We start from the raw sequence: 60,948 nt of genomic DNA on the forward strand, positions 1-60,948 counted from the left end.
TGATGCCTTTATCCCCAATTTTACCATTAGAGATTTTTTATTGTTGGGGTATTAATTTTATAGGCCCATTTCCATCTTCTTTTGGATTTCTTTATATATTGGTTGGTGTGGACTATGTTTTAAAGTGGATTGAGGCAATTCCAAGTAGGACCAATGACAATAAAGTGGTCATACGATTCCTCAAGAAAAATATTTTTTTTAGATTTGGAACTCCAAAGGCCATCATTAGTGATGACAAGTCTCACTTTTGCAATAGGACATTTGAGGCTTTGATGAAGAAATATGGCATCAAGCATCAAGTGAGCACCCCATACCACCCATAAACGAGTGGGCAAGCTGAGATTTCTAATCAGAAAATCAAACAAATTTTAGAGAAAACTATAAGGCCTGATAGGAAGGATTGGTCCCTTATACTATCTGACGCTTTATGGGCTTATAGGATTGCTTATAAGACCTCAATTGGAATGTCTCCATACAGATTGGTGTATGAGAAGGCTTGTCACTTACCTGTGGAATTGGAACATAGAGTTTACTGGGCAATAAAGAAATTAAACTTTGATATGGACCAAGCAAGTAGACAAAAGAAATTAGAGTTGATTGAATTAGAGGAGCTGAGGAAAGACTCCTATGAAAATTCTAAAATCTACAAAGAGATGACCAAAGCTTTTCATAACAAAAATATCATGAGGAAGAATTTTGAACCTCAGCAAAAGATCTTATTGTACAATTCCCGTCTCCAGTTCTTTCTGGGAAAGTTAAGATCAAAATGAACAGACCCCTTCATTGTGAAGAATGTTTATACTCATGGGGCTGTTGAAATTGAGAATCCACGTAATGGCAATGTGTATAAGGTTAATGGTCAGAGATTGAAGCCTTATGTGAAAAGCTTTCATTTGGGAGAGGAGTCCTTCCCTCTTCATGAGCCAGAATATTCAGAATGATGCTCCTAGTCTGACGGAGCATTTTTATAGGATTTATATCATATTCAATTCTTTTTAGTATTACATAGCAGGTGAGTTTTTTATGGTAGGTACTATTCACCCTTTCTTTTATTTTTTATTGTTCTCTGCTTTACATTATCATTATATTGGGGACAATGTAGATTTTAGGTTAGGGGATGTGGATAGTCATCCATGTGAAGGTTTTTTTTTTGGATTTCAATTTATTTTATTATTATTTTTATTATTTTTAAGTTTCAGTTAGGTTTAAGTTTATTTTTTTAGGTTTATGGAAAAAAATTCAACATTTTCAAAATAATATTTTTATATACAAGAATGTGAACATGACATTTTACAAATTTCAAAGACAAAGTTAATACTTAGTCTAGGTTGATAGTAGTCAGAAATCTAATAACTGAAAATTATAGACTTGAGTTCAATTATCTAATCACTAGTTTAAAGTGAGTTGTAATTTGATGTACTGAATTCACAATACACCTTAGCTAACTAAGTGAGGAATATGATATGTGAATTAGAATAACAAATTTTGATTCAAACAAGGTTGAATGAACTAGTACCATTGATATATGCTTAAAAAAGAGAATATTGAAGAAAAAAAATGATGAAAAAATAAAATTTTATTATAGAGCATGAATGTAATGACCATAACAATCGTATCAGTGATTTGGAGTAAGGATACCTAAGTATCCATTACTATTACCATTACAAGTATGATACCTTATGTTATGAAGCAAACCCGGTGGGAATCTTCATCTAAGGGTGGTCTATAATAATGAGGATATGATAATAAAAGAAGAAATGTCATGAAGAAAATGAGATAACTAGAGATTTCATATTCTTGGGATGATTGAAAGGAGTTAGGATAGGAAACATGCATATTTCTCAAAGTTAGACTAGTGTCATGGAGCACCTAAGGATATTAGATCATAACTATTCTAAATTTTGATTAGGTGAACTCAAGGATGTAATAGATTAGAAAAGTAAGATTCTAACTAATTTTAGACTTAGGGTAAGTATTATTTTGTTTTGGAATTCATATGATGAATGGAGGCAAATTGTATAAATTTCTGAGTGTTGAACTATTTTTCATGTTTTTTATGTTTGTGGGTAACATTTCTGGAAACCCTCACGAGACTATAACTCGTCCACTAGGGGAAACCTAGGGGTTAAAGGCTTGTTGCATATGCTAAATGCAATCGAGATTACCTGCAAAAGAGGTGTAGTTAGAATTTTATTTTCATTTTAATTTTATTTTTAGAATTAATTTTTATTCTTATTTTTATTTTTCTTCACTTATTTTACTCGGGACTAGCAAAATGCTAGTTGGGGGGTGTATTGAGACTCAAATATTGTATAATTTTCTCCATTTACATCTTTGTTTTATGAACATGAATCAACTTAATGTTCTATTTTACTCATGTATGTGTTGTAAGGTGAATTTAAGAGCTTGGATTGAAAAAGGGTGCTAAAAAGCATGGATTTGATGCTTAAGAATCATCAAGGCAAGGGATAGATCTTAGGGAACCAAGATTGAAGAATTTACATGCTAAAGATCCAAGAAAACCAAGTGAAAAATGAAGAAAATCGAAGATTTGAAATGAAGAATCCTAAAATCGTCCTGAAAAGTGTATTCTGAAGCTCTGAGGTCTATTTTAGAAAACTGCATAGCAGAAAATCTATTTTAAACAAACTGTGCAGCGAGAAGTCTATTTTGAAAAAATAGGTATATGTGAGGCGGTTTCTAAGGTTTTTCAACCTTGTACGAAAATTGGAGTTCCCTACTTATAAATAGGGCTTCCTAGGGCATTCCTAAGCATCATTCAAGGCATCTCAAAGCAAAATTTATTATTTTTTAAGGGTTTTTAATATTATTAAAGCTTTATAAGTTATTTTTTTTAGATTTTTTCTATTTGCATTTATTTTTTTCTTCTTATTTTTTTCTTTCTTATTTTAATTATGTTTTTCTAAGTTACTTCTAGCCTAAGCTAAAAGAGAAGCATACGGGTTTAATAATTCTTTAAGATTATGATGATTGATTATTTTAATGATGAGAAGAATGGTATATGTATGTTATCTATTATTTAGGTTTTATTTTTTTATCCTCTTGTGAGATCCATATGTTTCCATCATATGAGATCCACATTAATGGATAGGCTTACCCTAGATCAATCAAATTTCCTAGATAAGATAAGTTCTCAACCTGTTATATTTCTTTGATTTTCATTATCTCATTAATATTGAATTCTTAAAATCACTGACGCTTGAGAATATATATCAATGGTGCAAATCTATGATTTTCTAATATTTTATATCACTTATTAAAATATCTAAACTATTTTACTTTCCAATTAGGCTGACCATAGTGCTCAGATCCTAGTTGTGTTATCTAAGTCATTATGATTTTGGAACATTAACCTATGTGTGGAACTTTGAAGCTTAGGTGTTATTTTATTCAATTGAATTACATCCATTCAAAAATCCTAAAATCAAATCATCAGTTTAGTTTTTATTACTTAGTTTGTTTTGCATTTGATTTTTTCATTCTCATAATTTATCTCCCTGTGGGATTGACCCTGTATTTACGGGATACTACTTATGAACCTCTGCACTTGGAGGCAAGCAATCAGGGTCTCACTGTGATGTGTGTTAAACATCAATACTGTGCATTTGATGGGTCCCCTTTAAGGTATGGGATATCTCAACAATCAGTCGTATACGGCACTCAGGTGGGCCATACCATCTACAATCATGTGAAGACATGCCTAAAACATATAGAAGCACTTGGTGGAGCTCACCTGAGTTTTAGATGCGGCTGAAACTTGGTCTGACCTCTCATTCAATGGATCACACATAATGAATGGGCTGTATTTGTGAACCACATCTCAGTGGGCTCAATAAATGATTATGAATGTTTTAATGGAAGGGTTACCCCTCTCAACTGTTGTATATGGTGTGGCCCACCATGGAATGGTGCATTTGACTAATGGGGTAGATGTTCGACACACATCACGGTGGGGCCCACACAACTCGATCTCATGGGAAGTTCCCATGAGGTCGACCTTATGGGAACTTCTCATGACGTCGAGCTGTGTGGGCCCACCGTGGTATATATGTGTTAACGGTCAAATATTGCATATGAGACCCCAGTTATTGCTTGGTTTTACAAACATGATAATGCTTAAACATTTTATTTTAATCATGTTTTTGTTATAAGGTGAATTTAAGAGTTTGGACTGAAAAAGGGTGCTAAAAGCATGGATTTGATGCTCAAGAATCACCGAGGCAAGGGAAGGATCTTAGGGGATCGAGAATAAAGAATTCAAACGCCAAAGATCCGAGAAGATCAAGTGATTAACAATAAAAGGGCCTGAAAGTCATCCTGAATGCAAGATCACAAGGTTCCCACCATCCGTTTGACTCGAAACTTGATATCTTGCCTGAGGATCACAAAGTAACCGTTCATGTAAAATTTCAGTCATTGAATCTTTGTGGAAGTGGCCCGACATACAGATCAGCCACTAAATCACTGATTTGGGGCACACTTGATATCTGGATATGCTTCAATTTTGGTCTTGACCCCTTAAATTGGATGGAGGAGAGGATGAACGGAGTAGATTTATCAAAAACATCACTGTGGGACTTACCCGTGTGATGCGTGTGCACCGCAGGTGCACAGCCGAGTTGCACCGAACCTAGACCCCGGTTAATGATCGGGTTGACCAGATCTCTTATGCAGCAAGGGACGTCCGTCCCGCTATGATGCGTAATGGGCCACCACCATCCATTAGGACCATCCATTCGATCTAGGGGGTGGCCACGACCTTAGTGTAACACCCCGGTTTTCAGGGGCCGTGTAGGAACTCGGCTCCTGAATTCTCAGGTGCTACGGGTGCCCTAATGGGCTTTAGATTTTAATTACATTTGAATGATCTCCTAAACAATGGAGAGTTTAGCAAGGCATGAAGCATAAGTAAGTCATAAAACAGTATCAAGTGTCACTAAATATAAAAGTATCAAACCCACAAATCCAAAATCATCTACATAGGGAACTAGGTCCCACCCATACATGACCCAAAGTGACTAGAGTCCTGACCCATACCCCATGGTAGCCCAAACTCTGACTAGAAAGATCCGTCGAAAGTCTGGAAGCAGGGAAGCTCCTCTACCTCATCCATGCTCACCCCGCTCAGCTCGTCGAACTCCGCCTCACCTGCATCTAATAATGTGTCTGGTTGGTGTTTTAAAATACCGTCCCAGAGTGAGAGTGAGTAGCTAACTCAGTGGTTACTATTAGCCTTAAGTTACAACAAGCATCAATTATCTAATGAATTTAATGAAAGACATACATTTACAGATTCCTAACTAGTCTTGTTAATGTATATGCATGTATTATGATATGATGCATGACCTCGCAACAACACTCCCTCGAGCGACTTCATCTCACGGTCACGCATGACCAACACTCCCTCATTGCGACCTCAACTGCCGAGTCGCCAAATACTAACTAATGCGATGCATAAATAATGTTAACTGATTATTTAATTAATTCCGTTCATCCAGCAGATTGAAAAAATTGGTACACCCCACATATCATTGCCCTCAACTGGTTGCGAGACCAAGGCCCCTCAACGTGCGAGGCGAGGACCCAGCGATCCTTAATCCCATCGGGTTCCCCATCCCCGATTCAAGCACATGGGGAGTGCTGAGAAGAGGGATCATTTGCAGTCACTATGGGGAGGCTTGTCACCCCAGCATAGGCCGATAGGTCGAACACAGTGTCTCATTCCACCATGCTCGGCTCTCGAGTCTGTGGATCGGTTTCAAATGGTTATTAATAGACTTTAATAGTTGAAGGGTGTTCTAGGTTCTATATAAGCATGAGCAGACATGGTTAACAAACATGGTTGGTCAGTAAGTGGATTAGACCATACGAGTTCAACCGAATGCGCGATGGATGACATTGAGTACAAGCGACATATGTAGTCTAACTACAGTTGTCCATTCGCATCCGTCCAAATCCGCTTGTTTAGCAGCAGGATGGTCCTACCAACGGGACCACCTCTTCCCACCTCAGCTCCCTAACTAACCTAGGGGTTTGATGACATTCAATAATATTCCAACAATTCAAGATTCATCTTCTAATACTAGTAAGGTCATGCACTTATACATCAAACATAAAATTTCAGATTTTTTACAATGCAACTACTAACAAAAATATGAAATTAATGTGTATGCGTGTTGAGTGGGGTTGCCGACGAGATCAAGAGCTAAACATCATTTATAGTACAAAAATACAATAAGGATTAATGTTAGCATAAACATACAACAAGGATTTGTGCAAGCACAAATATACAACAACGATTTTATACAATCATACATGCCACAAGGAAGGTTATACTAGAATCACATATGAGATGTACATGTCATTCCAAATCAAGCCCAATCATGTTGAAAAACAAATAACCAACACTTAACTATTTCATGGGATTTAGGAGGACCTATCATGTAGGGTCTTGGCTAGGTTCTCTCTAGATTGCTCAAGCACATCATCCTAACATTCATAATCATTAAACTCATAGTAGAATTAGTGCTAGGCCACTTGAGGATAATAGTCCGTGCCTTGTGACGAACCGCTCAATTCACGACGCCTGCAGGGTTAGGGTGTTAGGAAATCATCGTCGAAATGCCTAAATAAGCATACAAGCTTATAAGAATTAGAAAGAATTAAACACAATACCTAAACCTACAAACATAACTCAATACTTACCTTCAATCGTTGCCGAATCGACACCAATGAAGGACAAGGTTGCTATAGAGGAGATGAGAGGGTGAAGGTGTACAAACCCTCATGCTTCCAAGCTCTCCCTCTCTCTTTCTCCTCTTTTCTCCTCTTTCTCTCTTTCTCTTTTTCTCTCTTCTCCCTTTCTTTCTTCTAGGGCAAATTCGTATGAGGAGAGGGGGTGCCCAAATGAGACCCTTTTATAATGCCAGATTTGGTGTAAATGGCCCCAAGGGTTAGGTTTTTACTATACTAGCCCTATGGGAGGGTCTTTCTAACCTATAAGGGCCCACTATGGGGTATACATATTGATATACACTGTAGGATAGTTAGCCCTAATGATGGTCTATGTATGGACATGATCGGCCTGCCATTTGAATGCATCGATCGACAGATATGATTTGAAGTCAGTTCAACGGTCATAGATGGTCGATCGGGGCCGCGGCTATACGAATATGAGCAGGGAAATATCCTTACTCTACGTGTGAAGTTTGGTCGTAAACCGACGGTCCGAAATTCTCAACTTTGCATAAGAGTGGACGACCCAATTCACTTAAGTTTCAACTTCTTCCTTTAGGATTTTTGCACTTCTCATGCACTCGTCCTTTGGCTCAAGTTGAGCGGTTCTAAATAGTACCCAGGTCCGACTCCCGTGATGGATGTCGAGCCCAGTATGACAGACATTATTCTATAGTTTTGGAACTAATGGCCCACTAACGAGTGGTCTAGAGCTTGTTCAGAAAATCGGGGCATTTCTGTAATGAATTAGGTATTGAGATTTCTCGTGGGCAATGATTAGGGTTTGGATTAACTATGTTCATAGTGTGGCCTATTTATAACCAATGAAAGTGGAGATTTGGTCATGATTACTCTAAACCGTTGGTTTTAGGCTAAAAGAGTAACGGGGTTGATTTGATCTATTAGTCAAGATCCAGGCCTCATCTGACTCGGCTTCTGTTAGATCTTTAATTTAGTTATGATTGTCTTGGTTAGTTAGCGATAGATTGGTTAGATTTTGGGCCCTATGCGAGTAAATCATGGGGGTAAACTTGATGTTCAAGTGATCGGACGGATTCGTTGGCTTCCTAAAGTTGATTAATCAGACTTGTGCGGTTCTTTACTGGTTCCACCCATGTATAAACTAACATTGAGTGCTAATGGTCAGTAAGTGATAATATAAGTTAATTACATAAAAAAATTCAATGATTTTTTTTAGAAATCCAAAACAGTGAAAATCTAGGATGTTACACCTAACCATGGAGTCCTTTTGCTCCCATGCACGTGTACACACGTAGATCACTGTTAAACCCAGGATGAATGATAGGAAGATTCAATCCTTTGGGCCCCACCAAACACAACCAAAACCACCCCTTTCTTACTGAAATCGTGCCAGTAATCTAATAGATGGGGTGGATTTCTCTGAAAATATCACTGTGTGGCCCACCGAACACCTCAGCGCAATCTCGTGCGCATGGCTTGCGTCCGGGAAAACTGGGACTTTCGAGCCGTTCTACGATCCAGATCACGACCGAATTTGTGATCTGGACCGTCCAAACCACTTCCAGGGGGCAATCGACAAAACCCAAGGAGCCTCAACGGAACAGATCACCTTATCGGATCTCTTTTGTGCCAAACACGGGTCAAACGCAAGACCGTTTGCGTTTTCTTGCTGCGTAAGTTCTACGCACACTACCGTGACAACCGACCGACTCTCCCTATTGTATAAAAGAGAGAACGTGGAGGGAAAGAGGGCATCAGATAATCCAGGATGTGGAGGAAAACGTGAGCAAAAGAGAAGGAGAGAGAAAGTATGGTCGACGGTTTCAACATGTTCTTCTCCTTCTTCCTTTTTCCATTCTTTGTTTCCTTTGATGCTTTTTAAGAGTTTTTAGATCATCATGTTTACGATGAGCTAAACCTCTTAGCTAGGGCTAAGAGGTGAAGCTTGTAGCGTGATGGAGTGTTTTTGTATGCTTTAATTCATATTTATTGAACTCTCTTGAATTCTAGTTTGATTATGAAGGAACATTTTTAGTTTTTAATGGTTTGTTGTGACTCAAATTACAATAGATCTGTGATAGCTAGAGATATCTTCTTTTCATGTATTGAGATTGTGAAATTAGGCAATCCCGTTGTTCACTATTGTCTCATGGGCATGGTTGGGTGATGGAATCCTCCTAATCTTCTCAATTCTTTTATTATTGGTTGTGGGTTTGGTAAATTGTTGTTATTTGCCTTGTCTCCTGGGCATGGTTTGATGACGGAATCACTTCCAATTCTTCACCACTCTTATCCTTTGATGATTAGATCCATGAGAAGTTCAGAGATCTGACAAATATCTTCTTACCAATTGGATAAGATAGGAATCTGATTCCAGTTGTGTCCTTGAATCATGAAAGGTAACTTTCCAATTGCTACCAGTGGATTCTTGGCACCCTAGTTACCACCTTTAATTTCATTATTTTTAATTACTTTCATCGCAATTACTCTATCAAATATTCCAGATTAGGTTTTCATCTTTTTCTAGTTCTAGTTACTTGCAGAATATGTACAAGGTTTAGTCCTTGTGGTTTTGACCTCGGTCTTACTGAGATTATTACTACATCGCGACCCTACACTTGGGGTTGTGAACAATATGGGAAATGGTACTATGAGGTCGACCTCATGGAAACTTCCCATGAGGTCGAGCTGTGTGGGCCACTCCATGATGTGTGTCAAACATCTACCCCATTAGTCAGATGTACAATTCTATGTTGGCCACATGCTTAAAAATCAAGTGAATCCATGACATGGGTGGGCCACACCACATGCAACAGTTGAGAGGGGTTATCCTCCCATTAAAATATTCATAATCATTTATTGGGCCCACCGAGATGTGGTTCATTAATCCAGACCATCAATTGTGTGTGTCCCAATTGGATGAAGGGTCAGACCAAGTTTTAGCTTCATCCAAAACTCAAGTAAGCCCCACCAAATACTTTTATATGTTTTAGGCATGTCTTCACATGGTTTGAGATGGTATAGCTCACCTGAGCTAGTATACTACTGGTTTTTGGGACATCCCATAACCTAAAGAGGACCCATCAAATGCACGGTATTGATGTTCGACACATATCATGGTGGGGACCACACAACTCGACCTCATGGGAAGTTCCCATGAGGTTGACCCCATAGTAGCATTTCCATATTTTATATATATATATATATATATATATGCTACTTAGTTTTGTAACTTTGGATGAAGGTATCTTAGTCATTTCAGCCTAAAAGTTCTCTTAGCATCAGGTAATTCATGCAAAAGGAGGCTTTATTTACTAAATTGAAAGTGCTAAAAAACACTAAAGTAAAAATGTTTTTATGAAGTGAACAATATTATAAAACCTTCGCATTTATGGTGAGAGTTTTTTATCACACCGTCCATCCATATACACCATTTACCCGTGACAATTGAGTTGCACATGTATATAAGTGGCTAGCATTAATTGTGAAATCTGGTTTGTTGATTAGATTTCTATCATCCACCCAAACGCATTTTTCACTTAATGTAATGTTTTTTTTTTCAAAGGAAGAATTTGATCTTAAATGAGAGATCCTATAAGCCGAAATGACATATAATCATTGTGCAGCGATGGTGTTAATTCCATCTAATCCATTTAATCCACGGCCATTACATCTTCTAGCCTAAGTATCAGGCGTTAAATCTCCTCACGTGGGGGACACTCTACAACGTACGAAACAAACGGATAGCTAGCTAAGGGTGCGTTTGGTTGCACAAAAATCATGAAATTTCATAACATTTGGGCAGCCAAACGCATGAATCACAGCTCTGCCAATTCCATTGTGGCCACCAAACGGTCTGAAATTAGGAAGCGGATTGCGTACTGAGTAGCATACTGAGTACACTCTGCACTCTGTGGGGAGCCCACCGTGATATATGCTTCTTATCCATGCCGTCCCTCTGTTTTAACAGATCATTTTATGGAAAGAGACCACAATTGAATCATATCCAATGCTCAAGTGGACCACACCACAGGAAAAAGCATGGATAATGATGTCCACCGTTGAAACCTTCCTGGGGCCCACAGTGATGTTTATTTGTCATCTAACATGTTCATAATGTCACACAAACATGGACGAAGGGAAACACAAATATCATCTTGATCCAAAACCTCTGTGGCCCCCAAGAATTTTTCAACGGTAGTGATTCAATTCACACTCTTTCCTGTGGTGTGGTGCACTTGAGCTTTCAATATACTTCATTTCTAGGCTTATACCATAAAATGAGATGGAAAAACGGATGGACGGCATGGATGAGATACATACATCACGGTGGGTCCCACAAAGTTTACTCAGTACGCAATGCCTGTTCCTGAAATTAGGGCTTCTGATCAGCCGGGCAGGCCTGTCAGCTTTTTGGTCATGGCCCACTTTGACCTGGGCTTGGGCTCGTGTATCAGGACAGACTAGGTGTAATAATTCAAGCCCATTTACTAATAGTGGGTGCTCGGGTTGTTGTACTAAAAGCCCGTGCAGGTTAGGGTTTCATTTTCAAGGGCATATTTGTAATATACCACGGCTGGAATGGGCCTGGGCTCAGATCCTTAGTCATGGGGCGAACCCAGATGAAATACTTTGTCTACGGATGTGATGGGCTTGCTATACGGAAATCTCACTGATCACTTAGAGCTGGGCATTGGACCGAGTCAGATCGGATTTGGTCCAACCCGACCAAGTTCGACATTTGCAGGGCCTGACCTGAACTTGATCCGATCCAGGGCCAAGTTCGGGTCATCTAACCCGAACAGATCTGAACTCTTGCTGGCTTGAATCGATTCGAGTCTGACTCGGTTAGGAAAACCGAGTCGGATCGGATTGGATAAGACTCGGTTAATTCGTTTCTTTCAATGTCGTAGAAATCATTATTCTTCGTCTCCTATGATGCGATCTACTTAATTATTAAATATACTTAAATTTTAGTTTCAACTGTTAAAATGATCTGAAAAAACTAATGGCCGGTGTGGATAAACTAAAAAGTTCAAAATGGGGCCCACATAGATAAAAATCTACAAGCTGTATAACATGATGTAGAAGCATTACACCAGCTACGTAGCTTCTCCAGGAAGCTTTTTAAAGAAATCGGTCAGTACCCTCTTTTTGTACTGAGTAAACTTTGTTGTTCCTACCGTGAATTCATTTGGTTTATCCACGCTGTCCATCTGTATTTTCAAATCATTTTAAGGGTTGAGCCAAAATCGAATCATATCCAAAGCTCAAATGACTCGTACCACAGGAAATAGTAGAAGTATTGATTTCCACCATTGAAACCTTTCCAAGGACTCCGGTGATGTTTATTTGTCATCTAACCTGTTAGTAAGATCAAAAAGACATGGATTAAGTGAAAATAAAAAACATTGGCTTGAACTAAAACTTCTGTGGCCATTGAGAACTTTTCAACGGTAGACGTTAAATTCACACTGTTTGCAGTGGTGTGGTCCACTTGATCTTTAAATATGCTTCTTTTTTGGGCTAGCCATTTAAAACTAACTAATAAAATGGTTCGAAAGAGTAGATAAAATGCATAAATGACGGTGGGCCTCACAGAGTTTATTCTCGTACCGAGTTACTAAACACGCAATCCGTCACCCTTTGTTATAAAGGTACAGCCTGGCTGTAGCTAGCCCGTAGCTAGCACAGCTGGATTACAGCTGCTGTAGTACGTGTCGTGCGAAGACAGCACAGACGCTCTTCGAGCTCTGAGTTGTGAGAACGGTTCAAAGGAGATCAAAGTTACATGGGCCCTACAGTGATGTATTTATTATATCTACACCCTTCGTCTATTTTTAGAGATCATTTTAGAGCATTATCCAAAAAATAAATCATACCCAACGATCATATGGGCCACACCATAAATAGTGGTGGAGATAATGATTTTCGCCGTTAAAAAATTTGTAGGGCCCACCATAAAGTTTATTTTACATTCAATCTGTTCATAAGGTTACAAGTACCAGATTGAAAAGGAAAAATAAATCTTTTAAAGTCACACGTACCTAAATGAAGAGGAAAAACAAATTTGATATTGATCCAAAACTTCGATGACCCTGGAAAGGGTTTCAATGGTCGACGTTCAATCTCTTACTAGTTTTTGCAGTGTGGTCTAGTTGATGGTTAGATTTGTCTTATTTTTTGTTTCAAGCGTTAAAATGAGCTCGCCAAATGGATGGACGATTTGGATATAAAACATACCTCGTGATTAGACCCACAAAAACCACCTCATACACCATTCCTCGATCGAGAGAGCTGCAACTCTCTTTCTCCTTCCCTCTTTCTTTCTTCTATATATACCTACAGATCATTTCTTAGTATATCTCTCCAGCAGAGGAATCAAGCTCCAGAACCTTCTTCTTCAACAGCAACAAAGAGATAGAATCACAAATATAAAGATAGAGAGATAAAGTTGACAGGAATGGGCGGGAATTTTTTGGCGCCGAACCTAAATCCTAGGCGGTAAAAGTAACATAATACACACACACACACACACACGCACGCACACACACACGGTCCGGATCGGGTCGGTTCTAATCGGATCGGGTTTCGGATCGAGTCGGTTCGGAACAGGGCCTATTCGGATTCGACCCGAAAATAATTCGGATCTGAATTCCGCTATCCGATTCTAACCAATCCTGACCATCGGTTCTATTCGAATCGGGTCGGATCGGGCCGGATCCACCGGTTCGAGTATGAAATGCCCAGCTCTACTGATCAGATGCTCTAAACCGTTTGATCGAATGGGCCTTCGCCAAGTAAATGGGTTGGGTTAGGCTGGAGCTGACCGAACCTGACCCGGCCACCACTTCCCCACCCATGATGACCATTTGTAGGCAGGTAGCGACACTATTGCACACGTGGCGAATATACCCCACTAAAAAAAGGGAATCGGATCGGCTACTCCCTCGCCTCTAGCTAATGGCTGATGGTCGTTTCTCTGTGGGCCCCACCATGATGTATGTGTTTCATCCATGCTGTTCATCTATTTTTCTATATCATTTTATGGTATGAGACCAAAAATGAGGTATATCCCAATCTCAAATGGACCACATTATAGGAAACAGTGTTGAATGAACGCTGGCTTTTTAGGGTTCATAAAAGTTCTGGATCAACCTGATAATTGTTTTTTCCCCTTCATCTGGGTCTGTATGACCTAATCAACAGATTGGATGTTGAATAAACAGTATAGTGGGCCTTAGGAGGATTTTAATGGAGGATATCCAATCATTATTGTTTTCCTGTGGTGTGGTCCACCTGAGATTTTTATCCCTCTAATATTTTGTATCAAGCTTTAAAACGATCCGTAAAAATGGATGAACGGCATGGATGAAATAAATACATCATGGTGGGGCCCACAGATCACCGAACTCCAGCCACGGGGCTGGTGGCAGGAGTAGCAGCCAATCCGTTTTCTAAAACAACGTTCAAATAGTGGGCCCTACTGAAGATGTGTCAAAACCCAAATAATCAATTTAATATATTGCTACGATTACCTGATTAGCGGTAACAAATGAAGATTTTGTTTCGAAATAATATCAACGGTCCAAATCCATTCATAAGAGGTCCCGATTGTCCAATCAATCGAGTTTTTGGGACATGCTGTCGGATCTAAAGTTTGAGTTCTTTGGATGATGGGACACGTGTGCTACGTGTAAGGGGGCAGTGTGCATGTGTACAAATGGTCATACTCCGGCAGTATAACATACAAATTCCTCTTTTCTGACTTGGACGATTCTGGGCCTCCAGAGATATATTTCAAAGATCCAAACTGTTCATACGGTGGGCCTCACCGTGGATGAGATACACCTAAAAAATATCCCTTGTTGGAATATTCGAGCGTTTTGATTATTAAACTATTCTTCTACAAATGTAGACCGTTTCATTAACAATCACATTTTATGCCGTTGATCGAAAGATCTAGAAATTACAATACTGAATTTCTAGACCATAACCCATATATCTCATCATATCAACGGTTTGGATCATCCAAATATGGGACCACATGCACGGAACCCCACCCGTCAGTTTTGCTGATGAGCAGGGTCCTATTACTACCTATAGGACGCGGATTGATACTACCCCCGCTGGTCCCGTCCCTGGATAGGGACGGACGGAAACGGATTGGCTACTCCCCCTGCCACCAGCCCCGAGGATGATGGTCGGTGCTCTGTGGGCCCCACCATGATGTATGTGTTCCATCCATTCCGTTCATCCATTTTTACATATCATTTTAGATCTTGATACCAAAAATGAGAGGCATATAAATCTCAGGTGGACCACACCACAGGAAAAAAAATATAGTGATTGGATATCCACCATTAAAATACTCCTAAGGCCCACTGTACTGTTTATTTGACATCCAATCTGTTGATTAGGTCATACAGACCCAGATGAAGGTAAAAAAAAAAAAACCAAAGATCAGATTGATCCAAAACTGTTATGGCCACCAAAAAGTTTTTAATGGTCGACATTCATTCAATACTCTTTCCTGTAACGTGATCCACTTGAGATTAGGATATATCTAATTTTTGGTCTCATATTATAAAATGATCTAGAAAAGTAGATGGACGGCATGGATGAAAAACATACATCATGGTGAGGCCCACAGAGCATCGACCATCAGCCATTGGCTGGTGACAGGGGAGTAGCCAATCCGTTTCCGGAACGGACAGGGACTCTGTCCGAGGGGAGCGGATTAGGTGAGACCGCGGATCCACCGACTTGCGTGGGACCCCTGACTGTGGGGCCCACTGTGATGTATGTGACTACGTCCACGCCATCCATCCATATTGAAAGCTCATTTTAGGGCATGATCCAAAAAACAAGAAGCAGTTCAAATCCCAGATGGGCCATGGCACAGGTAACAGTGGTGACTGATCAGTAAAAACTTCTTGTAGGTCACGAAAGATTTTGGATCAAGGCGATATTTGTGTGGTCTCTCAATCTAGGTGTTTGTGACCTTATCAACCGGTTAGATAGCAAATAAACACTTCAATGGAATCCATAAAGTTTTTAATGGTAGGGATTCAATCACAACCATTTCCTATATCGATATGGACCACCTAAGATTTGAGTCATCTTCATTTTTGGCATCATGCCATAAAATAAGCTTTCAAAATGGTTAGACAGCGTGGATTTAAGACATACATTGCTGTGAGCCCAAAAGTCAAGGTCCCACCCACCATGGTGGATCCAGGTCTCACCTAATCCGGTCCCACCTGGGCGGGCCACCTTTAAGCATGGGTTTCATCCACGTTCCATCCATTTCTTATATAATTTTAGGAATCAACTCAGATAAATAAAATAATATAGATCCAATGCCTAACCTGACCACACCACATGAAGTGTCACCCACAGTTGAAACCTTCCCAGGGCCCACCGTGATGGTTAAATTCCATCCAAACCGTTCATAAGGTCACATACACATGGATGAAGTAAAAACAGAAATATCATTTTGATCTAAAACTTGTGTGGCCCATTGAATTTTTCAACGGTAGATCTTTAAGCCCCAGTGTGTGGTCCACTTGAACCTTGGAACTGACTTATTTTTAATTTTTACCTTAAAGTGGTATGGAAAAATGGATGGACGGTGTGATAAAACGAATACATCACGTTGACCTCAGATCACCGCCCGTTTCTAGATAGGGGAGCGGCTTAGGTTTTACCCGGGTAACATCTTTCTGGGTGTTACTCTTACCGTAGGGCCCATATGGATGATGTGTTGTATATCGTTGCTGTCCATCTGTTTTTCCAGATAATTTTAGTATTTCATCCAAAATATTAAGAAGATCCAAGCATCAGGTGGACCACGCTATAACAAACAGTAATGATTATATGTCCACTATTAAAAACTTCCTAGGGCCCACCTTAAGCAGATCGTAATGTTTATTTTCCATCCAACACTTTGATAATGTCCAACAGAACTTGATGAAAGCAAAATACAAATATCAGCTTGATCTAAAAGTTTTGTGGCCTACAAAAAGCTTTTAATGGTCATTTACTACCTTTTCCACTGGTGTGATCCATTGGAGAATTGAATCTAATTCATTTTTCGGATAATGTTTTAAAATGAAATGAGAAAACGGATGGACGGCTTGGATATAAAGAAAATTTATCAAGGTAGGCCCCACACGGTAAGGGTAATACCGACTAAGTTATTACCTGGGTAACACCTAATCCGCTCCCCCTGTGTAGGGGCGGGCGGGATCGTGCCCAATCCTCTTCCCTCCCGAGACGCCCGAAACATTCCGATACGCCACCAAGTTCGTAACGTATCGGTCTCTATCCGTTACGTTCTTTAAAAATAAGTACGTTTTGTCTCCCCCGGACAGCTTCTCACTCTCCAAGCGCCTCAACCCCCGTTCACTTCAATTGAGGATGAGTTATTTAATACACTTGAGGATCATGGGCATCCATAGTCATGCACATATTGATTGCATGCGTGGAATATATTCATATCAATCCAAACTGTTAAAACGATATATATAACTTTTAAATAACTAAATATTTAAAATTAAACTAAAATATATTTAAAAATTCAAATTTTTTACATAAAGTGATGAATTAGAATTAGAGTATCCATTTCTCAAATGTAAATATAAAAATGATATATATATATGCTATAAAAATTTAGACCCACCATTTGGACGGTTTAGATTGAAGTTATCTTATGTCATGTGGACAGTATTTACGAACATGCGTGTAGATAGTCAAGTACTGGCAGAGAATCTGTGCTTTTCAGGGTTCAAAATCTCAACGCTGGACGTCCTAACTTGCATGGGGCCAACCACCTCCTGCCACGTGTCAGTCCGTGGGACCCAACCGTAAAAAGGGAGTAAAAATCGTGTGGGTAAGTAATTTTTAAGTCAAAATCTACCCTCGCATGTTCTTCCTCGATCCTAAAACAACGTTGTTTTGTCTCACTTTCTGGCTGTTTTTTTTTTTTTTTTTTTTCAAAATCTTTTGAGGGATTTTTCAGCATCTGAAGAATGCTCACCAACACCCATTTCAGGAATTTCATTTCTCTTTGATTTTTGTTCTCTTTTATTTTCATTTCTGGATTGTTGGTTTCGTCTGCAATATTGGATTTGAGCAAAATTTCAATCCAAAACCAATTAATCTCCAATCGATTTTCTGTAGAATTCCAATCAAAACCAAGAAACCCAATTCACAAAACCGCCGGTTCTCCAGCCCGGCGGTGTTTCTTCATTCTGTGATCGAAATCCAACAGACCCATTTCAGGCCCTACCATTTTTCTGAAGAATTCCAAGTCAAAATTAAAAAACACCCATTTCGGGAAACGCCGGTTCTCGATCTGGGCTGCTGTCGATTTCTGTGAATTCCGTGTGAGAAGAAAGCATGGGCGAGGAGGATGAGAACATTCATCTCCAGGGTGACAGCTCGTCGGAGAATAAGCCGAAGAGCAGAAACTTCAATTTCTTTTGGGTGCCTCTTAATTGGTTTAGGATGCTCTGCAATGAGATGCATTGGAGTTCTGTCTTTGGGATCTTCGTCATCTATGGCGTCAGTCAGGGGACTGGTGGGGCCCTCGGCCGGGTCGCTTCGGATTACTATTGGAAGGATGTACAGAAGGTCCAGCCATCTGAATCCCAGGTTTATCAGGGAATAACTGGCATTCCTTGGATTGTGAAGCCTCTATGGGGCCTACTCACCGACGTTCTTCCTATTGCAGGCTACCGCCGGCGGCCGTATTTCATTCTAGCAGGTGAGGAATGCTTACTTGTAGATCTTGTTTTCTCTCTTTCTAGTAGAATTCTACTTGCTCCAGATCGTGATTTTGCCGCCAGGTTGTGTAGATTTGAGATTGGTTGTCTCAGCTTAGTGTACATTTGGAACTATGTTGGAAATCTTGGGTTTTTGTTTCAAGTAGTTGATTGGTTGTTTTGCTGTAGAAATGCAGAAAATTGATAATCTGCGATTGGGTTTTGAATTCTGGGCCGCCCAAATTGTTTGGTGAGTTTGAAAAGGAAGTGATGCTACCAACAAATGTTACTGAAATTTGATTTGGGGTACTTCCAAATGCAGTCTTAGTTAATGTAGAGAAATCCACATCCTCAAACACGAGCGCTGATTTCTCAAGTGCAACAATCTGTGATGTTTGGACTCTGAAAATCAAAGATGAAATGAAGAATGCAAGAGATGAGAAGGAAGAGGCTTCAGAAAACCAAGAACCACATCTAAACTGCTAAAATTTCAGAGATTTAGTCAAAGCAATACAGCCCACGAAGATCATAATCTCACATGAAAGAGAACTCCACATCTCCAAATATTTTATTTGAAATAACAAGGACAGATTGCAATACGATATTAGAAGAAGAAAAAACAAACGCAATTTCTATATGATGCTCGTGTTTCTTACTCTTATTTCATTTGAAATAACAAGGAAAGATTGCAATACGATATTAGAAGAAGAAAAAACAAATGCAAATTTGCAATTTCTATATGATGCTCGCGTTTCTTACTCTTCCTTCTCAAAAACCCCCGAAATGTAATCAAGCTGTTACTATGGAAAACCAGCTTTCCTATTTCTCTAGCATGCAAAGTAAGCAAGAATGCCCTAAAACTTCAATAATAACTAACCCAAATAGGTCAGTGGTAGACAGAGTGCATTGAAACACTGAGGTCATGCGTTCGAGTGCCATGTGTGTGTAATTTTATTTTATTTTTTATTTTTTTAACAAAATAATAAAATAACCCAACTAGTTAACTAGGATTGATAAGAGAATGCAAACCCAAGACTCATCATCATCATCACAGTAGCCTTCTCCTAGTTATTCAGGGTTACCTTTGTGAACCCTTTTCTGCAATCATCAATACTTGAACCAGGAATTCTTATGATTTACTTGGAAAAGGTTTGACAAATCATTTGCCTACCTGACATCAACCCTTCTTTACTGGGATTAGGTCTAGTTGGCGCATGCTCATCGCTAGCAGGTGGAGCTACTTGAAAAGCTAAAACTACCGTAAAACTATAAAATTCCCAAAATTACCTTGGAATTCTATTTAAAAAAATGCCCAAAACAAAAATGTTGGGAACAAAATCTTAAATAATATTTCCATCCTTCATTACATCACAAATGTCGTACTAAGCAAAGCAGCAATAGATCTAGGTGCGGAAGCAGGGAAGCATCTGTTTCAAAATGTTAGCAAGTATAAACAATTAGTGTTAGAGTATACACTCTCTGTATATTTGAGTGTGAGACTACATATATTCAATGGTCATGTGGTTCACAATATCCTTGGAGATAATGGTGTGTCTTTTATGATCTACCGTGTCCATAATCCGATCAACGCTCAACCATTATGACCAATCAACTTCTTCATCTACCACCCCAAGTCAGCGCCTTCTTTTGAAAACTGTAATCCCACAAATCCTGATATAATTCATCTTCCTAATGTCAGATCTAAGAACACTCGTACATTGAAGACTGTATGCTCTGTGCAAGCCTAAAGCGTGAGTGGGAGCAACACCTGGAAAGATGGATAGTTCAACTAAGTACCACAAACCTGCTGCCTACCTGACATTAATCTTTCTTTACCAAGCTTGGGTTTGGCTGGTACATCACTTCCAGGTGGAGCTACTTGAAAACCTTAAACTACCACAAAACTATAAAATTCCCAAAATTACCTTGGAATTCTATAAAAAATCCCCCCCAAAATAAAATAAAATAAAATAAAAATTTGGGAACTAAAATCTTAAATGACAGTTTTGTCCTCTCATCATGTGCCTGTTAGACAGCTCACGTACCTTGTATAACTAGTATACCTTGTATAGTTTATTTCCATAGGTAGAGGATTCTGAGTTTATTGTTTTCCTTGTATAGATGGTTGTAATCTCTATATATTCAACCCCATTGGGTTGTTTCAAATACAGAAAAGCTTTCAGCTCTTCTTGGTTTTCATGGTATCAGAGCTTCATTGATCCAAAACCGGCACCACCTGTCAGATCCGATCGCCTTTGCTCGTCCGACCCCTCTACCCCTCTGCTCCCCTGCGTTTTCCGGCCCCTACTCGTCCAGATCCAGCGCTCCTGACCCTCTGCTCGTCTAGATCCGGCGCACCTGAGCTCGTCCGCCCCCTCTGCTCGTCCGATCCAGCGCACTGGCCCCTTTGCTCGTCCAATCCGGCGCACCTGCGCTCGTCTAGCCCCTCTGCTCGTTCGATCCACTGCTCCTGCCCTTCTGCTCTTCTTCTCGTCCAAATCTAGATCCAGATCCAGCGCCCCTCTGTTTCAGATTTAGATTCAGCACTTTCTATTCCACATCCAACGCCCCTCTATTCCGATCTATCTTTTCACGATCCAGCGCCCCTGTTGCTGGTGCTATTCCGCCAAATCCAGAAACTACAATCCCTTGGGTATCTCCTGCTATACGGTACATCTAAGACCTGTGCTTTCCATTACTTTAGATCAATGGACAAATCATGTACAGAGGCCCCACGTTATAGTTTTGATGGTACCGACTATTCTCTATGGGCCATCCATTATAAGAATTTCCTTAAGGGTTGTGGTTTGTGGGGACTACTGGATGGATCTGTTACTATACCCACTTCCATAGAGGCCGACAAATTAGCTGATTGGGAAATGAACAATGGACGGATTATTACTTGGATTCTCGATTCGGTCGATCGCTCCATTGCTGTTGGCCTCACACCTCATCGCACTGCTAAGGCGATGTGGGAACATCTCCAGACGATTTATCAACAGAGTAATGCGGCTCAGTTATACCGCCTGGAACAGGATCTCGTTAACCTTACTCAGGGTGACTACAATATTTAATCATTTTACTCCAAAATTGTCACAATTTGGACAGAGATGACTATGATGGATCCAACATGTCCTCATGACTTTAAAATATTCCAAACTATGCACAAGAGTGCGCAAGTTCGTCAATTCCTTATGAAACTACGTCCAGAATTTGAGCATTGTCGGGCTGCTCTCTTGAACCGTGGCCCTACTCTTTCATTGAATTTGGTTATTAATGATTTATTGGCTGAGGAATAACGACTGAAAGTTCTCTCTCTTCCTTCCTCAACTTCGGGCTCATCTGATATGGTGCTTGCTGTGTCCACTACTCCACCAACACGTGGTTCTGGTTCCTCTCCTTTGACTTGTCGCGGGTGCAATAAGGTGGGTCATGTTGTCGCTCAATGCAAGGAATGGTGCACTTATTGTTAACGGACTGGTCATGGTATTCAGGACTGCTGTACACGTGCCTATGCATCTTCTTTCGGCCGTAGACGTGGTGGTCGTGGTCGTGGCCGTGGTCGTGCTCTTTCTGCTACTGCTGCCACTATTTCTTCCGAGCCGTCTGTTAGCAATTCTACATCTACTGTTTCTGTTGAAGGTCTTTCATCTTCGTTGACTCCTGCGATGCTCCAGTAAATCGTTTCGGCCCTTTCTACGGCCGGTATGTCAGGTATATCTCCATCTTCTACATGGTTCTTCGATTCGGGTGCTTCCAATCATATGACCGGTGATGTATCCCATCTTCGTGATATTCGTCCCTACACTGGCAATCAGGCTATTTCTACTGCAGATGACACTAGACTACCTATTCAGTCCATTGGATTATTGACTTTCTCTCCTTCTGCTCATCGCCAGTTCACCCTTCGTGATGTGTTTCATGTCCCTATCCTCTCCTCCAATTTAATTTCAGTTGGTCAACTCACATCCAATAATTGCTTAGTCATATTTCTTCCAAACTGTTATTTTGTACAGGATCTGGCAATGGGGAAGGTACTTGGGACGGGTAGGCGGCATGGTCGTCTGTACGTGCTGGACTTTGATCCATCTATCACTTCGGCTTGTTGTTTCTTTTTTTCATCTTCATCAGATATTTATTTGGCAAAGAATTTATGGAAACTGTGACACTTTCACCTGGGTCATCCACATTCCGATCGGTTACTTCAGTTAATTTCGTTTGGCATGTTAGGGAATATTTCTCTTAATAAAAATGATTTGGATTATTCTTGTTATTTCTGTTGTCTTTAAAAAAGTAAGTGTATTTCCTTTTCTCTAAGTACTACAAAATCATCTTGTATGTTTGAACTTGTGCATACGGATGTCTGGGGTCCTTCACCAATTATGTCTCTCTCTGGGTTACGATACTATGTTATATTCATTGATGATTTCACACATTACACTTGGATTTACTTTTTTCAATCAAAGTCACAAGTTTTTGAAAAATTCAAGTTATTTCACTCCATGGTGGAGACTCAATTTCAGGTTCCAGTTTAAAGTCTCCGCTCTGACTCAGGAGGGGAATATCTCTCAACCGATTTTCGTACATTTCTTCAAGGTCATGAGATTATTCATTAGATCACCTGTTCTGATACTCCACAACAGAACGGGGTGGCTGAACAAAAAAATCGTCATATTGTTGAAATTGCCAACACCCTGATGACAGCTGTGAGTGCTTCTCGTTCTTTCCGGGCGGAAGCAATGTTACATTCCGTCTACTTGATTAATTGGATGCCAACCAAAGTTTTAAACAGTAAATCTCCATACTTTGTTCTCACTGGCTTACATCCTGCATATTCCACATTTCGTGTTTTTGGTTGTATCTGTTATGTTCACTTGGCTTCACGTGAACGTAACAAACTATCTCCAAAATTAGTCAAATGTATGTACTTGGGATTTGGGGAAACTCAGAAGGGTTTTCGATGTTATGATTCAGTTTCTCGTCGTGTTCGGGTTTCACGACATGTTGTTTTTCTTAAACACATTGCCTTTCATTCATCTCTTCCTCCTCCGTACACTCCAAACTCTCCTGGTCTAACTGCTTTTCCAAAAATTCCATCTGTCTCAAGTACTCTCCCTCGTCTGTTGCAGGTTTACTCACGTCGACGACGTACAGATCCACCACCTATTACTCAACCCGAACCTACTGTACCTGTTGCAGATCCCGTACTTACCTCGATACGTTGTTCTGCTCGTGAACATCGAGCGCCTGATCGCTTGATATGTTCTATGTCTGCCATGAATGCTACTCTGGATACTGTTTCTATTCCTACTTCATACTCTCATGCAACCACTCATGATTGTTGGAAGAAGGCTATGGCAGAAGAACTTGCGGCATTGGATGATAATCATACGTGGGACATTGTCACTCGACCTGCTGACCAACAGCTAATTAGTAGCAAATGGATTTATTCTGTCAAGCTCAAGTCTGATGGATCATTGGATCCATACAAGACTCAACTTATCACTCAGGGATACAAACAGGAATACGAAATTAATTATGATGAGACTTTCGCTCCCGTGACCAAAATAAAAACTGTTTGTACTCTTCTGGCTATATCTTCTGTTCGCTCATGGCTACTTGCTCAGATGGATATGAAAAATATCTTTCTTCATAGAGACCTCTAAGAAACTGTATATCTGAAACCTCCTCCTGGCTCTTTAATCCCTGACAATAAGGTATGTTGCCTAAAGAAAGCCCTGTACAGCCTCAAACAGGCACCTCGGGCATGGTTCCAACGCTTTCACGATGTTGTTACAGGTACTGGCTTTACTCAAAGTGGTCATGACCCATCCTTATTTTTGCGCACCACTGCTCACGGAATAGTCATTGTTCTGGTCTATGTTGACGACCTCCTCTTGACTGGTAGCGATGCTACTGGCATTTCGGCTTTAAAGGAAGTTCTGCAATCATCTTTCAAGATGAAAGACCTCAGCCATCTAACACACTTTCTTGGACTTGAATTTTCACGTTCTAACCGTGGCATCTTGGTCAGCCAGCATAAATATACAAAGGATCTTCTCGCCTTGGCATCATTGACGGATCAGAAGACAGTTCAGACTCCCTTAGAACTTAACGTTCACTATGGCCGTGACGATGGTGATCTACTTGCACAGCCCGACTTATACCGCCGTTTGGTTGGGAGTTTGGTTTACTTAACTATGACTCACCTTGATATTGCCTACGCTATCAAAGTCGTCAGTCAGTTTGTTTCTGCTCTTCGGACTCTTCATATGACTGCGGTGTTGTGCATCCTACAGTATCTTCGTGGAACTCTAGATCGATCCTTGTTCTTCGCCTCCACGGCGACTCTGGACCTTCGTGCTTATTCAGATGTTGATTGGGCCGGTTACGCTCTCACACGAAGATCTACCACTGGCTACCGTGTCTTTCTCGGCACTTCTCTCATCTCTTGGAAGTGTAAGAAGCAGGCCACTGTTTCCAAATCGAGCACAGAAGCCGAGTATCGGGCGATGTCTGCTGCGTGTAGTGAGCTCGTCTGGTTACGTGGACTTCTTTCAGACTTGGGCATTCCTCTACAGAATCCTACTCCACTCCATGTCGATAATCTCAGTGCCATTCAGATTGCCTCTAACCCAGTTTTTCATGAACGGACGAAGCATATTGAAGTTGACTGCCACTTTATCCGCGAGAAATTTCAGTCTGGGCTCATTTCTCTTCCACTTGTTGTATCTCATGATCAGATTGCCGACATTCTCACCAAGTCCCTCACTTCTGCACGTCACTCTTTTCTAGTTGGCAAACTATTACTTGTCGATGACCAGCATTATTTGAGGGGGGATGTTAGACAGCTCACATACCTTGTATAACTAGTATACCTTGTATAGTTTATTTCCATAAGTAGAGGATTCTAAGTTTATTGTTTCCCTTGTATAGATGGTTGTAATCTCTATATATTCAACCCTATTGGGTTGTCTCAAATACAGAAAATCTTTCAGCTCCTCTTGGTTTTCAGTGCCACATGCCACACTATAGTTGCATACACCACAAGTCCTCTCATTACCTTGGAATTCTAAAAAAGAAAATATACCCAAAACAAAATTATCAGGAACGAAAATCGTAAATGACAGTTTCGTCCTCTCATCATGTGCCACACGGCGCACTATAGTTGCACAAAGCCTGAAGTGAAGCAGAAATAGATCCAGGTGCGGGAGTGAGGAAGTGTCAGTTTCAAAATGTTAGCAAGTATAAACAAATAAAGACATAAAATTACTAAAATACCCCTAGAATAAGCAAATAAAGACATAAAATTACTAAAAAACCCCTAACTAAGTCAAAAACACGCAAATAACATAAGTATGGGAAAGTTTGGGCGCTCGGTCTTCTTTCTCCAATCTTCCTTCACATGTGTCTTCCCTAAGTGGGGTCTTCTATATGTCCAATCACATGTGAAAGGTCTTCAGCTCCTCAATAGTCGTTTATCCACAAGGACGGCACTTGTGGTTGGCGCTTTCTTCGTTGGTACACCTTGAATGCACTTGTGTCCGCATCATGAAGCTACATCTGTTTGACTCGGCTTGGCCGTGTCATGGAAAGAAGAATCCATGGCAGGAAGGCTATCAATGTTCCAACTTTTATCCTTGAAATTGCTAGTTTACTATTTTCAGAAAAGGTCAGACAATGAGCTTTGGTGGAATTCAATACTGTATGTGTGCATTCTCAAGACACCCAACCACATCCTCAGCTTTGTAGGTTGGGGTGCTTGCCTTTTCTCAGTGAATTTTATTGAGGATTCAAAGAAGGATACCTGTAGTGTGACCATGTTATCCGCATTTAGCAACCACTAAGGCTGCATTTGGATATGAAAGTAAATTGAATGCGAACAGTCAGTTTAAGCAAGATGAAATGAAAACTCATTGATGATTTGTGGTATCCATACTGAGGAAGTAGCTCTGAAATTTTTGTTACATTGCTTTCACATCCAACTTGAAATTAACATAATTGCAATTTGGAGCAGAAACCTTCGAATGTGATTGCATGGAAGGAAATCACAATTTGATTATTTCTTATTCATTACACTAAGGGCTTGTTTGATTTTCTAAATCCTTGGTAAATACCTGGTAAATAGGTAATTATTACACTTTCACTCTGTTTGAAAATACGCCGGTATTTGCAATTCGAAAACGGGTCCAAAAAGGCTGGTTTAAATTTGTGGACCCCACCTTGATCTATATGACATATATGCACTGTCCATCCATTTTACCAGAATATTTTGAGGCATGAGCCGAAAAACTCAAGTGGCTCACACCAAAGGAACAGTGGCCCCAAGAAGTTTTTAACAGCAGGTGTTCGGTTCCCTTTTTCCTGTGGTGGGTCCACTTGAGCTTTGGATCTGCCTCAGTTTTTGGCTCATGCCCTAAATTCAGCTGGCATAACGGATGGACAATGTAGATAAGCCACGTACACACGGTGGGCCCCACATATATTTTGCATCTCGGTTTCCGTGTTAAAAAAGTAAGCCCATCAAATCAAGCATTGGGAACCATGCGGTAATTACTTAAGGAAATAATGATTACCCATTTACAAGATATTGACAATGGATTTGGAAAATCAAACAGGCCCTAATAGTAACAATACAAATTGATAATGCATCATAAGTTCAGGAAATTGGTTCACACATTTTAGAATTTGATAGTGCATCCCAACGGTTTGCGTTTGCCTCACTTGTATTGGACTTAAGAAGCAAAGTAAAATTCCCGTGTCTATGTGACTGAAAGGCAAAGCCAAGATGTGTTGCCACCACATTTCTTCATCATCTTCATTGATCTAAGCCTTACCCGAAATAATTGGGTCGGCTACATGAATCCTATTCTGCCATGCCACTCTATCAAGGGTCATACCTTTAGTTACACCATAGGTCGTTAAGTCTTTTCTCACTACCTCCATCCATGTCCTTTTGGGCCTTCCCTTTGCCCTTTTAGTTGTTGTTAGGGTATAGGATATGTACAGCTGTACATACCATAGATGGCTATATGGATGGATACATGCATATCTGCTATGATCTCTACAGATCTCTATAGAATCACAAATCTCCCACCTCCTTTATATATTCTTGTCATTCTCAATGAAATATATATAAGACAGTTTCCACAATGTAGTCTCTTGTGGATAACATGATAAATCATGGCTCTAATACCATGCTATAGTTTATGGACTACATTTTAGAGAATATTGTTATGTTTTCCATTGATGACAAGAATATATAGAAGAGGTGGGAGATCTGTAGAGATATTAACAGATATGCATGTATCCATCCATATAGCTATCTATAGCTTATACAATTGTAAATACATATTCTATGCTCTAACAATTACCAAAACATTTATTGAGAGAACACGAGGAAAACTTGTGGCTCTTAGAGAGTGGAAATTCATTAGGTTCAAGTCATTTGACTTGGTAGAAAACCATGTTGTGAGTTCTAAAGCCATGTTACCTACATCGTGGATTACTTTGGTATGTGGTATGGGAACAGGTATGTGGTCCTTTTGACCTTTTCTGAGAAGATAGTAATTTCAATAGGAACTCATCCGTGGAGTAGAGGCAAAACACCGAACTACATAAATCCATTGTCTCTTGTGTGTGTTTGGTTTTCTTTATTGCATCAAGTTGTTTTCTTACAAAATGAAACTGGTATTAGAGCTAGCTTAGTTAACGATGGCAACAAAGACGGCAATATCAAAGTTTGAAGTTGATAAATTCGATGGGAAGGACAACTTCAGCTTGTGCCAAAGGAGAGGGAAAGATCTACTAGTACAACCAAGGTATCCCGTATCGGTATCGGTTGGTGTAACGGTACCCTCCGATACCGATACAAATATAGGGATGCAACGACCCGTAACGGTGCATTTTTTTTAACGCCTTTGGGGGAATTTTTGGTCCCTTAAAAACCCCTTTGTAGTACCTTAAATTTTGTTTCGCTCTTCGGATCTTAAATATGGTTTCTCCCGATCTTGTGGAACCTAACGTCCTTGTTCTTCCCCCGACTACCCGTTTTTGGAGTTGTTCCTTACCTCTCACCGAAGACTACCAGCCAGTGTTTTTTCGGACTTCTTCATTTTGGGTGTGAAACCCTTTTCCTCGGGAACCAGATCGGGCTGTCTGCCCCGGTGGAGCTTGCTTATGGATTTTTGATTGGGCATTCCTCTACGAATCCTACCCACTCCTTCATTCTTCCCTTGAGTTAAATTTTTATGAACGGAGAAGTATTGGGGATTTTCCGCGAGAAATTTCACGGGCCTTTCTTTCCACTTGGATCTCTTATTCCACTTCCACCTCCTATTCTAACTCATCTTTTCTATTGGCCTATTACTTTCATGACCGGGATTATTTGAGGGGGTTTGACTACATTTGTATAACTAGTATACCTTGTATAGTTTATTTCCATAAGTAGAGGATTCTAAGTTTATTGTTTCCCTTGTATAGATGGTTGTAATCTCTATATATTCAACCCTATTGGGTTGTCTCAAATACAGAAAATCTTTCAGCTCCTCTTGGTTTTCAGTGCCACATGCCACACTATAGTTGCATACAACACAAGTCCTCTCATTACCTAGGAATTCTATAAAAAAAAAAAACCCAAAACAAAAATATCAGGAACGAAAATCGTAAATGACAGTTTCGTCCTCTCATCATGTGCCACACGGCGCACTATAGTTGCACAAAGCGTGAAGTGAAGCAGAAATAGATCCAGGTGCGGGAGTGAGGAAGTGTCAGTTTCAAAATGTTAGCAAGTATAAACAGTTAGTGTTAGAGTATACAGTTAACACTCTTCAATGTATGTGCATTGCATTGAGTGGGAGTACACATGTCAATAGCCATATGGTGCGCCATATCCTTGGAGATAATGGTATGTCTTTTCTGATTTTATTGGAGTTATTTCGTGAAGCTGATTATCATTATAAATAAAGGATTCTAGAGGAGTAGATATATTCTCACTTCTCTTCCTTTCCCAATTTTTACATGGTATCATAGCTATGGTTCTAATATACCGTGTCTATTATCTGATCTAAACCTTAACCATTATGACCAATCAACCTCTTCCTTCACGATCCCTGAGTCGGTGCCATCTTCTGAAAACCCGAATCCTGCACATCATGATATGATTCATATTCCTCATCTCAGATCTAAAAATGCACATATATTGAAGACTGTATACTCTAACAGTTAGGAAGCAAAAGCGAGGAGCAAAAGTCCAAATCATGAATGGGAGCAGCACTTGGTTTGAAGGATAGTGCAACTAAGTACCACATACTGCATGCGTGACAGCATGTTAGCACAAAATTCAACAGTTAATACTTACGGACTGTGTTAGTTGAACTTGTAATACCTTTGGATTTTCACGAAATACACGGTTATTGGTGTCATCATTAAATTTTGGTTGGTATATCTATTGGGGTCATCAGTGTTTGGATCTGTTTTTAGGTGAATATGGGATTCCTAGTGCCTTTTAGTCCGTTAGTTCCCTTGTGATTTGGATTGAAGAGGACTCTCAACTTGGATGGACCAGTCATGACTTGGGTCATCCTTGGTGACCAACCCAAGCTTTTGATGAGATTTAAGACTGGACCCAGATTTGATATCATCAGAACATCCCACACACATGGGCTAATTGGGTTGTTGACCGGCTTGTTGTTGGTATGGGGATATGATTAATTAAGGGGAGTTTGAAATTACACTAAAAACCATGACGAGGGAGTATATGGAGGTGAAGCTACATCTGTTTGACTCGGCTTGGCCGTGTCATGGAAAGAAGAATCCATGGCAGGAAGGCTATCAATGTTCCAACTTTTATCCTTGAAATTGCTAGTTTACTATTTTCGGAAAAGGTCAGACAATGAGCTTTGGTGGAAATCAATACTGTATGTGTGCATTCTCAAGACACCCAACCACATCCTCAGCTTTGTAGGTTGGGGTGCTTGCCTTTTCTCAGTGAATTTTATTGAGGATTCAGAGAAGGATACCTGTAGTGTGACCATGTTATCTGCATTTAGCAACCACTAAAGCTGCATTTGGATATGAAAGTAAATTGAATGCGAACAGTCAGTTTAAGCAAGATGAAATGAAAACTCATTGATGATTTGTGGTATCCATACTGAGGAAGTAGCTCTGAAATTTCAGTTACATTGCTTTCACATCCAACTTGAAATTAACATAATTGCAATTTGGAGCAGAAACCTCCGAATGTGATTGCATGGAGGGAAATCACAATTTGATTATTTCTTATTCATTACACTAAGGGCTTGTTTGATTTTCTAAATCCTTGGTAAATACCTGGTAAATAGGTAATTATTACACTTTCACTCTGTTTGAAAATACGCCGGTATTTGCACTTCGAAAACCGGTCCAAAAAGGTTGGTTTAAATTTGTGGACCCCACCTTGATATATATGACATATATGCACTGTCCATCCATTTTACCAGAATATTTTGAGGCATGAGCCGAAAAACTCAAGTGGCCCACACCAAAGGAACAGTGGCTCCAAGAAGTTTTTAATGGCAGGTGTTCGGTTCCCTTTTTCCTGTGGTGGGTCCACTTGAGCTTTGGATTTGCCTTAGTTTTTGGCTCATGCCCTAAATTCAGTTGGCATAATGGATGGACAGTGTAGATCAGCCACGTACACACGGTGGGCCCCACATATATTTTGCACCTCGGTTTCCGTGTTAAAAAAGTAAGCCCATCAAATCAAGCATTGGGAACCATGCGGTAATTACTTAAGGAAATAATGATTACCCATTTACAAGATATTGACAATGGATTTGGAAAATCAAACAGGCCCTAATAGTAACAATACAAATTGATAATGCATCATAAGTTCAGGAAATTGGTTCACACAGTTTAGAATTTGATAGTGCATCCCAACGGTTTGCGTTTGCCTCACTTGTATTGGACTTAAGAAGCAAAGTAAAATTCCCGTGTCTATGTGACTGCAAGGCAAAGCCAAGATGTGTTGCCACCACATTTCTTCATCATCTTCATTGATCTAAGCCTTACCCGAAATAATTGGGTCGGCTACATGAATCCTATTTTGCCATGCCACTCTATCAAGGGTCATACCTTTAGTTACACCATAGGTCATTAAGTCTTTTCTCACTACCTCCATCCGTGTCCTTTTGGGCCTTCCCTTTGCCCTTTTAGTTGTTGTTAGAGTATAGGATATGTATAGCTGTACATACCATAGATGGCTATATGGATGGATACATGCATATCCGCTATGATCTCTACAGATCTCTATAGAATCACAAATCTCCCACCTCCTTTATATATTCTTGTCATTCTCAATGAAATATATACAAGACAGTTTCCACAATGTAGTCTCTTGTGGATAACATGATAAATCATGGCTCTGATACCACGCTATGATTTGTGGACTACATTTTAGAGAATATTGTTATGTTTTCCATTGATGACAAGAATATATAGAAGAGGTGGGAGATTTGTAGAGATCTTAACAGATATGCATGTATCCATCCATATAGCTATCTATAGCTTATACAGTTGTACATACATATTCTATGCTCTAACAATTACCAAAACATTTATTGGGACAACACGAGGAAAACTTGTGGCTTGTAGAGAGTGGAAATTCATTAGGTTCAAGTCATTTGACTTGGTAGAAAACCATGTTGTGAATTCTAAAGCCATGTTACCTACATCGTGGATTACTTTGGTACGTGGTATGGGAACAGGTATGTGGTCCTTTTGACCTTTTATGAGAAGATAGTAATTTCAATAGGAACTCATCCGTGGAGTAGAGGCAAAACACTGAACCACGTAAATCCATTGTTTCTTGTGTGTGTTTGGTTTTCTTTATTGCATCAAGTTGTTTTCTTACAAAATGAAACTGGTATTAGAGCTAGCTTAGTTAACGATGGCAACAAAGATGGCAATATCGAAGTTTGAAGTTGATAAATTAGATGGGAAGGATAACTTCAGCTTGTGGCAAAGGAGAGGGAAAGATCTACTAGTACAACAAGGATTAATCAAAGTGTTGTATGGTAAGAAACCCACAACAATGGACGAGGATGATTGGGAAGAGCTCGGTTTGAGAATGGTGAGTACCATTTGTTTATGACTTGTAGATGAAGTCGTGTACAACGTGATTGATGAGGACTTGGTTCCCGACCTACGGAAGCAACTGGGGATTCTATACATGGCGAAATCCCTAGCAAACGAGTTGTTTATAAAGAAACAACTATATGGTTTACAAATGAAAGAAGGCTCCGATCTACTAGAGCATATTAATATGTTCAACAAGATAGTGAATTATTGAGGCTCGAGGTGAAGATCAACGAAGAAGACAAGGCATTGCTACTCCTGGCATCGCTTCCCCCCTCTTATGAGTGTTGCTATTGTCGTCAAAAGGGACATCTCAAGAGAGACTGCCAAAAACGTTAGAAAGACATAGAGGACAAGGAGGAGGAAAAATAATGCAGGGTCATTTTCACACCAGGCTCAGAGTGGGGTGGCCTGTGGGATGCAGGGGCACACTTGGGGTGGGTGGCCCATGTGAGGCGGGCCCCACCCATGTGATGCGGGTGGCTCGAGTGAAGCGGAACCCATGTGAAGTGGGGCCCACGAGGGGGGTTCAACCGATGTCCTAACCCATAGGATGTGGGGCCTGGGCTATGAAATAAAGGGATTGATTTGCCATGATCTATCAGTTCGAGCTTTTAGAGCAAATGGTTAATTGTCCTGCATCAAAGTGGTATTCGAGCTTTTAGAGCAAGTGGTTAATTGTCATGCATCAACGTGGTATCAGAATGAGAGGTCTCGTGTTCGAGACTCCTCACCAGGGGTGATTAATGCATGGGCATTTTCACACTAGGCTCAGAGTGGGGTGGCCTGTGGGATGCAGGGGTGCAGAAAGTTCCAATAATAATGATGTGGACCTATTCTTAGTCTCCTCGGATATGAACTATGTTGTTAATGCTTGGATTTTAGATTCCAGTTGTTCGTATCATATGTGTACTAGTAGCGATTGGTTTAAAACATATAAATCTTGCAATTGTGTTACTGTGCTAATGTTGAAGATGGAGTCATGTAAAACGCAATTGATGCGGGATTAGCTCCAAACCTATGGAAAAAATTGAAGATTATATACATGGAAAATCCCTAACAAACAAATTGTTTCTGAAAAAAACAATTATGCAGTTTACAGATGAAAGAAGGCTTGGATCTACCAAAGCATCTCAATACATTAAACAAGCTAGTGAACTGTCAAGGCTCGAGGTGAAGATTGAGGAAGAAGACAAAGTGTTGCTAATCTCGGCATCGTTTCCCCCCCTCTTATGATCATCTTGTCACAAACCTGCTTTATGGGAAGAAGACTCTGAAAACAGAGGAAGTCACTGTGGCATTGTCCGCGATAAAAGCTGAGTATAGTCAACTATAGCATTGTCCACGATAAAAGCTGAGTACATGACAACTGCGGAAGCAGCTAAGGAAGCGCTATGGTTAAAGGGATTTGTGACAGAGCTTGGATTGAAGCACTATGCAGTTTAGTTGTATTATGACAGCCAAAGCATCATTTATGTGGCAACACATCAAGCGTATCATACCAAAACCAAGCATATTGATGTGAGGTTCGGGGTGAGACTCAATTTAAATCCCAAACTGACCGAAGGGTATTTTGGGTATTTCTACGTTCGAGGTATAGATATTCTCTATGGGAATCAAATTAGGGTTACACAAGAAACTCTTTTTGGTTTTTCTTGTGCTAGATAGATTTTTAGGACTAATCCTTTTTGGAGAAAATGATGATTTTGACAGCGACTCATCCATGGAGTAAGCAGAACGCTGAACCATGTAAATCTGTTGTGTTTTATGTGTGTTTGCTTTTCTTTGTTGCATCAGGTTGTTTTCTCACAGGTATGCTACTTCCCCCAATATGTGGTACACTACAGGTAGGATTATGCCCGTCATTCCAATACATACATTGTGTATGCAATATTGTTTTATATATGAACTCATATTGCAATTTATGTATGAAGTGATGAACGTTATTATTATAGACCCGGCATGCTTATTGCTATATTATTACTAAATAAACAAAAATATAAATCTCTTCATCATAAATATAAATTTGCATCAACTAAATCAATGGTAAAAATAAAGAACCGTAAGTTAGAATTGCCAAAATAGTGATATGGATCGCAAATGGCTCATAATTTCATAATCCTGAATGCTTGATATGGAATGGAAAACATGGGGGTTTCATGTTTTAGGTAACCTTGCTCTAAAGAGGCCAAAGTTGAAATTATCATTTTGTGATCACTTCTCATTCTATCAAGATACAAATCCATATTCGCTTCCTAACTTATGTGGAAGTAGTGGGTTCCTGTCAACAAGTCTTCTAGTTATCAACTCATGTAAGCTGTGACCATTCCTATTCTCCAGTTTCTAGGTAACATGGCTTCCTCTATTTTGATTATCTTTCCTTTTTGAATATATTGTGGTCATCCCCTAGAGGCTTGTACATCTAGAGGAACTATATTTATCCTCGATCGTGACGATCTCCATAGTATCTCCTTTTTTAGCTTGTAGAAGATGGGCCCATGTCCAGTGATTTAGACCATGGTCTTGTTGAGACTACAAACTCCACCTTTTTATTATGTTGTGTCTTGTGTTTCTTATCTGAGTTTATTCGCACATCACATACTTGTGAGAAATTTGGCTTTAATTCCTATTTGTATAAAGCTTAAGTCATCTAGCATCGTGATGCTGGACATGAAAATTAAATATGATATGCAAGATTTCGGGCTTTAGATCATAATAATTTAGAAACAATCACAATAATTCTACATCCCACATAAGATCAAACATTCAACAAGGGGAATCTACTAGGGTCTAAGCCTACACATGTTAGGGCTAGATCAATTAAAAATTATAAACCAAATAATGCTCAAAGGTGAGTAGATTCATCCACACATGCAAAGGATTATTCCCCAATTCAAGGGATTCACATGTTTCAATTCAGGAAAAACCTAGGGTTGCTAAAGTGGAATAGAATTTGGGATTTAGGGTTATCAAGGGTTGGGGTTAGGGAAATAAGGCGAGAAAGGAGTGAAATAGAGGAGAGAGATGAACCCGAGATGTTCCACATGTGTGGACAATGGCTAGGTCCAAACGCATGTGTGTGAGATCCTGCCCACACATGTTTGGGGCCCACGAACCCCAAAAGGGCAAGCTTGGGTCTGGTCGGCCAGGGGTAGGCCACCCACACACCAAATTTCAGGTTGACTTGACGTCCGGTCTATGCACGGTGCTCCGCCGAAGTTTCAGCCCTCCCACAGGGCCTGATTCTACAAATCTGTTATAGAGGAAGGATTGACTGCAAAAGGGGATGGATTTGGTTAGTGGATGGCTGTGAGAGTTGATGAATATAGAAGATAAGAGGTAGGGGCGTTTTGGGATGGGTGTGGCTTCGCACCACGGTAGTTAGCCCTTCGAAGAAGGGAGGGTTTCGCACCCAATTGGATTCCTCAACTCAGAGAATTAGAGAAGCAAGAAAACGCAGAATTTTATTCATAATATTCAGTAAGAAAAAACCTACAAGGGATTGCCTATTTATAAAAAAACTCTATACTCCAAAAGCTGCGCTATGTGTGCACACTATTACTTAGAGATGAAGTAACAAAAATAACAATTAATGAAAGCAATTTAAATCGTTCATGATGTTCCTAATAACGATAATAAGCAAAACTCAAAGTCTTAGATCATGTAGGGTGGTGGGCCACGATCATAAGATCCAATGGTGGGATCCACATGATGATCGAGTCCACTCCAAGGAACCATAGCACAACCCTCTAACGAGGAGGCCCTCTATGGATTCGTCATCGATCCAGATCAATGGTTGGGACCTCCTCCTTGCGTACGTACGTAGGGGGGCGTGCGTTTGCGCGAGATGTCCCCATCAACTTTCCCCAGCTGTGAAGATTTCGCCATTGGCGAAATAAAACTCCTAAATCGCTCCAAGATGTTATGATCAACTCGTTGAAGCTCCTCCTCAGTGAGCCACATACTATCTGAAGTTGGGTGTGATTTCCACTTAACCAGGTACTTTTGAAACCCGCCGTCCGACGTTGACACTATCTGATGGTCCAGAATATCCTCTATCTCCTCTCTTGGTGTGGGAATGGTAGGTATGGGAGGTAGAGGCTGGGAAGAAGGATCTGAATGAGGCCATAAATCATGGATAAGGTTTGGGGAATCAGGATATTTAGGTGAGAGGCTGGACAATGTATTAGAGGTACCCTGAAATGCAACTAGATCCTCCACATTGAATGTGGAACTAATTCCCATGCAAGGTGGAAGATCTACCACATACGCGTTGAGACTGTTTCGTTTTATAATTTTGAATGGTCCAGAACTAAATTACTAGCGCTACGCACGTGTAATTTATGAACGGCTCCATGAGGGTACCGCTCTGGCCTGATACGGACCATCACAGAGTCCCCTACATTAAATTCCTTCAAACGTTTATGTTGGTCTGCAGAAAGTTTGTAATGTTCATTACTAGTAGTGATCTTTCGCCTGATTTCTTGATGCAGTGAATAAATGTAATGCGCAAAGGACTATACAAACTTTGATGGCCTATGGGACAGTGAAATAGGGACCAGATCAATAGGCTTCCTAGGTTTATAACCAGTAACGACTTCAAAAGGACTTAATCCTGTGGACCTATTGACAGAACTATTAAATGCAAACTTGGCCATAGGTAGTGCGGTGTCCTACGTCTTAGTGTGCTCTCCCACTAAACATCTGAGAAAACTCTCTAGGCTCCTATTGACCACCGCGGTCTGATCATCGGTCTGAGGGTGGTAGGCAGAAGAAAATTAGAGCCTAATATTCATCATATGCTATAGTGTCTTCCAAAAATAACTCATGAATTGCACGTCACGGTCAGACACTATGGTTTTTGGTAACCCGTGAAGTTTGACGACCTCACTAAGGAACAACTTGGCAACATGAGATGCGTCAGAGCTCTTACAATAAGGAATGAAGTGGGCCATTTTAGAAAAACGGTCCACGACAACAAATATGGAATCGTGTTTCCGAATAATCTTAAAGAGCCCAAGCACGAAGTCCATACTGATGTCCTGCCAAGGGATGAATGAAATTGGCAAAGGTGTGTATAGTCTCGTATTTTGTTTTTTCTGCTTTGCCAGTTGACAAGTGCGACATTGTCCTATAATTTTGGCCACATCTCGCTTAAGGCTTGACCAATAGAACTTATCCTCCACTAGGGCAATGGTCTTGTCTCGACGAAAATGACCCGTGACCCCTCCTGAATGTAACTCCCAGATAAGAAAATCGCAAAGGGAGGTGCGCGGTATGCATAAGCGATCGCTCCTAAACAAATATCCGTCTAAAATCAACTACTCACTGCTAGCTCCTGACGGACTCTCTAACAACGACGCATACACAACTCCAAAATTTGGACACTTAGAATAATCCTCTGACACGCTCGAAGCCCGTGACTTCGACACTCATGGAATTGAGTAACGCGACTTGACGACTCAACGTGTCAGCAGACTTATTCTCTACACCGGCCTTGTGCTTAAGCACAAAAAGTGTACTCTTGAGGGAATTGAACCCACTCGACGTGCCTAGGGTTTAATTTTTTCTGAGAGCTCAGATATCTCAAAGCCTTGTGATATGAGAACAAGATGAATTCTTGCGAAAATAGATAATGACGCCAGTGGCGCAGTGATTGTACTACCGCATAGAATTCTTTGTCATAGGTAGAGTATTTTTGTTTCGCCTCATTCAGTTTCTCACAAAAAAAGGCGATAAGGTGCCCTTCTTGACTAAGTACTCTTATGCCCATTCCTGACGCGTTGCATGTGACTTCAAAAGCCTTCGAAAAATTCGGATGTCACGTGATTGGAGCTTCGGTCATCCTGACCTTTATCTCCTTGAAGGCTTTCGAGGTTGCCTTCATCCATTAAAACTTTTTTTTTTTAAATGCAATCCGTGATAATGGAACTGAAACCTCGAAAGAACCGTCTATAGAAGGTGGCCAAGCCGTGAAAGTTGCGTACCTCGTGAATATGACGGGGTTTAGGCCAATTGACAATGGCTTTGACCTTCTCGAGATTGGTCGACACACCCTCAGCTGACACAACAAAACCTAAGAAGATAACACTACTAGACATAAACGCACACTTCTTTAAGTTGGCGTATAATTTCTCGACTCTAAGGATCCCACAAACTTGCCTCAAATGGTTGAGGTGTTTTTCCTTGGTCATGCTATAAATCAAGATATCGTCAAAGTAGACGACTAGAAACTTCCCCATGAAGGGCCTCAACACTTGGGTCATCACACGCATGAAAGTACTTGAGGCATTAGTCAACCTAAAAGGCATGACAAGCCACTCGTATAGCCCATCCTTCGTCTTGAAGGTTGTCTTCCACTCATCACCAGGGTGTACACGAATTTGGTGATAACCACTTTTGAGGTTAATTTTTGAGAAGATAGTAGCGTTGGCCATCATATCCAACATGTCATCAAGACACGGTATGGGAAACCGATACTTTACTGTGATTTTGTTGATGGCCCTACTATCAACACACGTCCTCCATGTGCCATCCTTCTTAGGCATAAGAAGGGCGGGCACGGCACACGGGCTCATGCTCTCTCGAATGAAATCCTTTTCTAGGAGCTCATCCATCTGTCTTTTCAACTCTGTATGCTCCTTTGGGTTTATTCTGTAATGATGGAAGTTTGGTAGAGTCACCCGAGGGACTAAATCAATGGCATGTTGTATATCTCTCATAGGGGGAAGCTCATTCGGTAGATTCACAGGAAAGACATCATGGAACTCATCCACTAGCGAAATGGCTTCAGTGAGTAACTCTACACTAGCCTCTGGTGCACTTTCCCTAACCACAAGGGCGTACACGATCGAGTCTGACTCAGTCTCTCGCTCAAAGTCTTTGGCATTTAGAATATGGAGAAGCTTAGACTTGGACTTCGATTCCTTCAATTCCTTCGAGCCGCTCACACCACTCTTTGTGGTGGACTCCTTTCCAGTCATATTCTTGGGTGGAAGTGGATTTAGCTTGACTTTCTTGCCCTCAAACCAGGAGGTACACACATTTGAATGACCAAATATGGTGACATCTCTGTTATAGAGCCAGGGCATACCCAAAATAATATGGCCAACATCCATGGGAACAACATCACACCAAAGTGTGTCTTTATATGATCCAAACTAAATAAGAACAAGACAACGGTGTGAGACTGGAATAGAAGTTTTATCAACCCAAGACGCTCTATAGGGTTGAGGATGGGCCTAGAGCTTCAAGCTCAAATGGCTCACAGTGCCAGTTGATGCCACATTGGCACAACTACCACTATCCGCGATCATCTTGCAACTCTTATTACCACACTTTGCATAGGTATAGAAGATCGTGTTGTGGCACCAATCGTTGGTGTTCTTTGCTTGGGCAAAGGCGCAACACACAACTGCCAGGGTCAAAGGATATCCCCATAGGTGGCCAAGCAGTCACCGAACGCCAATGACGATGACAACAACCACCGAATGCCAATAATGACGATGATGACAACCAAAAGTTGACGACGACGACAATCACCGAACGCCAATGATGACGACGACGACAACCGAAAGATGATGATGACCGCAATGACTACGATAACCATCGAAAGCCATTGACGACGACGACAACCACTGAACGCCAATGACAACGATTACGATGACCAAAAGCTGACGATGACGACAACCACCGAACGCCGATGACGACGACCGCAATGACTACGATAACCGGAAAGGACAAGCTTACTGTTGCGGAGAAAGGAAAGAACAAAGCTGATGATCATCCCGGGTTAGCTTGTGGAGTAGATGATGGGGAATGGGTGCAGGTTCAGTACAGGAGGAGTAAGAGGGACCCTTTGCCTATTGGACGTAGAAAATACACATCATATCCCACCTTATATGTCAAAGGATATCCCCACGGGTGGTACCCTATTAACCTAGAGAAGATCTTTGGACGAGCGGGGGCCGTGACCGTGATGGATGTGGTGATGCCTAGAGATAAATCGAGTGGGGCTTATCGTGGCTTCGCTCTTGTTCGTATGGGTAGTGAGGCTGAGTTGGCGAGAGCAGTTAGTATGATTCATGGATTAAGCTTTGGAGGGAAGATGTTGGTGCAAAGAGCGCATTATGGCCCAGAAACGCTCTGCTAAGCCCGGTCCTACAAAACAAGGCCTTTCCAAAACCTCCATTCCTTCTGCTATCCTTCCCTATAAACCAAGGTCGGCACATCTTCCTGTTTGCGATAATCCTAGAATGTCTGAACAACAATCGTTTAAAGATGCTCTTCTTCTTGGTGTTCCCTCCCCTTCCCTCAATTCCTCGCCTAATCCTTCCATGGAGGGGATGGACAGGGCCCAGCGTTCCCCCACTAAATGTGAAGATAAAGATGTATTTCGAAAGCATCCGTCATCGTCGACTAGGAAATTTTTGCCAAAAATAGAGTCGATCTGGCCAAGTCCGTGGTTCTTATTACAAAAGAGGGTGCTGCCATTGTGACAGTCAGAGACTGGGTTTTTGACAGTACCGGGATTAAGTTCAGAATGTCTGAGTTTAAACTTTTGGGGTTCAACACCCTCTGGGTTAGGACGGGTGCGGGTCTAAATCCCGAGGTGGTATCGATGGACGGCCTTTTGCATACCTCAAGTCCGGTGGTCAAGATTCTACCATGGGAAGAGTTCTCCATCTTTGGTAAAGAAAATATATGGGTCCTTATTTGGGACATCCCGCTGGAATGTTGGTATGACGAATTCTTAATATCAACTGCTTCAGTAGAGAAGGATTTGATGAGGATAATGTGAAGAAGAGATGAGAATATTGAGAGAGAAGAAGGAGGAGGAGAGTTTGGGAGAGATATGATGTGTTAGGTTTGCTTGCCTTAATACATAATATTTTATTATGATAAAGCATATAGTATACTGCGGGAGAATAGGGAAGTGTGCACATGCACTTAACACTAAAAGGGCCGCCCACTAACCACACACAATAAATACAATACACTAGCCCACTAACCACACACAATAAATACAATACAACACAATAAATACAATACACTAGCATTCTCTATACTCTCCCTCAAGTTGGAGCATAGATGTTGATCATGCCCAACTTGTCACGAACACGATGAAGAGCATCTCGACTCAAGGAGTTTGGAAGAACATCAGCAAGTTGATCCCCAGATCGAACAAAAGGAGTGACGATTTCCTTAGAAGCGACTTTCTCCCGAATAAAGTGACAGTCTACCTCAATATGCTTGGTTCGCTCATGGAAAACTGGGTTACGAGTAATATGGATGGCCGCTTAATTGTCACAGTGAAGAGGAATAGGATCTGAAGGAGGATAGCCAAGTTCTTCAAGAAGATTGCGAAGCCACACAAGTTCACATGTTGAATGAGCCACGAAGACTACGGCCGCCGCGACTGTGATCTCCCTCGCGGCCTCTACCACGACTACCAAAACCAGAAATGCGCCTTGAGCTCAAGGATGGTACTCGAAGACCAAGGGAGGACTGATCGCCAGCAAGATGTGCCAAACGCTCGGGTGGCATAAATGAATGAGAAGGAAGAGTAGAGACCATAGCACGCTGACACATGGCATAGACTGTCGTCAATGGGGGAAGAGGATCTTGCATAACAACCTGATCGCGAACGTGAAGATAATCAGAACTCAACCCAGCGAGGAACTGCATGATACGAGTATCATCCCGTTGCTTATGAGCATGTTCATGATCCTCTTTACATTTAGAAGGAAGAGGCTGATACATATCCAACTCATCCCACATACCCCGAAGCGTCGAATAGTAGTCTTTTAAGGATCTGGAGTTTTGTTGAAACCGACCAATTTCTTGAATAAGCTGGAATACCCGTGAAAAATTCTGAGATTCCGAAAACATATCATGAAGCGTATCCCAAATGCCTTTAGCTGAGGATAAAAACATCACTGAGTGGCTAATCGAGGAATCCATGCTATTTAACAACCATGCAATAACTTGATAATTCTCCTTTGTCCAAGACTTGTAGGTGACATCTGTAGAGCTTGGGGGATCATCCAAAATATACGACAACTTGTCACGGGCTCCTAAAAATACTTTTATAGATTGTGCCCATTGAAGATAGTTGTCACCATTCAACTTAATGGAGGTAATCTGCAAGGGGTTGGATTCAAGAGACCCTATGCCAAGAGATGAGGGTCCTTTGTCAGCCATAGTAGAGTCCAAGAGAAATAAACCTATGCCAAGAGACCCCCTATGCCAAGAAAGATTGATTCAAACAACTCTATCTCACTCAATCCTTCAAGATAACAAGAGATAAACCTCAAACAAATATCAATCATCCAAAAAACCATGAAACGTAGTCAAATAAGGCCTGTCCGAGTGAAAAACGGCCCAGCCGCATGCCCGTTTGAGGTTAAAAACCTCTCAAACATTGATCTTAAGTAAAAAAATCCACCATGGATAGCTTGGGAGGAAGATTTTGGTCCATCTTGAGCAAAGAAACCAAAGAAAAGCTTACCGATTTGAGGTAGATCGAAGGAAGACGGGATCTGGAACCAATTTTCGAATTTCTCTATTTCACCCAAAATACCATGAAATGAGGTCCAATAAATTCTGAAAAAATCATGACAAATCTTCTAAAATCAAGATCTATCAAACCCCTAAACTTTTAGCTCAAACAGAGTCCATGCGTCTGTATAACGCTGATGTCAGCCGTACGGCTGCTGACGTCAGCAAGGTGACGTGTCGCCTCTCAACCTGTTGGATGCAGAATGCCTAGATCTTTGCTTTGATACCAAGTAGAGAAGGATTTGATGAGGATAATGTGAAGAAGAGATGAGAATATTGAGAGAGAAGAAGAAGGAGGAGAGTTTGGGAGAGATGATCTGTTAGGCTTGCTTGCCCTAACATATAATATTTTATTATGATAAAGCATATAGTACACTACAGGAGAATAGGGAAGTGTGCACATGCACTTACACTAAAAGGGCCGCCCACTAACCACACACAATAAACTCGTTCAAGGTGGATGGTTTCGCTGGTCATAGATTGATGTGCAAGCTCAGACTCCTCAAAGACAATAAAAGATTGGAAGGAGAAAGAACTCAGGAAAAGAGAGAAGGAAACAGAGACCCTATTGGCAGAATTCCAGCAGATCGATGTATCCAATGATGTTGAGGAGATTCCGTTAGAAATTCTGGCCAGACGGATTCAGATTATCCAATCTTTATCGTCCAAAGCTTTGGAAATGAAATCTGATGGAAGGTTAAATCGAGAGTGAAGTGGCTAGCTTAGGGTGATAGGAATACCAAATATTTTCACAATATTGCCAATATGAGAGCTCGAGTCAAAGCCATCCGAAACATCACAGTCGAAGGAAGATAGATCGAAGACAGACGAGATTGCTGATTGTGCGATCGACCATTTTAGGACCATTCTCTCCTCTGAAGGGTGGGCCAGACCTCGCCTTGACGGGATTGCCTTCTTAGCCATTCAAAGATCAGAGGCTGATCTGCTGGAGGCTCCTTTTTCAGAAGAAGAAACTAAAGCTGCTATATACGCTTTGTCGGGAGATAAATCCCCAGGTTCTGATGGATTCATAATGTTATTCTTCCAAGTGTTCTTGGACTTAAATCAAATATTATGGACTTTCTCCTCGAGTTTCATGAGAGGGGGAAGCTGTGGAAAAGCCTAGGGGCCTCCTTTATTACTTTGATCCCCAAAGTTGCCGGTGCCTCTTCGCTGTCCGATTTCAGGCCTATTAGTCTCATTGGAGCCCCTTATAAAATCCTGGCTAAAGTCTCGTCTTCTAGGCTTTCGATAGTCATGGGGAGGCTTATATCTAAATATCAGAACGCATTCATAAAAGGGAGACAGATCATTGACAGTGCACTGATCGCCAATGAATGCCTTCACTCTTGTCACAGATCTGGAAGGAACTCCATTTTTTGTAAATTGGATATCGAGAAGGCATATGACCACGTCGACTGGGAATTTTTGCAATACATGCTGCTTCGTATGGGTTTTGGAGACAGATGGAGAAGATGGATCAGATCGTGTGTGGAGTGGCTCATTTTTCTATCCTTTTAAATGGTGCTCCCAAAGGCTTCTTTCCTAGTTCGAGAGGATTACGCCAAGGTGATCCCTTATCACCTCTCCTTTTCCTCCTGATTGGCAAGGCTTTGTCGCAAATGATCCTTAGAGGGCAGAGTGCAGGTATGTTCAGAGGTATATTGATATCAGGTGTGGCCATTCCTATCTCCCACATTCAATTCGCCAACGATACTCTCATCATGATTGAAGCCGACACTGAATCTATCGATAACCACCACACGACTTTTAGATGCTTTGAGGCAGTGTCGAGTTTGAAAATCAACATGGCCAAATCTAAAGTTTATGGGGTGAATGTCTCCGATTAGGATCTCTCTGTTTATGCTGATATTCTTGGATGTTCTACGGCTTCTTTTCCTACGTCTTTCATTGGTCTCCCCCTTGCTATTGGGCCTCCTCTGTTAGGGATGTGGGAAAAAATTGTGGACAAAATTCAAAAGAAACTTGCTACTTGGCAATGCCGATATCTTTCGATCGGAGGCAAGATCACCCTCATTAAAGTTGCGCTGTCTAACCTTCTAGTTTACTTCATGTCCCTCTACAGATGCCCGGCCGTAGTCTTGAAACGCATTGATCATCTCAGACGTAACTTCCTCTCGTGTGGTAAGGAGAATCATAAGAAATTTCATCTTATAGATTGGAAGGAAGTGTGTAGTCATTTTCGGAATGGGGGTGCTAATATAAAAAATCTCAAGATAATGAATTCGGCTCTATTGGGCAAGTGGTCCTGGAGGCTGGGTAAGGAATCAGAGGCGCTGTGGAGCATCATCGTCAAAGGAAAATATGGGTCGTCTGCTGGTGGCTGGTGGACTAAAGACAATTCTTCATATAGGGCCTCTTATGTTTGGAAAGGCATCCTCTATCACAAAACGTCTGTCATTAGCAATATAGGCTTCGAACCGGGAAATGGAACAAGAATTAGATTCTGGGAAGATCAGTGGATGGGACCACACGTGTGATGGAAGCTCGCCTCCCCAAAGTGACATCCAGGCCTTGGTCAGCCAGGGGAGACCTCCAATCCTTCCAAGTTTGACGATGATCCGACGTAAGGTCGAGGCGTAGTGCTCCGCCGAAGTTTCAGCCCTCTTACAGGTCTAGATTTTGAAAACTTGCTGTAGGGGGGTGAATAGCTGCAAAAGCTCAAAAATTCAAAGCGATAATGATGATAGAAGATAAGAGATATGGATGGAAGAGGGTAGGGGCGGATGGGGATAGATGTGGCTTCACACCACGGTAGTTAGCCCTTCGAAGAAGGGAGGGCTTCACACCTACTTTTGAATTCTTCCACAACTCACGAAGAGAGCAGAAAAATAAAACAGGAATTTTTATTAAACTTGAATGAATGAAAAGAACTATAAGGGGTGCCTATTTATAGGGAAAACCCTATACCCCAAAAACTCGCACCATGTTCGCAACCTATTACTTGGCGGTGAAGTAAACTAAAATAAAAACCAAACAAAGAAATCCAAAGCGTTCACGATGTTCTAAATAATAACAATAAGCAAAACCTAAAATATGACATCAATCCGATGAGTGACCGTGATCATGAGATCCCATGATGGGCTTTTCTTGACTATCGGGCCCACCCTTTTGAACCAAAACTTCATCTCCTGTGTACATACGTACGTACGTAGGGGGTGGTGTGCGTGCGCGTGTGTGCATGATGTCCCCATCAACGATGGGGAGACGTCTGGAGTTCTAGAGATCCGGAAGGCTTGACCTCTGTGGAGGAGACGAGGATAGAAGGACCACATCTCCCTTTCTTTTGCGAACTACCAAATGAACGGGAGGCGGGAACGTCTGCAGCTATCCATCAGCTTCCCTTCAGAAGTTGCCCGAACGAGACACATGGCTGTCTCTCCGCCGAACCCGCGGCTCAACCGTCTGATGCTATTTTTCGCTTAGCCGTCGCGGAACCGAGAGTTATGGAGAGTTCTACACGTGGCATCTATTCTGCACCCGACTCTCGAAAGGAGAGACTCCCTTCTCATCAGATGACTCCGGAGTGGCCACGTTCGCACCTGTCTCCCTCTCGCATTAATGAGGAAGGCGTGCCCACTATATCATGCCACGTGCCTTCTGATATTGATGCAGATTCCATCCGAGCTGTCTACGTGCTTGCTTGCGAGTCTCACCCAAGGCTAACATCGCTTATCGAATTCGGGTCCGGTTTCGGCCCGAATCCACCTCTCGCTAGGAAAATGGGGTCCGCTTAACATTACCGAGTCAGTTCCCACTAACCCCTCCCCAACTCATTTCCCCTCCCGATACCCTAATACCCTACATATTCCTGCCCGCCCTAGTCTCCCCAACCCTCCTCTTCGGTTTCACCCCCTCAGAACTGGGGGGACGTCTCATCTACGGGGGTTGATTCCGAAAGCCTGTTATCCCAGAGTCTGCCCTCTAGCCCTGCCTCCCCACCTGACTCCCCTATCCAGGCTAGAGATTGGACTGATATGGGTCCTCTCACTTTATTCTAGGAGAACTCTTCCAGTGAAGTGTTAGTTGCTGAACCTTTACAGGTGTGCCCCAATTTCCATCAACAATAGCAGGATAACAACTCTTCCTTTCCCCATCCCCAACAGGAACACTTCTCTACGATTAATTCCGAAGGGAAGAGTAGAGAGGAAATTTTCGATGAAATTCAAAACAAGAAATGGATTAGAGATGCGGTTGGACACGTGGGTAGATCCCTTGGATTATCATTTGGGAATAGAACTGAAGCCTATACTGGCCTTTTCCACTTCATCGAAAATCGAGGTAGACCCCTTCCTCCTCCCAGAACTCCATCCAAAGCAGTAGTGCGGTCCTCCAGCAACAGAGAGCTGTTAAGTCTCCAACCAAGTCCAGAACCAACGTCTACATCAATGGCTTGACGAGGTCGAAAGGGAGTCCGAGGCAGCACTGTTCCCCAATGAACATTTACTCTTGGAACGTAAGAGGGATTGGCTCCAAACAAAAGCGGGGGCTGATTAAGGAATCCATCAGAAGAAAGAATCCGGCCATAGTTTGTCTTCAGGAAACTATAGTTCCCTAATTCTCCAATAGTTTGTTGGCGTCGTTTTGGAGATAGATATTCGTCGTGTTACCTTGGATGTTGTGGGCTCTTCGGGAGGAATTATCATCGCCTGGAAATCCTTCAAATGGGTCTTGCAGTCCTCTTTCACTGGGGTCTTCTCCGTATCAGTCATTCTTCAAGATAAGTCTACTTTTTGTTGTAATATTGTTGTTGTATATGGCCCTAATGACGATTCTCTCAGGTCCTCCTTTTGGAATGAATTGACTACGTCTAGACAGTTATTTCCAGGTCCTTGTTGTATCATGGGAGACTTCAATGTCATTCGTTTCCCCGAGGAACATTCTCGCCCAAGGAGAACGTCCTCTACTATGAAAGCTTTCTCTGACTGGATCCAAGCGCAGGAGCTGGTAGATCTCCCTTTGTCTGGTGCTTCCTTCACTTGGTCTAACTGTTGCAGATCGCCCATTCAATTGAGACTGGATAGATTTCTTTTATCGTCCGAGTGGCTAGATGTGTTCCCTTCGGTATGCCAGATTGCCTTTCCTAGAACAACATCAGATCATTGTCCGATAATGCTCTCTGTGGAGGAAGTAAACTGGGGTCCTAAGCCGTTTAAATTTAATCCTGCTTGGCTCAAAATTGAAGGTTTTTAGGAACTAGTAGTGGAATGGTGGGGGTCGTTCCAGGTGGATGGTTACGCTGGTCATGGACTGATGTGCAAGCTCAGACTCCTCAAAGACAAAATAAAAGATTGGAAGGAGAATGAACTCATGAAAAGAGAGAAGAAAACAGAGACCCTATTGGCAGAATTGCAGCAGATCGATGTGTCCAATGATGGTGAGGAGATTCCGTTAGAAATTCTGGCCAAACGGATTCAAATTATCCAGTCTTTATCATCCAGAGCTTTGGAAGATGAAATCTCATGGAAGGTTAAATCGAGAGTGAAGTGACTAGCAGAGGGTGATAGGAATACCAAATATTTTCACAATATTGCCAATATGAGAGCTCGAGTCAAAGCCATCCGAAACATCACAGTCGAAGGAAGACAGATCGAAGACAAAGACGAGATTGCTGATTGTGCGATCGACCATTTTAGGACCATTCTCTCCTCTGAAGGGTGGGCCAGACCTCGCCTTGATGGGATTGCCTTCTCAGCCATTCAAAGATCGGAGTCTGATCTGCTGGAGGCTCCTTTTTCAGAAGAAGAAACTAAAGCTGCTATATACACTTTGTCGGGAGATAAATCCCCAGGTCCTAATGGATTCATAATGTTATTCTTCCAAATGTTCTGGGACATGGTTAAATCAGATATTATGGACTTTCTCCTCGAGTTTCATGAGAGGGGGAAGCTGTAGAAAAGCCTAGGGGCCTCCTTTCTTACTTTGATCCCCAAAGTTGCTGGTCCCTCGTCGTTGTCCGATTTCAAGCCTATTAGTCTCATTGGAGCCCCTTATAAAATCCTGGCTAAAGTCTTGTCTTCTAGGCTTTCGACAGTCATGGGGAGGCTTATATCTAAATATCAGAACGCATTCATAAAAGGGAGACAGATTATTGACGGTGCGCTGATCGCCAATGAATGCCTTCACTCTTGTCACAGATCTGGAAGGAACTCCATTTTCTGTAAACTGGATATCGAGAAGGCATATGACCATGTCGACTGGGAATTTCTGCAATACATGCTGCTTCGTATGGGTTTTGGAGACAAATGGAGAAGATGGATCTAATCGTGTGTGGAGTCGGCTCATTTTTCTATCCTTTTAAATGGTGCTCCCAAAGGCTTCTTTCCTAGTTCGAGAGGATTACGCCAAGGTGATCCCTTATCACCTCTCCTTTTCCTCCTCATTGGCGAGGCTTTTTCGCAAATGATCCTTAGAGGGCAGAGTGCAGGTATGTTCAGAGGTATATCGATATCAGGTGTGGCCATTCCTATCTCCCACATTCAATTCGCCGATGATACTCTCATCATGATTGAAGCGGACACTGAATCTATCGATAACCTCCACACGACTTTTAGATGCTTTGAGGCAGTGTTGGGGTTTGAAAATCAACATAGCCAAATCTAAAGTTTATGGGGTGAATGTCTCCGATTAGGATGTCTCTGTTTATGCTGATATTCTTGGATGTTCTGCGGCGTCTTTTCCTACATCTTTCGTTGGTCTCCCCTTTGCTGTTGGGCCTCCTCCGTTAGCGATGTGGGAAAAAATTGTGGACAAAATTCAAAAGAAACTTGCTACTTGGCAATGCTGATATCTTTCGATCGGAGGCAGGATCACCCTCATTAAAGCTGCGCTGTCTAACCTTCTAGTTTACTTCATGTCCCTATACAGATGCCTGGCCGCAGTCTTAAAATGCATTGATCATCTCAGACGTAACTTCCTCTGGTGTGGTAAGGAAAATCATAAGAAATTTCATCTTATGGATTGGACGGAAGTGTGTAGTCATTTTCGGAATGGGGGTGCTAATATAAAAAATCTCAAGATGATGAATTCGGCTCTATTGGGCAAGTGGTCCTGGAGGCTGGGTAAGGAATCGGAGGCGCTGTGGAGCATCATCGTTAAAGGAAAATATGGGTCGTCTGCTTGTGGCTGGTGGACCAAAGACAATTCTTCATATAGGGCCTCTTATGTTTGGAAAGGCATCCTTCGTCACAAAGCGTTTGTCATTAGCAATATAGGCTTCAAACCGGGAAATGGAACAAGAATTAGATTCTGGGAAGATCAGTGGATGGGAGATTACACTCTGAGAGATATATTTCCTGGTATTTATGGAATTGCAGCTGATAAAGAGAGTATGATAGCAAGATACTTCTCCCAAACAGCAACCGGTGGGGTTTGGGAAATTAATTGTGTTAGGAACCTGCATGATCAGGAGGTGGAGGAATATGTGGATTTGCTTCATTACCTATCTACTGTGTCTCTGGATCGGTCTTCCCCAAATAATATGATCTGGAAACGAGATAAGTCCTTCACATTTTCGGTTAAATCGTTCTACTTTGTTCTTACCCCCAATCCTACCTCTTTGATGCAAGTCTTCCCTTTTATATGGAAATATGCTGCTCCCCCTAAATACATCTGCTTTGGATGGTTGGCAGCTATGAACCGGATCCTTACGATTGATAATCTCAGGAAGAGAGGGATGCGGCTTGTAAACATTTGTCTCCGTTGTATGCGAAGTGAGGAGACTGTCGACCATCTGTTAGTCCACTGCCCCTTTATCACTCAAATTTGGTGGTATTTTTTGTCTACATTCAATATCGTCAGCTCCCTCCCAAACTCTGCATCGGCTTTGCTAGCAACTTGGCATGGTCTTCAATTGGCTAAAGTTAAAACCCATATTTGGAGAATGACGATTGCCATTTGGTAGGCGGTTTGGAAGGAAAGGAATGAAAGATGTTTTAACAACTCTCAGTCTACGGCTAAATCAGTGGGTTCCTTAGCTAAAAAGTTGATTTTTGAATGGGTGACGAATGTAATGGGTTTAAAAGATTATAATCTTGCTTTCTTAGGTTTGTAGGTTGTTCGGTTCTGCTATCTCAGCAGTCTTGCGTTGTATGCTTCTTTTCTCCTTAATAAAAACTGCCAGAGTTGCAGACTCTTGCGCTCCTTCTTCCTCATCACTAGGGGTCTCTGATGGCTCATACTCTTCCTCCTCACCGTCACTTTTTGGGGGCACTACTTCTACTTACCCATCAATAAGGAGCACCTTAGTGTCCTTTTTCGTGCCACACTGGTGGGCAAAGTGAACAAACCCCTGACATCTAAGACACCTGGTTGCATCACTTTTGCGCGAATTAGACCCGACAATTCATTTACCCTTATCATCCTTGGGCCTAGACTGAGAACTACTAGAATGCTTGTTTTGGTATCCAGTACTAGGCTTAGCCCCAAAAAGGTTGGCCTTAGCGTTAGAATTGTGAAACTCAAACCGCCTTCCCACAAATGCTTTGAAGTACTGCTCAACCTCCAACACTACTTGATACAACTGTTCAAGAGTGTCTATGTCCTTGGCGAGCAACTCTCTCCTAATGTTAGAACGGAGACCCGTCTTAAATCGAGCAAGAGTAAGTACGAGATCCTCATCAACTTCACACCGGGTCAAGTACTCTTCGAACTTCTCAATGTATTCCGCCACACTTATGGAACCTTGTCGAAGAGACTGCCATTTCTCAACCAACCTCAAGTGATAAGAGAGAGAGGTACTTCTCCTTAAGGGTTTCTTTCATTTCTTCCTAATGAACTATTGGGGACTCCCTCGACCTTTCTTTCTTTCGCTCAACAGTAGCCCAAAACCTCTTTGCTTGGCCCACAAGCTTCATTTTGGCGAATCGGACTCGACGAGCATCTGATATGTCATACTACTCAAAATAGTGGTCCATATCCGCCAACCAATCTAGAAAAGCCTTAAGGTCCAAGTGGCCATCAAACGTAGGGGCCTCTACTCAACTCCCTTGAGGAGTTGCACATTTGGGTCATATAATGATCATGATGCCCCTCGCAGTGTGGGTGCACAAGTACACGCTCATGACCAATTCCTTGGCCACCTCCATTTATTGTTCTATCTTCTTGACCACCTACTTGTGATTGGGCATCAACCTCAATGGTTGTCTTTAGTTGGGTAACACGTACATTAAGCTAATCCAAGCATTGGTCAATACGTTGTTCTAAGCGTCTACTCAAAGACTCAAACTGCCAAGTTAGGTCGTTCACAGATTCTTGCAATTGCTCCATGTTTAGTATAGGGTGTAAACCAAAACCACGACCAGTACGTGTGGGCATACAACCACTCACTCAAAGATCTTCTAATGTAACTATATGCGCCTAAATGAGACTAAATGATCCTATAAGACTCTATATGAGGGAAACTACACAACACTTCTAAAATTCCAGCAACATAACTGCACAAATAGCTTGTTAACAAAAAATTCAGCCATGAAAATTGGGGATTTTCTGACAACAGAAAATTCAACCATCCATGTTGTGAATGATGGGTCTTAAACAGCCCTATAAGATGAGATTTAATGCAAATTAAACGTGAGTAGACTAAACCCTAAATATGCAATGCAATCCCCTATGAAAAACCTAGGCTTTGATACCAAATTTGATGTAGGACATGAAAATTAAATATGATATGCAAGATTTCAGTCTTTTAGATCATACTAATTTAGAAACAATCACAATAATTCCACATCCCACATAAGATCAAACATTCAGCAAGGGGAATCTACAGGGTCCAAGCCTACATATGTTAGGGCTGGATCAATTAAAAATTATAGACCAAACAGTGCTCAAAAGTGAGTAGATTCATCCACACATGCAAAAGATTACTCCCCAATCCAAGGGATTCACATGTTTCAATCCGGGAAAAATCTAGGGTTGCAAAAGTGGAATAGAATTTGGGATTTAGGGTTATCTAGGGTTAGGGTTAAGGAAATAAAGCGAGAGATGAGTGAAATAGAGAAGAGAGACGAACCCGAGATGTTCCACATGTGTGGACAACGGCTAGGTCTAGACGCATGTGCGTGGGGCCCACAAATCCAAAAAGGGCAAGTTTGGGTCTAGTCGGCCAGGGGTGGGCTACCCACACACCAAATTTCAGGCTGATCCGACGTCTGGTCTGTGCACGATGCTTCGCCGAAGTTTCAGCCCTCCTGCAGGGCCTTATTCTGCAAATCTGCTGTAGAGGAAGGATTGGCTGCAAAAGGGGGTGAGTTTGGAGAGTGGATGGCTGTGGGAGTTGATGAATATAGAAGATAAGAGGTGGGGGCAATTTGGGATGGGTGTGGCTTCGCACCACGGTAGTTAGCCCTTCGAAGAAGGGAGGGTTTCGAACCCAATTGGATTCCTCAACTCAGAGAATTAGAGAAGCAAGAAAATGCAAAATTTTATTCATAATATTCAATGAGAAAAAACCTACAAGGGGTTGCCTATTTTTAAGAAAACTCTATACTCCAAAAGTCGCGCCATGTGCGCACACTATTACTTAGAGATGAAGTAACAAAAATAACAACTAACCAAAACAATCTAAATCGTTCACGATGTTCCTAATAACGGTAATAAGCAAAACTCAAAATCTTAGATCATTTAGGATAGTGAGCCATGATCATAAGATCCAATGGTGGGATCCACATAATGATCGGGTCCACTCCAAGGAACCATAGCACAACCCTCTAAGTAGGAGGCCCTCCATGGATGTCGTCATCAATCCAGATCGATGGTGGGGCCCTCCTCCTCCTTGCATACGTGCGTGGGGGGGGCGTGCTTGTGCGCGAGATGTCTCCATCACATAGTGTGGAGTGTTTAGGAGTATAACATCTTATGCACCTAGAAGATTTAATCTAATAAGAGCGCCCCAACCCTTCTCTTAATATAAATCTCGTCTTTTTATTTATTTAATTTGTTTAACGTGGTATCAAAGCAAGTTAAATCTATTGAGTGTATATATTTGATTGGTCTTCTTATTCTGTCCTCATTCAACTATCCATCTGTGGGGCTACTGGAAATACCTCCATGATCAACCGCTTCTCGGGAGTCCTTGATTTTTCCTTTCCGTCATTTTCATCATGATTAGCTCTCAAGTTGCTATCACCAGCAAGAAGCCCTTCATCATGATTACTGGAGAGACCCATCTTTATGATGGATCGTTGTACAAGTTGGAGCCTATGTACACCGATATTTTGACACCCTTTTCCCATTTTTCATCATGCCTTACTTCTTCAATGTCTCATTCGTTGACAATGTGGTTGGCATGGTCGAGCTTCTTGAGGTTCTTATGGGAATTCTGAGGGTTAGTCTAGATGTGATCCAAGCATTAGGTGTTGAAGTTAGAGCAGTGGATTACCACCTTATGAGCAGCCTAGCACCCCCATAAACACTCAAACTATCTCAACTGCATTGGAGCTTTCATTTTTCATTGGTTGTTTCTTCTTTTACCAAGCATTTGTTATCTTTTGTAGGTGTAGTTTATGCACATATTGCGTATTGTTGCAACCATTTCTTCACATGCCATTGTAGGTGTAGTCTCCTCAACTATCATGAGTGTAGTTCACTCAATGTTTTAAGTATCGACGATATCAGCTGATATATCCCACGATATATCTTGTATCCCACTTGTGCAATACTAAATGCACAAGTATTGAGATTTATCTCACATGTTCAATCCGGTGAGCATTTTTGATTTTTGATCCCCTTTTTTCTGAAATTTTTTTTTATAAATCATGTTAAATCAGTGTCAAATTGTTACAAATCCATGATTTTTCATGTTTTGCATGAAAAATCATGGATTGAGAGCTTCAATTTTGAGATTTGGAGGAGATGGGCCGAGTTGCGGAAACTTGAAAAAAAATCAAAAATTCCCAATTTCTTGCAAATTGGTTGCAATCTTTGTGTCCAAACATAAAATCAAACATGTATGTAACTTGATTTAGTGATTCTTCTTTTGCTTTTGAATGTATCGTTTGTGTTTCCACACGTCTTCTTACATGTATAAATTATATGAATAGACTTTGAATATAATTGTATCAATTCAGTTAGACAACACATGGATTAGGACCCCATACAAATAAAACCTATTATGTGCACTTGTTTTTTGTAATGTTTTGATTTATAAGTGTGTATTGATGTCTTTTTCAACAATCACTGATGTTTCATTAAAAAATTTGACCAATTTCCCAGTGCCTCCCCATGTTTCCAACAACAGTGATACATTATGTGATACAACCGATATATCCCATGCGATAACCTATATGTATTTGTATCCCAAGGGTGAGATACGTAACGTGATACCAATATTTCAAACACTTCACCCATTGTGCAGTATCAAACTTGTGTCTTTGAATTTTACATGTGAATGATGATTTTGTGGCTTGACAGTTGTTGAATTCGGTTGTGGCCTACTATTTCAAGAGAATATTTAATGGATGCTGAAAACTCAATCTAAAGATAAGTTGCAATTGAAGATCTGGAAGCCCACTATGTTAAGTTTGAGGGGAGAGCTGAGAATACAAACTAAACCTTTTCATTGTGTTGTGTCTTATATTTATTGTTTTGTGAATTTAGTCCCATATCAGATGCTTTCAGGATAGAAGGTTGTAATTCCTATCCATATGAAGGGTGCCAAGTCATCTAGTCTAGTGTGAACACGTTCATATCCCAATTGGTTGTGTATCACTCTCCTGACATGGTGTAGCCTGGGATGCCCATAAATCTAGCCAATTATGGAGTGTGTAAGCAACATAGCACCTTGTGCACCTAGGAACTGTAATCTAACAAGAGTTCCCAACTGTTTTCTTAATATACATGTCATGTATTTCTCTTTATTTAGTTTATTTAATGGGTCCAATGGGCCCCCACAGTGCATGGACCATTCCACAGTTGATAGGATAGTCTTCACCCTTCCATTTATTTATTTATTTATTTATTTCCAAAACAGGGGAATCGGGAGTCTTGACCCTTCCATGCATGACATGCATGAAACAACAATCTGAATTAGACAATTAAGAAGCAACAACCTGGATGAAACTCATAAATGGCTAAAAATTGGACAGCTGGGATCTTCATATCTTAGAGAATTTTATGGGAATGAAGGTCCATCAAATGTGGGTCCCATCATATCAGCAATCAAGATCAGTGAAGCTTGGGCTCCACTTGTAAAAACTGAAAATACAAGGATATTTTAAGCGTAAATTCTCTATCTCTTATGTATCTGTTGGTTTCCCTTCTCTGATGTTAGATATTCCCTTCATCCTACATAATTTCAGGTCTTCTAGGTGCGACCTCCATGCTTGTGTTGTCACTGCACCATAATTTGCATGTCGTGTTTGCCTTGCTGGCTATGACTGGGGGAAGTGCGGGAGTAGCAATATCAGATGTGACTATTGATGCATGTGCGGCAGAACACAGTATAAATCAGCCTACTATTGCCGCTGACATCCAAACCTTGTGTGGATTCAGTTCCTCCATTGGGGCGCTTTTGGGATTTTCGATCAGCGGTTGGCTTGTTCACCTAATGGGCTCTCAGGTTAGCTTAAATTTGCCAGTTTGAGTTATCAAGAAATGAGAAAATGGTGGCAAGAAAATCACATGTACTTAACCTCTTAAACATTTTTCAATCACTAAATAACCTCTTAAGCATTTTTCAATCACTAAATAACCTCTTAAGCATTTTTCCATCACTAAAATCTAGAGTTAAAGATTTAAAGAATATAAAGACAGCCGATGGTTTTCTTATTGGAACACTTGCCTGCGTGGAGCATGTGTGAGATCTAGACCATTATCAGATGTTGCCAACCATGAAAATTCCCTGGCCCAAAAGTTCAAGCCAGTCCACTCATCAGGTAGACTACACACATTAAAATTTAAAATATAAAAAAATAATTAAAAAAAAAAAAGATTAAAAAAAAAATACCAATGGTCCATGTTCAAAGTACATTGCCACCTACCTGATGAGTGGACCAGCCTGATTTGGGGCAATGAAATGTTCAGATTATGCCCCACCTGATGAATGGCCCTAAATTTGCACGTGCCCATCTGATAGATGTGCCGCGAACGAAAGCGCTCAATCATCTCTGCTCGGATCTCCTATGGATTCCTCGAAATCTTTTTCCCTTCTCGTTTCACAATTGTTATTGGCTAATGCAATGTAATTTATTTTTTGCTGATAGGGTGTGTTCGGCTTGATGAGTGTCCCAGCTGGATTGATATTTTTGGTTGGAATTTTGCTAAATGAGCCCCACGTCCCTAACTTTGACTACGGACAGGTAAGATATTTGGATAGCCTCTTGATCTCCTATGGTTTGATTCTTTCACTCCTTACATAAATTCTTGAATCTTATGTGGAGAACAGGTGTGTCAGAAGTTGCGCGATGCCAATCAGACTATGTGGACTACACTAAAATGCCCAGATGTGTGGAGGCCATGTTTTTATATGTATATATCACTTGCGCTAAGCTTGAATATCCATGAAGGGATGTTCTATTGGTACACAGACCCGAAAGCAGGTCCAGCTTTCTCTCAGGTATGACTCATTCTTTCAAATTGTGTGGGGAGGCTAATGAGAGCAAAGGCTACTCGGAAGAGTAGGATCCTGAATCCTACCCTTCCCGCTTGTGGTAGTGTGTGTCAAAGATCCAAGCCATCCATAATGTGGGACCTGAAGTGTTTGTTCCGTCGCCTGCAAACTCAGGGTAGTCCAGTTCATAGTTAGCAAAACAACATACAGCGAAAAAACAAGAAAGAAAGAAAAGAAAGTCTAGGAAATCTCCATGTTTAATTCAGCGTCTATCATTAAAAAGCTGATTAGAATTTCAGTTAAAGAAATGGAAACACCAAAAGTTTGAAGAATGAAATGTTCCACCTTAATATGGTTTTGACCAAAAAATGAGGAATGAAAAAAACGCTATAGGTACACGTGAAGTTTGTGCATCTATTATATAGAAATAAGATTAAAAACAGAAAATTTCAATTAAAATGTTTAGAACTTCTCTTTGCATGAGCAATAATGTATATAGGTAATCAATGGGTTAATTCACTCTTTGCCTCTCTCAAATCCTTCCTTTTCAAGTGACTATCACGTAAATTGTCCATCTGTACTGAAACTTTCCACCTTCCACTCAATTCTGTTAATGAATGATGACTACTAGTCTTTGTTTTTCTAGTTTCCCCCAAAAGTTCTTTTTTTCTTGACTAAAATGTGTTTTTAAAAAAATGTTTTGGGTCTGTTTGGGAAGTGGATCCTGCATAACTGAGATTAATTATAATAGCAATTTTGGCAGGCCCCATGCCCTCCACGTCAGATTCACCACGCTAAAGAGCACTTTCCTCCACATAAATGCAATTAGTCGCTTTTCTTTCTCTTTTTCGTTTTTTTTCTTTTTTTAAAAAACTTTGGTAATTGCATTTACACTTAGGAAAGTGCCATGGTGAATATGACATGGGTAGGATTAAGCGTAATCCAGATTTACTAGGGTCCTCTACCCAAACAGACCCTTAATTTGATTTGCCAAAGGGAAAAATTATATATTTTTGCTTGTCCTACGAAATATACAGAGCAGTGTTTCAAATAGCGCTCATAGCGTAGCCGTAGCGCTACATAGCATACTAAATAGTGTAAACCTCCTGTAGCATACACTGCAGGGGTCGTAGCATATGCTATATCTACGTAGCATGTAGCGTACATAGTGTATGCTACGATGTACGTTTTATTATTTTATTTATTTATGTTTTCTTTAATCTAATGTTGAGGAATGTGACACTTGTATTATATTTAATACTTTAACCTATGGGAATTTACTTTTTTCATTCTTGTGACTTATGGTTTCAATTAGACTATTAATTAAAGTGGTTTGCTTAAAAAGTTGTTGATGCGATTCTGTTTTGTATATTTGGATTGACTTCAGATAAATGATAATCAATTACTTGTTTGAACATGCTTATACTTGCAAGAATAAATCATCTTTTAGGCATTTTTATATTTTTCCTTTCATTTTACTATTTATCATATTTTTTCTATTTTTAAATTAAAAAATAGAAGTATCGTGTAGCTTACGCTACACGCTACAGAGGGCTGAGCGCTACGCAACACACTACCGCTATTTAAAACACTGATACAAAGTTTTAAATGTTGATGCAGTTATGCAAGTTGTTTTCTTCAAACATCCAGACTTTAAGGCTGAGCGCTACGCAACACACTACCGCTATTTAAAACACTGATACAAAGTTTTAAATGTTGATGCAGTTATGCAAGTTGTTTTCTTCAAACATCCAGACTTTAAATTCAGTTTTGTGAATATGGTCTGGTTGTCAGGTGCGCCACACGTGTACATAAAAAGGACTGTTAAAAAGAATTGAGAATGTCCCCATTTGATGTAAACGTGCTGACTTGCTGGTCAAACCGGCCTGCCTTTCTAGGTGGGACCGCTAACCTAACAAAAACATCTGCCACATTGGATTGCATGGGTAGAGTAACCTTAGCAGTCCTTCAGGCTAATGTAGCTCTGGCTGATATTTGTAGGCTCATTACTACTTCTGTTTGATGCAGGAGAAAGTTGGTTTCATATTCTCCATTGGATCTGTGGGTTCCCTTCTTGGGGTGGTGCTCTACCAAAATCTCTTGAAGGACTACCCGTTCCGCGACTTGCTTTTCTGGACCCAGCTGCTTTATGGGGTCTCAGGAATGCTGGATTTGGTTCTGGTCTTGAGGCTCAACTTGAAGTTGGGCATGCCCGATTACTTCTTTGTCGTGATCGACGAGAGCGTCTCTCAGATGATCAGCCGTATCAAGTGGATGCCTCTTCTTGTACTTAGTGCCAAGCTCTGCCCATCTGGCATTGAAGGCACTTTCTTCGCATTGCTGATGTCCATTGATAACACGGGCCTTCTCACATCGTCATGGGGCGGAGGCCTTCTTCTCCACATCTTGAATGTTACACGTACCGAATTCCATAATCTATGGATGGCTATCTTGATACGCAACATAATTAGATTGCTTCCGCTCGCTCTGCTATTTTTGGTGCCTAAAAGTGAACCGCAATTGCCCATCCTTCAAATGGAAATGTTGGAGATAAGAGAAGGTGAAGAAATTCACGAAGCTGATAATATCGAACTGGTCGCACTCGTCGACCACAACGTTGATAGAAGTTAGTGGGAAGCATTGCTGAATTCAAACTCATGGAAGGATTCTCAATGGTCTTTATCCAAGTCAGTTTTGCTGTGGCCCATCTACACATCAGTAACATAACAGTAGAGATAGGATCGAGAAAAGCCATAGGCGATCTCAGTGTAAGATTTGTTCCTCTCGTGTTAGGAACCCATGTCACAATTCGTTTACTCGAGAATTCATTAATTTTTACTGAAGATGAAACAGACAATTTCATGAAAGAAAAATGATTATGTAATTTTATTCTTGTATTCTTCCCAACTTAGGCTACTTATGGATGTAAAACGAATTTCAAATGCAATAGTTGAGATGCTACACGAAACTTGTATTGTCACGAAAGCTTTTCGGTTGTAAAAAAGCTTGTTCTCTTAATATTATTGTGATTGTTTTTATTTCAAAATCCAACTCTCGTAATCACACATCTGGTCGGGACTGATCAAACAATGACTAATCGAACTTTGGATCTTTAGCCGCCACTTAAATTATTGGATCGAAATCAACAGAACATCGAAAACCAACCTTCAAATACTGATGTATGATCACAGATGAACAAAT

At 41.0% G+C, this 60,948-nt stretch overlaps 1 protein-coding gene across 1 annotated transcript; it reads left to right on the top strand.

Annotated features, from left to right (window-relative positions):
• The first annotated feature begins 17,694 nt into the window (after positions 1-17,694).
• On the top strand, positions 17,695-60,732 carry LOC131256915 (probable folate-biopterin transporter 2). The gene is made up of 5 exons (XM_058258017.1): positions 17,695-18,508; positions 56,498-56,757; positions 57,401-57,496; positions 57,583-57,753; positions 59,776-60,732. Exons 1-5 carry the CDS (start codon positions 18,142-18,144, stop codon positions 60,376-60,378), a joined length of 1,497 nt encoding a protein of 498 aa, XP_058114000.1. The 5' UTR covers positions 17,695-18,141; the 3' UTR covers positions 60,379-60,732.
• Positions 60,733-60,948: the final 216 nt, after the last annotated feature.

This window comes from Magnolia sinica, chromosome 9 (genome assembly GCF_029962835.1).
Source record: "Magnolia sinica isolate HGM2019 chromosome 9, MsV1, whole genome shotgun sequence".
NCBI lineage: Eukaryota > Viridiplantae > Streptophyta > Magnoliopsida > Magnoliales > Magnoliaceae > Magnolia > Magnolia sinica.

Coding starts and splice junctions, on each gene's coding strand:
- LOC131256915 (XM_058258017.1), top strand. CDS start 18,142: ATGGGCGAGGAGGATGAGAACATTCATCTCCAGGGTGACAGCTCGTCG. Junction 57,497..57,582: donor CTAACTTTGACTACGGACAG/GTAAGATATTTG, acceptor TGTGGAGAACAG/GTGTGTCAGAAGTTGCGCGA. Junction 57,754..59,775: donor CAGGTCCAGCTTTCTCTCAG/GTATGACTCATT, acceptor TGTTTGATGCAG/GAGAAAGTTGGTTTCATATT.